The sequence below is a fragment of the Rattus norvegicus genome, chromosome 9 (assembly GCF_021556685.1).
Source record: "Rattus norvegicus strain SHRSP/BbbUtx chromosome 9, alternate assembly SHRSP_T2T, whole genome shotgun sequence".
In the NCBI taxonomy this organism is placed as follows: Eukaryota; Metazoa; Chordata; class Mammalia; order Rodentia; family Muridae; genus Rattus; species Rattus norvegicus.
In genome coordinates, this window is record NC_141542.1 from 129025907 (window position 1) to 129094537 (window position 68631).

Genomic DNA, 68631 nt, shown 5'->3' on the forward strand with positions numbered 1-68631 from the left:
TATTTAATGTCTCAGTTCAATGTCTCAGTTCAAAGATGTTTAGTGGTAGGAAACTTTCAGACATAGCCAGTTCGGGCACTCTGACAGCCATGAGAACTGACAGCTTGATAGAGTTAGTGGTAGCTGGCTGACTGCCAGTCCCACCATTAGCCAGACCTCACATTGGAGCTGTGCAGGAACCAACAACCCCAGAATTCCTGGTAACTTCCAAGCTGTCCTTGTGCTCGTAGCCTCATTAAGTATTTAATATTTATTAGGATGCCCTTGGGCCATCAAGAGGAGTAAGTATACTCTGTTCATTCTGAATCCTAAGGCAAGCACTTACATAATACACTTAATTAACATTAAAAATTACTAACACTTACTGAACTCTGTGTGCCAGGACTCATGTTCCTTGCTTTATTGGGATTATCTCATTGTAGAAATATTCCCATATAAAACAACTTTAACCAAAAATATTTAGGTACTTAAACTTTAGTTGGCTGAAAATTGTACATATGTGGAAAACACATTTACTAAGAAGGCTTTGGTTAAATGATGGCTTCCATAGTCTCCTTTTGGACTGTGTGTTTGCATTAATCCTGGAAAGTGCATTCAGTATGTATTTATGTACTGTTCTCTGTCCTTCAGTAGTAGTAGTAGTCCCTTAACCATGGCAAATGCATGGCAAGACTCCAGTGGAATAAGATCGAGCCTTATGCATGCTGTTTTTCTGTACATGAATGTTGTTGATAAACTTTATCCTATAAATTAAACACAATAACAGGTTAGCAGCCATGTTTAACTGTATGCTACAGTAAAAGTAACACAAACCAGCTGTTTTGCCCTTAAAATATTTTGTGTACTGTTCTTCCTGTGATTACGAGAGATGGCAATGCCACTCCATAGTAAGATAAAGGTGGTGAGAAAACACAGGCACTGTGGTAGCAATGGGCTTCTATGGAAGGGTTATCTGAACACAGTAGATTTGAGACAGAGATGGTGATGGAGCAACACATGAGTGCGAGATATATACAGACTGTATACAGACAAAGAAATGGTTTACATCTTAGGTGTGAAACCGAGAAAGACAGAACAAAACTCTGCTGAGGGCTTTTCTGTTCCTAAGCTAGTCATGGCACAGAACTCATACAGCTTTTCAGGGGACACCTGCACTGATCATGTTGCCTTCCACCTCCACCTTGGTCCCTCCTCTCTGAGCTTCTGCAGCCCTTACTTCCTGTGCATTGGGTGCCAACTAACTCTTCTACTCATCTCTCATGTTGATAACCCCCTCTTCTCTGGACCACAAGCAGGTGGAACTCAGGCTCTTCTGTCGGCTCCTCGGATGCTGGCATGTCACTCCTCCATTGTCTTCTGAGAGCATCACTTTTCTCATACGAACAACAGGGATTATTTTACTCACATCATTTTGGCCAATATGTACATTACTCTAAAGAACATGCAAAGCAATTGCCACACTAATATTTGTTATCTGTAGTGCAATTTGTATAAGATCCCATGTACTAAAATATGGTATTCATATCACATTTATTTTTAACGTTTTTGACAAAATTATTAATTTGTATTGTGTGTATAGTGTATGATGAATGTGTGTGCACATACATATTATGGCATATGTTTGAAGATCAAGAAAATTTTGTGGAATTGGATCTTTTTACCTTTGTATGAGCTCAGGGACTTGGACTCAGGTCTTTAGGTTTATGTGCTAAGTGCTTTTGTGTGTGTGTGTGTGTGTTTGTCTGTGTGTGTGTCTGAGCCATGTTGCCAGCCCTCACATAGCTTTCTAGAAGTATAGTTTTAGGAATAAACATGGAACAATCTGCCCAGCCTAAGGCTTGACCAGGGACCCATCTGCTGCTTCTACATTGTCATCATTAGCCCCTAAGCCAACCTTCTCCAAAGACCTAGACACTCAGATTTCTTTCACAATGATTGAGCCACTGAAATACTAGATAATCTGTGCTGTAGAGTGAATGTTTACGTCCTCCTGAAATATGTGTGTGGTAACGGGGACCACATGGTGATGTGATTATGAACTTTTGGCAGATTACCAAGTCACAGGTATGTTTCCCTCATGGAGTACTCATGAGTGCGGTTCTGTCCTCAGAAAAGAGACCGGAGAGCTCCGCTGTTCCTTCTGCCGTGGGAACACAGCAAGAAGATTGTAGTCTGGGAATGGACATCTGTGGACCTCAGCAAACACCTAACCTGGCACCCTGACTTAGTATTTCCAGTGTTTGTGTGCTGGAAATTTATGTGACTGTTTTTTATAATGACAGACAATCTATGTTGGGTTCCTGAGGTGGAAACATGCATGTGCCATGCACCATCTGCACAGCGTTCTGCAATGATGTGTAGACGCCAGCTTTATGAGAGCAAAGAACAATGCCCACATGGTCTTGTAGAAGTGGGGCAATACCCTTTGTCTCCAATTTCTTATTTCTAGTTCTATTCCTTCTAGTAGCTTTCCTGATAAAGTGGAAGACGCTATTTCTCTGTAATTATATTTTTCTTACTGCTATCTTCTGTCAGCTATTTTTCATTTAAATTAAAGAGCATTCTATCTTCAACCATATATTCTGAACTTAAAAGAAAAATAAATTTAAAAAACTAGCATGAGACAAATACCTTTTCATTACAAAGAACACCTTCCCCAATAAGGAACTAATAGAACACTCAAATTATGTGTTCCCTAGAATTATGTTATGAGTCAGAAGCATTAAAGAGAAGCATTTTGTTTTCCAAAGCTTATTCTGTATTTTACAAGCACTAGTTAGTGGCACTTAGTTTTTTTTTTTTTTTTGGTTCTTTTTTTTTTTTTTTTCGGAGCTGGGGACCGAACCCAGGGCCTTGCGCTTCCTAGGCAAGTGCTCTACCACTGAGCTAAATCCCCAACCCCTAGTGGCACTTATAAAATACAACCGACCCAGCCTGTTACAAGAAGTTCATGATGTCAAAGAGAAGCCAAATCACTTTTTTTAAATGTTCAAATCCACAGTCTTTATTTAGCATTCATGTTCTTTCCATTTCTGTAGACTTCGGCACTGTTCACAATTAATTTCAATCATTAATTTATAAGTGCTACTGAGAGATAGAGTTTTAAACTAGCTCAAAACTCAGCAACAGGATCTGACTCAGGAAGACAGATGGTTAAAAGTGCAGGAGGGCTGGTGCAGACTCACTGACCCTCCGGATGTCACTGGAATTGAGTAAATGTGTAATGGGTTCTGTTCTGCCCCTGTGATGTTTGTTGAAGCCCCCATTGTGTCCTGCAGATAGTATTCCAGGAAACCGGGGCCGAAGCCTAGCCAGATGTGTATCAGATGCAGATGCTTCGTCAACTCCGACAAACATTTACCCTAAAGGACAGGAATCAAGATCTGTTCTCAGGAGAATGAGGGCTTGATCTTTCCCCTGATTTAAACCCTAGAGTCTTAAGAACAATCCTGTGACTTTGAGAGTTTCCCCTTGTGACATTTTTGGTATTTCCTTTTGACGTCCCCTCATCTCCTGGGGCTTGTGACTTCTTCCTTTAAATAGCCCTTCTCCCAGCCACTCAGGGTCAACGCCTCTGTCTCCTGCGTGGGATAAATGTAGACTGGGAGCTCCATATTAAAACTCGCCTCTGCTTATTGCATCAAGATTGGTCTCTCGTGTGTCTGGGTTCTGTGACTTCTGGAGACTTGAGTGGGGGTCTCCTTTCCAGGATGTTTCATTTGGGGGTTCATCCGGTGTCTTCTCGACCACCCTAGATCCCAAAGACCCCTTGGAGGTGAGTTGGATGTTTATCTGAGTGTTTCTGAGTGAGCAGCGCCTCATCTGTCAGTCTGTCTGTTCCTTACTTTCGTTTTCAGTCGTCTCCTGGCAGGAGGGATGCGGATCTGCTTTTAGGGCAGCTGTCCAGGAGGGCCATGAGGACCCTGCAACTGCAGGGGACAGACGTGTCCGGCACTGCAGGCTGCAAACCTGGGGGATGCCTCGAGGGTGGAGGGGGCCCAAAAGGAATTGGTTGCCTGGTTTCAGGTTCACAGTGAGGAGTTTAGACTCCTGGAGGTAGAGTCACGGAGGACTTTGCCTAGTGATCTTGCTTTTAGTTTCTTGTGAAAGAGTTGCACAAGGCAAGTAGTTTTAGACATCCTTGTCTCTCTTGTCATTTTGTTGGTCTTCTATTTTGTTATTTGTCCTACTTTGTAGACAGAATGGGACAGACTGTCATGAGCCCCTTTTCCCTAACTCTCGATCACTGGACTGTTGAAGTGAAGTAAAAAGAAATTGCAGACTTTCTGTTCCGCTGAGTGGCCGACGTTGGATGGCCGCCAATAGGGACTTTTAATTTAGATGTTATTTGTGCCCTTAAAGACATTATTTTTTCCGAGAGAACCGGGGTCCCATCCAGACCAGCAGCTGTACATCACTGTCTGGCAGGACGTGGCTCAGGAACCTCCTCCTTGGGTCCAACCCTGGATTCCACCGAAGTCAGGCCCCAGAGCCCTGACTCTGCAAAAATCTAAAACAGAGTAAAAGCTGGTGAAGTCGCAGCCTGAAGCACATTCCTTGAAACTGCCCTCCCGTCCTCAGATCTATCCCAAGATTGACGAACCCCCAGAGTGGCAAGCTCCCGTCAGGAGCCAGTTCCTGCCCCTGTGCTCTAAATGCCCCCGGTTGGGGGGCAGGGAAGTCCCTAAAATAGTTCAAAAGAATCAACAACAAACTGTGAAGAACTTTGTTTTGCCACTCAAAATTTAGAATTCAGGCTGTGGCTGTGGATAAGGTCAGGATTAATGTTTTCTTTTCCATGGCCCTTAAACCCATTGAGACAGCTTGGTGAAGGGCTGCTACTGAGGTCCTGAAAGTCCCAGGTGAACCGGTTACAATTCTTACCTCAGCCACTTGGTTTCTAGCACCCAGGTCCTAACCATCTCTTCATCCTTTTGTTATTAGTTCTTACTAGAAGCCTAGTTTCATTTAGAGGTTGGTTCTCTTGAGAGGGAAAGCCAACAAGCTGACACTAAAGAGAGATACTCATTAAGAAAAAAATCTATTCCAGAGAGACAGTCGTTAACAGATCAGCTGACTCTCTGCTCACCTTTCTGTTTCACAGGCACAAAGCTTGGGCTTATTTTTACAATGGCCTCTTTGTCCCAAAAAGGCCTCCTGGTTTAGCTGTGTGACTAAATGCTATTTGTCCTCTTCAGTGGACTCTATTTTCTGGACTCTCTTCTTGTTTTCTCACCATCCCACTTGAGAGGATTGTTAGTAGCTGTTACCGGTCCTCTTTACTACTGAGGAAATACAGAATCCTACTAGAGGCCAGAAAACATGTTCCACACATGGATGGAAGGCCCTCACTTCTGCCTGTTGACTTCAATATGCCTGAAGGTAGGGAGTGCCAGGTCTACCGCCAGACACCAATGGTGGGTCTCTGAGGGGCTGGAAAAGGCCACACCAATTTGGCTAAGGTAAGAAAAATTTACAGAAAGTTGAGGTGCTAAGGTAAGTTGCTGAGAGAGTTAGTGTAAGTTGCAGAAAAAGTAAGGTTATATAACAGAGAGCCTGAGGAAGAGAAAGAAAAAAGAAGATAAAAAGAGCAGGAAGCTAGGGAAGAAAAGAGACAAAAAGAAGAGGAAGCTAGAGAGCTAAAAGAGATAAAAGACAAGAGAGAAACATATACTAGCCACAGTAGTTAGGGAACCTAGGAAGAAGTATCTGGCAACAGAAGAGAATTCCTGGCTAAAGGTCAGAGTGCCTATTGTAAGAAAAATGACACTGGGTCAGGGACTGCCCCAGGATAGGGGGGAAGCCTGCCCAGTTGTTTTGTGAATAGGGGGAGCCCAACACTCTGTGTTCCTACTCCCAAATGGGCTAGTGTCCAGCAAAAACCTTGAGTACAGGGGGCTACTGGCAAAAAACAACACTTATGGACTGCCTGAAGAACAGTGGACCTTGGCGTGGGCCGGGTAACCCACCAGTTCATGGTCATCCCTGACTGCCCCTATTCCTTTCTCATGAGAAATTTGCTCTCCAAAATGGCTTGCGTGGGCTGAAATGGCTGGGTAAGGCCATGTGTATACATATCTATAGACTGTGTATGTGGTGCTTAAGACCTGTCTCAGTGCACCAGTACCTGATGCTGGGAGATGTGTGGCTTAGTGCTGTTCTGCCTGGAACATACCATTCCTGCCAGCCAGGCACTAACAATTATCACCCAATCCAGGACATAATACTCTGGTAGAGTGGCTGATGTTTTTCCTTTTGAATGGAATTATCCCAGAGTATGGGACCACTGGTCAGCTGACATGGACTAGATTCTCCACCTGTTGGGGGCAATGTGGTCACCTTGCCGCCCAATCCTGACCTGGAGTCACTGCAGCATGAGTGTCAAGCCCTGAGAGAAGCCCATGGGTGGAGGAACAACCTCTGCGACTGGCAAATTGACCCCTGCTGAAAGCCGAGGCTACCTTGTCTACAGACAGGAACAGTTCTCTTCGTCAAGGTCAGAGATGAGTGGGTGCTGCCATGGTGGACAAACAAATGTCATCTGGGATGGACAAACCTATACCCCCCAGCACATCAGCGCCACAGATGCCTTTGCTATCTCTTGGATGCCCTGATGAAGCCAGCAACTGTGAGTATTATTCATTGCCCAGGACACCAGGAGGGAAGAGATTCAGTGGCATGGGGCAATAACAAAGTAGATTGAGTGGCTCGAAAAATGGCTATGCAGGAGCCTATCCTGGTTACAGGCCTGCAAGAGACTGGGAACTGGGATCGGACTAAAGGATGGCCTCACTTAGAATGTACAACAGAAGAAAAGTCCCAAATTGCTTAAAAGAAAAAGCACAATGGCACACTTGAGGGGAAAGGTATACTCCCCAGAGAACAAACAAAAGACTCTCTTTGCCAAATACACAAATGGACTCAATTATGAGATAAGAAGCTTGTCCAAGTAGTTAAGGCATATGTAATAGACTTTAAGATTTTAGGCAGAGAGGCAGTAAAAAAGTATAAGGTATGCCAGTAAGTAAATGCTTAACAAGCAAACAGGGCAAAGAGAACTAGAGAGTTTAGTGAAAATTTAAAGTGAACGTCACTGAGATAAAACCAGAAAAATATGGTTACAAGTACTTCCTAGTGCTTGCAGATACCTTTTTAGGAATAGATAGAAGCTTTCCTCACCAAGCAAGAGACGGCCTCGGTAGTCATCAAGGAGATACTGGAAGAAATCTTCCCCCGATCTGGAGTGCCCAAGGTAATCTGGTCAGACAATGACCCTACTTTCTTTTTTATTTATTTATTTATTTATTTATTTATTTATTTATTTATTTATTTTTATTAACTTAAGTATTTCTTATATACATTTCGAGTGTTATTCCCTTTCCCGGTATCCGGGCAAACATCCCCCTCCCCCTCCCCTTCCTTATGGGTGTTCCCCTCCCAACCCTCCCCCCATTGCTGCCCTCCCCCCACCAGTCTAGTTCACTGGGGGTTCAGTCTTAGCAGGACCCAGGGCTTCCCCTTCCACTGGTGCTCTTACTAGGATATTCATTGCTACCTATGAGGTCAGAGTCCAGGGTCAGTCCAAACATTTCATTTTTAATTTTTGTAAAGATGTTTTTTTAAGCTGGTTACTTTTTTTTTTTTTTTTTTGGTTCTTTTTTTCGGAGCTGGGGGGACCGAACCCAGGGCCTTGCGCTTCCTAGGCAAGCGCTCTACCACTGAGCTAAATCCCCAACCCCAATGACCCTACTTTCATTGCCAAGGTAAGCCAGGGTGTGGCCAAGTATTTAGAGGTCGATTGGAAATTACATTGTATCTAAAGACCTCAAAGTTCAAGACAGGTAGAGAAAACAAATAAAACTCTAAAGAGACCCTGACCAAATTGACCATGGAGACTGGCGCAGACTGGGTGGCACTCCTTCCCTCTTGCACTCTTCAGAGCAAGAAATATCCCTTCCAGATTCAGCCTAACCCCCTGTGAGATCTTATATGGGGCCTCGGCTCCTCTGACTGCATTAGATGATGTTACTGAACCAACATATCATAGTAATAATGATTTGTATGCCAGGCTAAAAATCCTACAGGTGATACAGAAAAAAATCTGGTCACAGCTGGCAGCAGCCTATGTCCCAGAGACCCCTGAGACATCTCATCAGTTCCAGGTCGGAAACGCAGCTACATATGATGACACCGAGCCCAGACACTTGAGCATTGCTGGAAAGGACCCTACTTGGTGCTGCTGACAACCCTGACAGCCGTCAATTCTCAGTCCTCACCAGCCGCGTACTAGCTGTTGGGGCTGAGAGCTGGGACCTAGAGGGACACTCAGATCTTCAAAAAGCTCCCTAGACTTGCACATCGGATAAGTAGATACATCAGAGACGTGACTGAGAGGTTGCTATAATGCACACTTAAAGAGTGTGCTTTAGAAACAAAAAATTCATGTTTGCCCTGGGTTCCATCAAAATAGGTCCCCCAATCGTAGGTGTGGGGGTAGGACATATGTTAGTGCCCCTAACACTTCTTGGGACTGTGCCACAGGGATCACAATCTGTATAAGTTTAAAAGTTCTAAAAGACAGTCATGACCTTGGTGTGTAGGTCTAGATAGTGTCCAGATTGACAGGTACAAGGACATCTATCGGGACTCTGTTTGGAAACACCAGCAGCCTCCCATAAGCATTTGTGTAACCAAACAGTAATTAGTTCTAGGACAGCTGCCACTCATTACTCTCTGCTCTAGCTGGGCTGTTACTGATAATTTGCTTGGTTTTAGTTTTTGGCCCATGCGTGGCAAATAGGCTAATTGTTTTGTTAAACTTCAGGTGAGTGCTGTTCAGTTGATGGTTCTGAGACAACAGTACCAATCAGTTAGGACAACTGGTGAAGTCGAATATGAGACTTGATACCAAAATTCTAAGATTAGAATTACTTAGTAGAAGAAGAGGGGAATGAGAGAGTTTTAAACCAGCTCAAAACTCAGCAACAGGATCTGACTCAGGAAGACAGATGGTTGAAAATGCAGGAGGACTGGTGCAGACTCACTTACCCTCTGGATGTCACCGGACATGAGTAAATGAGTAACGGGTTCTGTTCTGCCCCTGTGATGTTTGTTCAAGCCCCCATTTGCTCTACAGATAATGTTCCAGCCATAGTGTCCTGCAGATAGTATTCCAGGAAACCAAGGCCGAAGCCTAACCAGATGTGTATCAGATGCAGATGCTTCATCAACTCTGACAAACATTTACTCTAAAGGACAGGAATCAAGATCTGTTTTCAGGAGAATGAGGGCTTGACCTTTCCCCTGATTTAAACCCTAGAGTCTTAAGAACAATCCTATGACTTTGAGTGTTTCCCCATGTGACATTTTTGGTATTTCATTTTGATGTCCTCTCATCTCCTGGGGCTTGTGATTTCTTCCTTTAAAGAGTCCTTCTCCCAGCCACTCAGGTTCAATTCCTCTGTCTCCTGCGTGGGATACATGTCGACCGGGAGCTCCGGAAGTAATAAACTTCCCCTCTGCTAATTGCATCAAGATTGGTCTCTCGTGTGTCGGGGTCCGAGACTTCCTGAGACTAGAGTGAGGGTCTTCCTTCGGGGATCTTTCAACATACATGAATGACATGAAATGCCACTCTTAAAAAGACTTTAGGAAATAACCTGTGGTGGTTTGTTACCACCCCATAGGTGCTGAAAGACCATAAGGCACAGAATAAAGATTTGGGGAAAAAAGAGCTCTTTTTCTCCTCTCCTCTCTCAGTGCCCCTTCCTCTCTCCTACTCACCCCCTTTTCCCATGGCAATTTCCCTGGCCTTGGTCCTTGGGGCCAGTAAACTTGCCCACCAGAAAGCATCTTCCAATAAACTGTCTTTGATATAAAAAAAGAAATATTTGAAGAAGCAATTGCTGATAAATTTTAGAAATTGATTGATACCAGCAACATAACTGAAAAATTCATAAAATATTAAAAAGATAAATAGGTCTGGAAATTAAAAATATAAAGCCTTATACATCATACCTCCAACCAGCTACATCTATACCCAAAACAATAAGCCTGTCAAAAACCTATACACATCATTGTGTCACACTTGAATTCCTGAGAAGAAAAGATTTTGAAGGCAACCAGAGAAATAATAGCAACATTAATGCAGAAAGTGAAGACAAAAATTATAGTCATTGTCATACCAGAACTTGTAGTAGCTTGAAGGTATCTTTAACATGGCCTATGGGAAGAAAGAAACTACTAATCCACAATTGGAATTAAAAAGTAAACTAAACAGAATAAAGACTTGTGCAGGCAAACAAATGTTGAGTACACATCATCTGTGTACTCAATTCAATCAGTGGATCAATTTCATGATAAAATGTTTTTCAGGCAGGAAAGACTATGACATCAGAGAGAAACCGGGATCTATACTGTGCAGAAAACATACTAAGAATCAAATAAATAACTTCTATTTTAACATTCTCTAAAAGAATGTTGGCAGTGGTAAAAATAGTATAAATAGTCTATTTGTTTACAGAACAAACAGAGGTAAAATATGTGGTAATGCTGATAACAGCACCACAAAGTTAGGAAGGAAAATTGAGAATTTATTATGTTATGTTCTTCATAGTGCACATAATTTGAATGTAGACTCTGATTCATTAAAAGCATACACTGTAAACACCGGAATAACTACAAGTATTAAACATAATTGTGATGCTCTTTTATGTGAATACAACGTGCCCTCCAGATCAAGGAAGACCTGAGATTTTAGAACTATGAGGTCCTTTACTGCAGTGACAGCACTGGAGCCTCCTGGGAAGTCAGAGTAGAGCTGCCTTGGGACGAAGGTTTGGACTTGTTGGAGGACATGTATCACTGTAAAGCTGAGCTGTGATGTCTTATTTAAGCTCCACCCAGGGTGGAAGATGGACCTTCCTAGCTGCCTTTGGATCAAGGACTCTCAGCTCTTTCTCCAGCACCCTGTCTGCCTGCAGCTGCCATGTTTTCTGCTAATATGATGATGGACTGAACATTAACTGAAACTGAAGGCAGCCCCAGTTAAATGGTCACCTTTGTAAGAACTGGCTTGGTCATGGATCGCTTCACAGCAATGAAACCCTAAGACAATGGTTCTTGGAGGCTTGAAGTCTAATGCAGGGAAATTCATTAAATGTTACCAAAATGCTTTTCAAAGAGAATAACAAGGAATGAGTAATAATTCAACCGTAATGATGAAGTGAATAATAAAAATGTCCAATTTATAACTAGAAATGCCACAGATTTTAACATTCAACACATAAAAATACATTAATCATGAATTGTTTAAACACACCAATTAAAAGACAGTGAGTATTCAACTGGTTAAAAAGCAGTAATTAACTTTGTACTGTCTACAAGAATGTTTATGGTGGATACCTTAACTAATAGAATTCTGAAGTCGCCATACTAATGTTGGACCAAGTTGAATTCAGAAGATAAAATTATGAAGAATGTTGTTGCTTGGGAGGAAAAGGCTAATTACTAAGAATATATAGCAATGCAAAAAGTATGTGCATGGAATGTGAGAGTTCCTAAGGAGGTGGAGTAAAGCCTCGAAAAGAGTCGAGGTGGTAGTGGCTTATGCCTTTAATCCTAGCACTTGGGAGGCAGCGGGAAGAGGATCTCTGTGAATTCTAGGCAAGCCTGGTCTACAGAGAGAGTTCCAGGACAGCCAGGACTACAGAATGAAACCATGTCTCAACAAACAAACAAACAAACAAACAAACAAACAGACAGACAAGCTTAAAACAAAAAACAGAAGAAAACATGGAAACACACAAATGTAAATTCAGGAATCCAGTTTTGAGCTGTGTATGGTGGTTTTCATGTCTGTAATCCCAGCATTCATGAGTCAGAGGCAAGATGGTTAGATGTTTGACCCCAGGCTACCCTCATTCCCAACTGTACAGCACCAGGCTTATATGCAGCTGAGCCTTCCGGTTCCAGCTAAGACTAGAAAATGGACACTTTGGGGTCGAAACCTTGATTGCCAGGTTACATTTATCCAATTGGGTTTGTCTCAGACTTTGCATGGACAGCTACGCCCAGGCTGTTAGGAGGAATGGTTTAAACAACACATGGCTGGTTGCCATCTTGACTATGGGGTAAAGAAGGAGGAGTCATAGCTTCACCTCTGACTTAAGGCAGCCGCATGGCTGGCAGCCATCCCTGTTCTGGGTCGGAAAAAAAGAAAGGAACGCTTGGTGGCCCTGACAGCCAAACCTTGTCCTGTAATAGTAACCCACTTGGTATTGTGAAGGAGTTACATTGTTTTCTCTTGTTAGAACTTAGTTTTTGTCTTCCAAAAATTATGGTTATGCTCTGTCTGTACTCTTTAAAAGGTATTTATTTTAACATACAGGGACAGTTTAGAGCAGGTAACTAAAAACAGACAAAGGTGGTTTAGCTCAGACAGGCGTGATAGGTAGCAGCCCTCAAAGCTGTTGGAGAACCTGCTGAGAATGGCATTTGAGATGTTTTAACTCACCATGACAGAGGCTCCCTAATCCTAGCAGTGACCCCTTCAAGGCCTCCAAGAGGATGTGGGCATCGTGACCAAGGACTCCACCTGGATTGGGGTGCACTGATGACTGGGCATTACTGCCCCAATGCCTCATCCACTGCCAGGACCCTGCCCAAACCGTGGACAAATGGGGCACAGGACAGGCCTTCTGCTGCTTAAGATAGAGTCAGGTCGGTCTCCTGAATTTCTCCAGGAAGAGCAGGGTGGCCAGACCTGGCAGTCAAGGCTGACCTTGTGGTGGGACCTTGGTCCCCAGTGAAGCCATCGACACCACAGCATCCCAGTCGGGCGGGCATCCGGGTAACCGGTCAATCTCTTCCATTAATTGATATGTAGGCCTGTGAATTATCCTCCCGTTCAATCAGGTAAAACCCACTCTTCTCAGGTTTGAAGGGTTTGATGACAGACGAGTGAAAGAAGCAACTTTCCTCTCTTCCTTTACCTAAAGAAACTCACTTTTCCGTAACAGATCCCGGTTATCGACCACCCGCATCTCACGGTGAACAGCCGGATAGGAGGAAAGGGTAAAGTTTAAATTTCATGCACTGTCTGAGGATATGAAAGCTGTGGGGAAGTTTTTTGGCTCTAAGGTGTTTTAAGGTTGGTAAACGCAGGTTACGAGTGTTAGAGGATGGAATAAAAAAGTGTGGAAAAGACTGAAAAACCCTACCCGTTCCTTCCCCGCACTGTGGTCCGGGTGCAGTGAGGCTCTCTGTGTTCGCTCCAGTGCAGCCCCTCAGACTCCAGTGCAGCCCCTCAGGCTCCAGTGCAGGCCCTCAGATCCAATGCAGTCCCTCAGATCCAGTGCAGCCCGTCAGATCCAGTGCAGCCCCTCAGATTCCAGTGCAGCCCCTCAGATCCAGTGCAGCGGCTCAGGCTCCACTACAGCTCCTGTTCCACATCAGGGCCAGAACTTTCCTCATTGAGGTTAAGTAGGAGGATCGCAGATGGAGGAAGGCACTGTCCGGCGGATCCGGCCCTGCTTTGCTCTGTTTCTAAGGACATTTCACAGACTTTCATACACTGCCTTCCAGGGCACTGCATGCAGTTTGTCAAAAACCTAAAACCCTGACAGCCCGACCTCTCCTACTAACAAAGGGTTGACTGCAAATCACCGAATGTAAATTATTGTTCCTCATGGACATCAGCATGGGACGCACACAAAAAATGACCATGTAACTGTACCGTGGCTACACCACCCCTGAGTCTATTATACACCCAAAGGCTAAGTCGGGGCACCACAGAGACGTTTGCACATCTGTGTTTATTTCCACAATAGTCAGAAAGTGGAATCAGCCCAGATGCTCGACAGATGCACAGATAAAAAAACTATGCTTCATATGTAATGGAAGTTTTTTCAGCCATAAAAAGAGCGAAATTGTGAAAGATCCATGCAGGAAAATGGTGCCAAATTGAGATCATGTTAAATAAAGTAAGTCAGACTCAGAAATACAAATATTGCATTTTTCTTTTCTATGCATAATCTACATTTCACCTGAAAGACATGGAAGAGGAAGGGCCGTTGTGGGGAGGAAGGCTGGACAGGTGGTAGGTGGGCAATTACTGTTAGTGTATGTAATGGCTATTCCTGGATGTCAACTTGACTATATCTGAATTAACGACAATCTAGACTTGCAGGGCTCACCTGTGATCCAGACCTTGCGGCTTGAAAACACACCTTTAATCAGGTTATACCTTCTCCTGGAGAGAGACACAGGATATTGGGAGAAGAAAGATTCCCTTTTCACCTGCTTGAACATTATAACAGCACATCCGCTCCTTCTACTGAATACCCTGGAAACAACGAGCCTCCTGGGACTGAGACAAGTACAAGATTCTTGGATTTCCAACTCACAGCTGACCAACATTTAGAGCTGGGCAACAGACTGTAAGTCATCATGTCAAATTCCTTAGGGTCAGGGTCGGGGTGGGGGTTGGGGGTGACGGTTGGGGGTTAAAGGGTGAGGGTTAGGGTTTGGGGGGTCATGGTTTGGGGGTCAGGGTTTAGGGTTAGGGGGTCAGGGGTAGAGGGTTAGGGTCAGGGTCAGGGTCAGGCTCAGGGTTAGGGTTAGGCGGGGTTAGGTTCAGGGTCAGGGTTAGGCACGGGGTCGTGGTCAGGGCCATGGTTAGGGTTAGGGGGATTTAGGGATAGGGTCAAGGTTATGGTTATGGTCAGGGTCGGGGTCGGGGTCAGGGACAGAGTCAGGGTTTAGGGATAGGGGTTAGGGATTAGGGTTAGGGTTAAGGCTTAGGGTTAAGGGTTAGGGTTAGGGTTAGGGTTTAGGGTTCAGGGTTTAGGGATAGGGGTTAGGGTTAGGGTTTAGGATTAGGGCTTAAGGTTAGGGGTTAGGGTTATTGCTTAGGTTTACGGTTTAGGGTTTAGCGTTAGGGGTTAGGGGTTAGTGGTTACTGTTCGGGGGTTAGGGTTAGGGGTTAGACGTTAGGGGTTAGGGTTAGGTTAGGGGTTAAGGTTAGGGATAGGGGTTAGGGGTTAGGGTTAGTGCTAGGGTTAGGGTTAGGGTTAAGCTTAAGGGTTAGGTTTAGGGTAGGGTCAGGATCAGGGTCAGGTTCAGGGTCAGGGTCAGTTTCTGTTTCTGATAACTTCATAGAAGCCTCCCGTTCCTTTCCATTTTGTCCTTGTAACTAATATTCTTAAGAGGTTTACTTAGCATAAGACACAGCTTCTACAAGGCCTCCTCACTCCAACATTTATACTTTCTACCTTTTACTTTTCCTGTCTTTCATTCTCTGGGACCTTCTACTTAGTAACCTGTCACTGATGTTTCAAGGCACTGGTGTACTTAAGAAATAATTCTGGGAATATCTTTGCTGTGTAAATGTCTAAGTGGCTAGACTTGCACTATACTTGCAGTCCATATTTAAACTGTTTAAAACTTAACCTGGGACTTAAGGGTGACAGCATAGGTGGAAAATAAAATCTATTCTCAGCCAGCTCTTCTTTGAGCACTAGCCAGAGTTGAATGTATGCTGTCATTAAAGAGATTTTCTCAAGTAGTCTTTTGTGTGTGCAGTGCTTTCTCCCTGGGAAGGCATATTCATTCTAGGAGAGCTGCATCTTTGGCCTGTTATAAAAATGTTTCTGAGAAAAGCTGTTTACTCAGGCACCTTGTCCCCAGTCTGTTGTTCCCCAAGGCAGTTACCATGCTTTCTTCCTGATTAAACATCTTAAATTCTTTAGTTAAAGACTGTATCACAACAGAGTTTTAAAATTACTCATTTGTGTGTGAACTGTTCATTTCAGTAACAGAAAAAAGATTTGCACGTGAAGCATGGCTTCTGCCTTCAGACTAGAATGGGAGGAACAGTTTACTGTGTAGCCTGCACAGTGAAACAGGATAGGCAATAACTAGACCACAGACTAAATGTAAGGGAGTCATCTGCAGAGCCACCACTATGAAGAAAGACCTGATTCAAGCAGGGTGAGTAATTTTGTAATTTCCCAGCATGTATTAATTCATGTATGTGAAGGAAAACAGACTAGACTGGGGAGGGGTGTATAATTTGGGTAGATTAGGTAAGTCAGTGACTATTGACTTACCAATGAGGAGACTGTCCTATGCAGAGATATGCAATCTTTGTTGACATAGTTAAGTCAGCTCAGAAATGTGAGACACACACCATTGACTATAGCTGTATTTGTCAGATTACATATATTAGAAGCTAAAATTGCATACAGGGACAAGGTCGAACACTATCTTATTAATACCATCCCCTCTACCAGGGAGTGGTGTACTCTTTTTCAAAGTCAGTATACCTATGTGTTTTTTAATTTTGTTTATCTTTCTAAAAAGTCAATTGCTGCTATTACTTTTAAAAAAAGATTTAATATATATACTGTAGCTGTCTCCAGACACCAGAAGAGGGCATCAGATCTTATTACAGATGGTTGTGAGCCACCAAGTGGTTGCTTGGATTTGAACTCAGGACCTCTTGGAGAGCAGTCAGTGCTCTTAACCACTGAGCCATCTCTTCAGACCCCTGGTATTACTTTTTAAACTTCATTTTCTTTATGTACCACTGCTCTAATCTCTTGTTTCTACTCTCCAGTGTTTCCCGGTCATTAAGAATTCCATTCCTTTTGCTCAAGTGCTTTCATATTTGTTTCTGATTAGAGCAACATCTCCTGTAGCTCAGCCGTTCTGGGAAGGGCAAGGCGGGGGAAGGAAGGGCCTGTAAAAAGCTCCTCCTTGGCAGTGGAAAGCTGTGGTGCTTATCACTCTCCAGTGTGCACACACAGGTATTGGCTTTGGAGTACAGTAGGAAGACAGATTAGAAAACTAAAAGTTTGGTTTCTAGAAATTCTGAACCTTAATTCCATATTCAGGGGTTTTTTTATGAGAAATTTTATAAATAGTTTTGGAAGTGGAAGAAAGGAGGTGATGGGATCATCCTTCAGCTGTGTTTGATTAGTTGAATCATTAATTCATTCTCATAGCAATACTTGAAAAAGATAAATGACTATTAATGCGAATGCCAAGGACACTGCCCAGTGAGGGGATGGAAACCTCCTTAGAGTTGTCATATAACTCATAGGTTAGGAGGGATGTGATAACTGAAAAGACAACAAGCAGAACAAAACTTCGTAAGTACATGAAATCCTTAAGATGCAATCCTATGCATCATGTGTCTCTCTAAGGCACACCCATATGGTTGTGCTAACCAATGGGCCATACTCCTTGAGTTCTAAAGCTGTTTGCTATTCCTCTCACATGGGCTTTGACAGAAGATAGCCTCAGAACTCCTGAACTTGGAATGATGGGTAGTTGTGAGCCCCATGTAAGTAACTAAAAGACCAGCAAGTGCTCTTCACTGCTGAGCCATCTCTCCTGCCCTGTGTTGCCTATTCACGATCAACATCCACATTGCTAATATCTTCATCTGTCCATTTGTAACTGTTTAGACATGCATTCCCTTTTAGTAAGATCTTATTAATATTATAGTTTAACCTGGGGTACTTCAGGTTTCTGCAAGAAGATACAGAACTAAAGTGAATGTATAATTCTTTATATAACTGAGACCTTTTCCCTACCTTCCCTTCTCTGAGAGGGTAGGGACCTACCTGAGTATCTCCCTACCCTGGCTCATCAAGGCTCCACCAGAATAGGCACATCCTCTCCCACAAAGCAGCCTGTTGTAGAACTGAGAGCCTCTGCTTCAGTTGTTGGGGTGCCACATGGAGACTGAGCTTCACCTGTGCTATACATGTGCCGGGGGCCTTGTTCCAGCCTGTGTGGGTTCTGTGGTTGGTGGCTCAGTCTCTGTGAGTTTCCCGAGGTCCAAGTTAGGTGACTCTGTTGGTCCTCCTGTGGGGTTCCCATCTGCATCCAGGCCCTTCAATCCTAGCCCCCAACTCTTTCCTAAGACTCCTCTACCTCCACCCAATGTTTAGCTGTGGATATCTGCATCTGTTTCAGTCAGCTGCTGAGTAGAGCAATTATCTTAAGGTTCTGCCCCAAGCATAGCAGAATATCATTAATAAGGTCAGGGATCGGTGTTTGCCCATGGGATGGGTTTCAACTTAGGCTGGTTATTGGTGGGTCATTTTTTCAGTCTCTGCTCCTCTTTTGTCCCTGCATTTCTTGTAGACAGGGCATGTTTTGGGGTTAAAAGTTTTGTAGGTGGGTTGGTGTCCTTATCCCTCAGGAGTCCTGCCTGGCTATAGGAGGTGGCCCTTTAGATTCCTTTTCCCCACTATTAAGACATTTCAGCCACCTGCATTGGCTCCTGGGATTCTCCCCAATCTCAGGTCTGTGGGGCTTCCTAAAGATTCCCCCAACTCTCCCACTCCCTGCAGCTGCAGATTTCTATTCATTCTCCTGGCCCTCTGTGCCTCTTTCCGTCTATAAACCCACCTGATCCTGCCCCCCATTCCCCTCCCCCTCCTTTCTTCCACCCACTTCCCTCTCTTCCTCTGCCTCCTATGATGACTTCATTCTCCCTTCTAAGTGAGATTCAAGCATCCTCATTTTGACCCTCCTTCTTGTTTAACTTCTTTGGGTCAGAGGGTATATCCTGGGTATCCTGTACTTTATGGCTAATATCCACTTATCAGTGAGTACATCTGTTGGATCTAGGTTAAGTCATTCAGGATGATATTTTCTAGTTTAATCCATTCTTTAAGTGGTTCTTGGCCATTTGAGATTCCTTTGTTGAGAATTCTGTTTAGCTCTGTACACAATTTTTTAATTGTATTATTTGGTTTGTTGATGTTTTTAGTTCTTACTATCTTTTGGATATATTTTTTATATTTTTGACCCTCTGTCAAATGTACAGTTAGTGAAGATGGTTTGGTTTTTTGTCAAAAATCAAGTGTCCATAGGTGTATGGTTTAATTTCTTGGTCTTCAATTTGATTCCATTGAACAATCTCTTTGTTTCTGTACCAATGTCATGCAGTTTTTATCACTATTGCTCTGTAGTACAACTTGAAGTCAGGGATGCTGATTCCCTCTTTTTTGTTTAGGTTTGTCTTGGTTATCTTGGGTTTTTTATTTTTCCGTATGAAGTTGAGAATTGCTATTTAAAGGTCTGTAAAATATTCTGTAGGGATGTTGATGGGATTGCATTGAATCTGTACATTGCTTTTGGTGAGATGGCCATTTTCACAATGTTAATTCTACCAATCCAAGAGCATGGGTGATCTTTCCATTTTCTGCTATCTTTTTTCATTTTTTTTGTCTTTAGGGACGTCAAGGTCTTATCAGAGAGATTTTTTACTTGCTTGGTTAGAGTTACATCAAGATATTTTATATTATTTGTGGCTATAGTGAAGGATGTTGTTTCCCTAATTTCTTTCTCTGCTCCTTTATCATTTGTATAAAGAAAGGCTGCTAATTTCTTTGAGTTAATTTTGTAGCCAGCAACTTTACTATAGGTATTTATCTGCTATAGACTTCTGGGAGTTATTTATGTATACCATCATATTAACCATGACTTATTCCTTTCCAATTTGTATCCACTTGATCTCCTTTGTTGTCTTATTCCTCTGGCTGGACCTTCAAGTATTATAATGAATGGATAGGGAGAGAATGGGCAGCCTTGTTTTGTCCTTGATTTTAGTCGGATTGCTTCAAGTTTCTTTCCCCTTAATTTCATACTGACTATTGGCTTTCTGTATATTATTGCTTTTATTATGTTTAGGTATGTGCCTTGCAACCCTGATCTCTCTAAGAATTTTAACACGAAAGGGTATTATTAGATTTGATCAAAGTCATTTTCAGCATCTAATGAAATGATCATGTGATTTTTTTCTCCTTTCAGTTTGTTTATGTGATGAATTATGTTGATGGTTTTTCATATACTGAACCATCCCTGCATCCCTGGGATGAAGCCTACTTGAACATGGAGAACGATTTTTTTCGACCTGTTTCTGGGTTTGGCTTGCCACAATTTTATTGAGTATTATTGTGTCAATGTTTATAAGCAAAATTGATCTGAAATTCTTTCTCTGTGAGTCTTTGTGCAGTTTAGGCATTAGAATCACTGTGGCTTCACAGAATGAATTTTGCAATATTTCTTTTTCTATTTATGGACTAGCTCGAGGAGTATTGGTATTATCTCATCTTTCAAAGTCTGTTAGAATTCTCCACTAAAATCATCTGGCTCTGGGCTGGTTTTGGTTGGGAGGCTTTTAATGACTGCTTCCATTTCCTTAAGGGTTATGGGTCTGTTTATATAGTTTACCTGATCTTGATTTAACTTTGGTACATGGTATCACTCTAGAAAATCATCCACTTTATTTACATTTTCCAGTTTTGTACAATACACACTTTTGAAGTATGACCTAATGAATTTTTTAATTTCTTCAGTTTCTGCTGTGATGCCTCCTTTTTTAGTTCTGATTTCATTAATTTGAATACTGTCTCTGTGTCTTTTAGTTAGTTTAGGTCAGGGGTTTTCTACCTTATTGATTTTTCTCAAAGAATCAACTCTTCATTTTGCTGATTCTTTGTATTTTCTTTGTTTCTAGTTTATGGTTTGCAGCCTGAGTTTGATTATTTCCTGCTGTGTATTCCTCTTGGGTTTGTTTGCTTTTTTTCGTTCAGGTGTGCTGTTACGTTTCTAGTTTGAGATCCCTTCAATTTCTTTATAAAGAGACTTAGTGGTATGAGATTTTCCTCTTAGTGTTGCTTTCATCATGTCCAATAAGTTTTAGTATGTTCTGCCTTCATTTTCATTGTATTCTAGAAAGTCTTTAATTTCTTTATTTTTTTCCCTGACTAATTAATCATTGAGTAAAGAGTTATTCATTTTCTATGACTATGTGGGCTTTCTGTTGTTTCTGTTGTTGAAGTCCAGCCTTAAACCATGGTGATCTGATAGAATGCATGGGGTTATTTCAATGTTCTTGGATCTGTTGAGGCTTGATTGTATGGTCATTAGAGAGTATTCTGTGATATGCTGAGAAGAAGGCATATTCTTTTGTTTTGGGAGGAAAGATTCTGTCTATATTTGTTAAATCGATGTGGTTCATAACAAGATTCTTTCTGTTTAGTTTCTGTTTTGATGAACTGTTCATTGGTGAAAATGGGGTGTTGACATCCTCCACTATTATTGTGTGTGGTTCACTATGTGGTCCGAGCTTTAATAATAATTCTTTACGAATATGGGTGTTCCTGCATTTGTGTCATGGATGTTCAGAATTAAGATATCATCTTAGTGGATTTTTCCTTTCGTGAGTATGAAGTGTCCTTCCCCATTTCTTTTGAAAACTTTTGGTTGAAGGTCTATTAGATATTAGAATAGCTATTCCAGCTTGATTCCTGGGTCTGTTTGCTTGGAAGAACCTTTCTCCAGCTCTTTACACTGAAGTAGTGTCTAACTTATTGCTCAAGTGTGTTTCTTGCATGCAACAGAATGATGAATCCAGTCTGTTAGCCTGTGTCTTTTTATTGAGGAATTGAGTACATTGATATTGAGATATTAATAACCAATGTTTGTTAGTTCCTATTATTTTGATATTGGAGGTGGTATGTAAGTTTGTGTGTGATCTCTTCGTTTGGTTTTGCTGTGAGATGATTATTTTCTTGTGTTTTGATGGATATAGTTACCCTCCTTGTGTTGGTGTTGTCCTTCTTGTATCCTCTGTAGGGCTGGATTAGTAGAAAGATATTGTTTAAATTTGGTTTTGTCAGAGAATATCTTTGTTTCTCCATCTATGGAGATTGAAAGTTTTGATGGTTATAGTATGCTTGCATCTGTGGTATCTTAGGGTCTGCGAGACATCTCTCCAGGATTTCCTGGCTTTTAGAGTCTTTATTGAGAAGTCAGGTATAATTATGATAGGTCTGCCTTCGTATGTTACTTGGTCTTTGTCCCTCGCGGCTTTTAATATTCATTCTTTGCTCTGTACATTAAGTGTTTTAATTATTATGTGGTGGAAGGATTTTCTTTTCTAGTCTAATCTATTTGGTGTCCTGTAAACTTCTCTTTAAGTCAGGCATCTCTTTAGGTTAGGGAAGTTTTCTTCTATGATCTTGTTGAAGATGTTTTCTGGCCCATTTTACTGGGAACCCTCGCCCTCTTCTATTCCTATTATTCTTAGGCTTAGTCTTTTCATAGTGTCCCAAATTTCCTAGATGTTTTGAGTTAGGAATTTTTTACATTTGGCATTTATTGTAACTGATGCATCAATTTCTTCTATGGTATCTTCTATGCATGAGATTCTCTCTTCCATGTCTTGTATTCTTTTGATGATGGTTTCATCTGTAGTTCCTGTATTCTTTCCTAGGTTTCCCATCTCCAGGATTGCCTCTATTTACATTTTGTTTATTGCTTACATTTTCACTTTTAGGTCCTAGACCATTTTATTCATATCCTTTGCCTGTTTGGTTGTATTTTTTTGTATATAACAGTATTTATCTGTTTCCTCTTTAAGTGCTTCTACCTGTTTGATTATGTTTTCCTGCATTACTTTAAAGGAATTATTTATTTTCTTTAAAGGCCTCTATCATCTTCATGAGATGGGGTTTAAAGTCATAGCCTTGCTCTTCACGTGTGTTAGGGTGCTCAGGGTTTGCTGTAATAGAGAGCTGGGTTCTGATGGTGCCATATTACATTGGTTTCTCTTAATTATGTACTTGTGCTTGCTTTTAGCAATCTGGTTTTCACTGGTGTTGACTGGCCTGGTTATCTGGGTTGGAGCAGGCCTCCTGGGAGGCAGGCAGAGCCATACAGTGGGGTGCAGTGCAGTGCACCTATCCTCACTTCAGGTCTAGGTACAGACCAGAAGGAGGATGGAGCTCCCATAGGGCAGGGCAGAGCCCATGACTAGTGGGCTTGCTAGGGTTCCAGCAGGTGGAGATTGGGGGATGTCCTATGTGTGTGTCTCAGGTTAGAGAAGACCTCTTAGGAGGCAGGTGGCATTGTGAGATGGGTCACAGTGCACCAATCCACGACTGCTGACTCATTGCACAGACCATGCTGGCATCCAAATCAATGAGATACACCTGCTTCTGCCTCCTGAGTGTTGGAATTAAAGTCATGAGTCATGAGTCAATACACCCAGATTACCCATCATTTATGTAATTAGTATTTGTTCATACAATTTCCCTAATGTGTACCTAGTACTGTTGATCTGTTTGCTTCTCTCTCTCTCTCTCTCTCTGTCTCTCTCTCTCTCTCTCTGTGTGTGTGTGTGTGTGTGTGTGTGTGTGTGTGTGTGTGTGTGTGCGCGTGTGTGTATTAACTGGCATTTCTTTTGCAAGGCTATATCCTACTCAAAGAACAAGGAAATGACAGAGATGAACATCATTTAGTTTTCTTCTAAAATGACCTGGCAATTACATAAGACTTCTGCTTAGGAAATAAGTGGTGGATACATCAGAAGTAAATTGACTATATTGTTATTGAAGTATACATTTATTGTGTTGGCAGTATTATGCTTTCTCTTGTACACTTGGATGGGATATTTTAGAATGCAATGACCTATGAGGATGTGCGTGTGAACTTCACTCAGGAAGAGTGGGCTTTGCTGGATCCTTTTCAGAAGAGTCTCTACAAAGATGTGATGTTGGAGACCTACAGGAACCTCACTGCTATAGGTATGACAGTGAATTTTCTTTCACTCTTTAAAATAAGGGCACTACTATTTCTTTGGTATTGATGTTTTTCTGTAATATCAATTGAGAATGAAGAATAAAGTGAATAAGTTAGACATTGTTCTAAGATTCACTGAAGATACTAACTTAAATTTTGCCTAATTTCCAATAATATATCATACATTTTCTGGTACTGTATTTTAGGTTACAATTGGGAAGACCATACTACTGAAGAACATTGTCAATGTTCCAGAGGACATGGAAGGTAATTTTCATGTGCAAGTTGATATGAATATGCCTCTGAAGAAATTTTAATGCGTTCTGGAAGTTTAAAAGAAAAGCAACAGTGTAAAAAAGTTCTGCTTTAAGTATATCAGTGATTATTAAATTCACACAAAACCATGTACCTCAATGTCAGGTATCTGATTTTCGTTTGCAAGGCATTCTTTTAAGAAAGAAACAGTGTCTTAACAGATATCACCTTGGGTATCATAGTCCCTTTAGAGCTATGCTGAAGAACTGCCAATCTGTTTAGTCTCATACCACTCATATGGCAAAAGGTTAGTCACACTGAGTAGGTGATAAATATATGTCTAAATCTTATACTATCTGAACAGTCCATGGTAAACCTAGGGTTCCTCATATACTTGTAGTAACATTGCTAAGCTTAGTGAGAGGGGCAGTTTATGAGTATCAAGAATGTTGATGTCGAGAAAACTTAATCCCTATACCACGTGTGTATGAGGAACATAGTCTGAATGCAATGTGTTTTCCCAATTTGTATTTTATTTGTTATTCCTCTTTTTAAAACAGATATATCTTATGTCACAATGGATTCAAGCCTTATGAGTATAGGGATATTGAAAGAAACAAAGTACCTCTCTTTCTCTCCTAGAAAAATTAGAAGATATATAGTAGCCCCTACATTTAGTAGACTTTCTGAGTATGATACAAGTTTACAACTGGTTAGTTTTCCAACCTAATTGGGAATTCACCCATAAATTCACACTGCGAAAAATCCCTGTGGGTACTAGGAATCTGGAAATTATTCTATTTGCACTGGTCCACTTTCGAAATGTAGTATGGTTCATACTAAAGGAAAATTTATGAATTCAATTAGTGTGGCAAAGCTTTGAGTTATTCCTTTTGCAAATATGTGATGAACTTAATAGAAAAAGGATGCTATAAATGTAAGCTATGTAATAAATGCTTTACCATCACAGGTATCTTCAAAGACACAAAACAACCCAAAAGGGGGGAACCATGAATGCAAAAAAGTGATAAAACATTAACATCTGATTCCTCTTTACCATTAAACCAAATTGTAAATTAATTCATACAGATAAACAGATTCATCAGTGTAATGAATGTGGTAAAGCTTTCACATGTGCCAATTATCTTTTCAGGCATAAAAGAAGTCATTCTGGGGGCTCGGGATTTAGCTCAGTGGTAGAGCGCTTACCTAGGAAGCACAAGGCCCTGGGTTCGGTCCCCAGCTCCGAAGAAAAGAACCAAAAAAAAAAAAAAAAAAAAGAAGTCATTCTGGAGAGAAAACCTTTGAATATACTCCATGTCGTAAAGCCTTTGCATATCAGAGTCACCCTTAAAGGAATGAAAAAATTCATACTGGAGAGAAACCCTATAAATGTAATCAATGTGGTCAAACCTTTGCACATTACAGTCATCTCTGAATACATAACAGAACACAAACTGGAGAGAAACCCTATGAATGCAACCAACACGGTAAAGCCTATGCACGATACAGTCATCTTCAAATACATAAAAGAACACATACCGAGGAGAAACCCTTTGAATGTAGCCAGTGTGGTAAAGCCTTTTAGTCACAATCATCTCCCAATACATAAAAGAACGCATACTGGAGAGAAACCTTATGAATGTGGTCAATGTGATAAAGCCTTTTCATATTACAATAGTCTCCAAGTACATAAGAGAACACATACTGGAGAGAAACATTATGAATATAATCAATGTGTTAAAGCCTTTGTATGTTACAGTCATCTCCAAATACATAAAAGATCACATACTGGAGAGAAACCTTACAAATGTAATCAATGTGATAAAGCCTTCTCATATCACAATAGTCTCCAAATGCATAAAAGGACACATAAAGGAGAGAAACCATAGGGTTGCAATCAATGTGGTAAAGCCTTTGCACGTCATACTCATCTCCAAATACATAAAAGAACACATACTGGAGAGAAACTCTATGAATGTAACCAATGTGACAAGCCTTCGTACGACATATTAGTTTCCAAGTAAATAAAAGGGCACACACTGGAGAGAATCCCTATGAATGTCACCAATGTGTTACAGCCTTTGCATATCAAAGTCATCTTCAAAGGCATGAAAAAATTCATACTGAAGAGAAACCTCATGAATGTATTTAATATGGTGAAGCCATTGCCCATTTATATAGTCTTCATGATCATAAAAGTGTCCATACTGGAGAGATTCTATGCATATAAGCAATGTGGTAGAACCTCTGTGTTATGAGTCTACTTAGGACCACTACAACTCCAATACCTAGTTAATGCAGATGACAAGAACTTATGTAATCAATCTGATCAATCAGGATTGTGGAATATACTCAGGAGCTCACCTGCAACCCATTTTATGAATCTTTTAATTTCGAAAACCACAAACATATGTGACAAGTTACAGATACTTTTTTCCACCACTCAGCATTTAGGGATAGGGGCTTTCTTTAAATAATTGCACAATATCAATGGATATAGAATATAGGTTTTACCATCTAACCAATCATATCCATTTGTTCTTTTGCCATTAGGAATAGTCATCTTTTGTGAAAGAAAAGATGAATGACAGAAGCTGTTCAGCTATTGGTAATTCTCCAGCTCCCCTAGAACCTAGGAACTTTAACATAGTTTCATTCCATGATTAAATAGAGTCCAACAACAAAAATGCAGTACTTAAACACATTTCTTTTGCTTGTTCCCAAAATTTGTATATCATAGTTCTCTACAAATACATGAAAGAACACATCCTGGAGAGAGACCCTATGAATATAAGCAGTGTGATAAAGCCTTTTCTGGCAGTGGCCATGCAGGGACCAGAGTATGCGTGTGTTTCACTGATAGGATTCTCCTGTGGCAAGGCCCATAGAAATCTCTTCCCACTTAACAAAGACCTGGGGTGAATTCAGTAGCCTCTTTGCTTATAATCTAGATCATGTGTGCTACAAGCTCTCCTTGCTTTTACTATGCTATTAATACTCAAAAATGTTTGTTTTCACCTTTCAATCATGGGTGAGGCTGGGTTCATGTAGGCTGAAAGCTCTATGAATGATTCTGTGTTTTTCTCAATACTCTTTCAAGGAGTAAAGGCCTCCTCTCTTCTCTTTGTCTCTGTTGATCCTCCAGATGCGACCATTAATCCTGAGTATTTGGGGACACATAATCATGTCCCTAGAAAAATAGCTACAGTCACACTGAGTAAGCCTGTGGCAGTTGTAGAGAGCAGTGGGTCCTGCTTGCATAAGTGTTCTGAGGACGCTATGGCCAATAAACAGAGACTTAAAATTTGGAAGCTATGGCTGATCAATAGAAACTTAAAAATGGTTCTTACAAAGATGGTATCCAATTGATAGGTGCTTATTAGGAAACATTGCTTGGTACAATGAGCACATCTCTATGTGCAATTAAGAAAGTATTATGACAAAGGGATACTATTTGATGAATGGACTTATACTCACAACTGTTTAATCTGTCTCACCTTGCTTAACTCAATAACCAGCTGCCAGCTGGGTATGTGCTCATGTCCACAGGATATTTCTGGCTGGATATTTATTTTTGGCTTGCTTTAATTGTGCTTTGTAGTGCAACATGAGGTTAGGGAGTAATTGACCTAACAGGAGATGGGAAGAGGGAAGAAAAACTACTGGGGCTTTTACAGTGATGGGGTTTTTATGATGCTGATGTTATGATTTCATTTAAGCAGAACAACCAATGATATCACTGCTCATGGGAACAGGCTTGTGAGTGTATAAAGAAAAGTGGGTCGAGCTATTCAGTGCCACTTGGTTGAAAGTCAACAGGCAGTCAAGAGTCATCACTTTTGCCAAGACCATACATCTATCCTCAGGTTCCAGAACCCCACCAGAGATGGACTCCAGCACTTCTCACAGCACAATTATCTACAAATACATAAACTAATACATCCAGAGAGACAATAAATAAATGTCAACAATGTAGTAAAGCCTTTGCATGTAGCAGTAGTCTTACAAAATAGGAGAAAAATCAAACTGCAGAGAAATTCCATAAACACAGTCAATGTGGTAACGTTTCCTAGGATCTTCATACAGGCGTAAAACCTTTAGTGTATGATCAGTCTGTTAAAGCCTTTGTATATCTCAGTAGTCTTTGAAGTCCTGAAAGAACTCATACAGAGGGGAATCTATGACTATAAAATATTTGGTAAGATCTTTTAAATCACTGCACACACTATTAAAAGATTAAGAGAAATCTCTTTAATGACAGCATACATTCAGCTCTGGCTAATACTCAAATAAGAGCTGGCTGAGAGTAGATTTTATTTTCCACCTATGCTGTCACCCTTAAGTCTCTTTTAAGTTCAGGCCCCAGGTTACGTTTTGAACAATTTAAATATGGACTAGGGACCACAAGTGTAGCCACTTAGATAAACATTTACACAGCAAATACTTTATTTCTTAAGTACACCAGTGCCTTGAAAAGATTTCCTTGGTCAAAAGCAATACCGTGTGGAATACCATGCCACTAAATAAGCCATTCTAGAAGTCCATGGATAGTGGTTTTGGCAGAAGCATTATGTGCAGGAAAGGCAAATTCATAACCAGAATAAGTATCTACTCCAGTAGGAAGAAAACATTGTCCTTTCCATGAAGGAAGTGGTCCAATGTATTCAACCAGCCACCAGGTTCATGGCTGGTCACCTCGAGGAATGGTGTCATATCTGGGGCTCAGTGTTGGTCTCTGCTTTGGCAGATCTGGCATTCAGCAGCAGCTGCAGCCAGGTCAGCCTTGGTGAGTGGAAGTCCGTGTTGTTGAGTCCAAGCATAACCTCCATCTTGGCCACCATGTCCACTTGGTTCCTGTCCCCATTGACCAATGATAGGATTGGCGGGTAAAAGAGTCTGACTGTCCACAGAACATGTCATCTTATCTACTTGATTATTGAATTCCTCCTCAGCCGAAATCACCCTTTGGCGAGCATTTACATGGGACACAAATATCTTTGCCCATTTGGAGAGATCCATCCACATACTTTCCCAGATGTCTTTCTCACCAACTTTCCAAATTTGATCTTTCCAAGTCCCTGACCATCCAGCCAAATCATTGGCTACAGCCCATGTGTAAGTGAACAATCATGTACATTTGGCCATTTCTTTTTTGGCACAAACTGTAATACCAGGTGTACTGCCCAAAGTTCTGCCCACTGTGAAGATCTTCCTTCACCTGTATCTTTCAGGCTTGTCCCGGAAAGGGGTTGTAATGCTGCAGTTGTCCACTTCCAGATGGTGCCTGCATAACATGCAGAGGCGGCAGCAAACCAGGTCCTAGTCTTCTTCAGTCAGCCAATCATAGAGAACACCCCCATAAGGCTATAGGTGCATGCTTAGCAGCAGATGGTATTGTAACAAGAGTAGAAACCATAGGCTTTTGGGCAACTTCTTCGTGTAATTTGCTTGTGCCTTAAAGACCTGCTCAGGCCCAATCACATATACACCACTTCTATGTGATAACAGACCGCTGCCGTCCATGTCCTACTTTCTCACTTGGAGAGTCTGATAACACCCAGCTCATGATGGGCAGTTCAGGTAACATGGTAACTTGGTGTCCCATTTCCAAATGTTCAGTTCCTACTAGTGCCTAATAGCAGGCCCACCGCTGTTTTTCAAAGGGAAAACAGTTGTCCGCAGATGATGGTATAGCTTTGCTCCAAAATACCAAATGTATCGTCTGTGATCCATCTACAGAGGCCAGCCAGAGGTTCCAAAGGGCAACTCTATCTACCACAAAAACCTCGAGTACCATAGGGTTTGCTGGATCATATGGTCCAAGTAGTAGGGCAGCCTGCACAGCAGCCTGGACCTGTTGAAAAGCCTTCTGTTCCAGGCCCCACAAAAGGCCAGTGGCTTTCCTAGTCACTTGGTAAATGTGCCTGAGTAACACACCCAAGTGAGGAATGTGCTATGTCCAGAATCTAAATAGACCCACTAAATGTGCTTCTCCTCCTATTGATGCCAGACAATGTAATCCTCTGCTACACATGTGGCTGGAATCAAAGGTCCCTCCATTTGTATTCTTTGATTGGTGGTTTACTGCCTGAGAACCCTGAGGTCTGGTTTGTCAATATTGTTGTTCTTCCTATGGGGTTACAAACCCCTTCACCTCCTTCAGTCTTTTCTCTCACTCCTGCATTGGGGTCCCCATGCTCAGTCCAATGGTTAGCTGCCGTCATCCTCATATATCAGTTGGGCTTTAGCAGAGCCTCTCAGAGACACCCATATCAGGCTCTTGTCAGCAAGCACTTCTTGGCAACAACAATAGTGACTGGGTTTGATGTCTTCCTAGGGATGGATCCCCAGGTGGGGCAATCTCTGGATGACCTTTCCTTCAGTCCCTGCTCCACTCTTTTTCCCTGTATTTCCTCCTGTGAGTATTTTGTTCCCCTTTTTAAGAAGGACTGAAGCATCCACATTTCAGTCTTCCTTCTTGACCTTCATATGGTCTGTGACTGTGAATGCCAATTTCTAAGTATATCTATCGCAAGTATACATTCTGGAACTGGGCATATGACCACAGGATGTGTTCAGGCACCTACTGGACCTACTGTGAGTCAGGCATCAGTCAAAACTCCATTCAACCCCTGTCCTCCATAAGCCCCTACTTTAACTGGAGGGCCATAGCATTTCTTGGGATCTCCTGGTATCAGAACCAGTATCTGATAGACCCTGGAAAGCCTGATTATTTCCTTTCCCCAGTGTACAGTTACCCTTGTAAAGGGCTGTAGGTCTCTCTGGGGAAGAACTGGAAAGAGGCTAATAGCAAAATTTTTAGGTGTTTTATCAAGATCCTTCCTCTGGGGAACCTGGCCACCCCTTCATTCAAGGGATTCTGGGTCTGCAAACCTACTCAAGTCTGGAAGTTGATTTACTGGCCAAGATTGCCTTTTGCCAGGATCCAATGTAGCCTCTCTTTGATTTGTTTGAGAATTTGTCTGCTTATAGAGATAAAACAGATATGAGAACAGTAAACAGAAGCAGTAAGCTTCTTATCTATTTCCTTCCTGGAAACACCATGTCTGATTAGGCACTACCAAAGGTCCGAACGAGTCATGCCATTGTAAATTTCACCTCTCCTGTGCTGATCATTATAGGCTATGTCATTATAAACGTTGTTTTGTCTACTCTGACTAGTATAATAACTACGTTCGCCTTGTCTCTTGCCATTTAATGCTGCCACCTGGCCCGTGGCAGCATTGAATTCAATTCATCTAATTGAGCAACATCTCCAACCCTAAGGTCTGGCACACAGAAAAGGGCAAGAACAACACTTTTCAAATGTGTGGTGCCCCTCTCACCAGTTTGCGTCTTATAGGAGTCGTGAAGGGCATATCTTCTGGGCCTTCCCATTGTGGAGGATTAGGTTTTACACAACCTATCTACTCTAGCATTGCAATTTCCCTGAGCCTTGTGACTTCATCTGGGTTCAGGTAAACTGCAGCTACCTCTCACCTGGTAGGTCTGAGACAAGCCTGGGAGAAAAGCAGGAAACAGAGGACAAACACTGTGGAGCACAGTTGTTAGCTGGGACATCTTCCTCAGTGGAAAGGTGGAAAAACAAAACAAAAACCACGCATGCACACACCGCTATATTACTAAAGATTCTATTAATGAACAGAACTGATAGAATGAATCTCTGTATGCATGTTGAAAGCGGATTTACTAGAATGTCTCACTAACAGTGGCTGTCTACCAAAGGAAAGTTGAAGAATCCAGTGTGGTTCAGTCTATGTGGCTGGATGTCTGTCTATCTTCAGTATATACCAGAGTTTCAAAGAAGTAGGCTTTTTTTTTTTTTTTTGGTTCTTTTTTTTTTTCGGAGCTGGGGATGGAACCCAGGGCCTTGCGCTTCCTAGGCAAGCGCTCTACCACTGAGCTAAATCCCCAACCCAGAAGTAGGCTTTTTAATGCCAGAAAAAGAAAAGGAAAGAAGAGGGGTTGGGGATTTAGCTCAGTGGTAGAGCGCTTGCCTAGGAAGCATAAGGCCCTGGGTTCGGTCCCCAGGTCCAAAAAAAAAAAGAAAGAAAAAAAGAAAGAAAAGGAAAGAAGAAAGAAAGAAAGAAGAAAAGGCAAGAAAGAACTTGCTAGCCAGAGGTAAGGTAAGTAGACAAAGAGAATGAGCTAACATCTTTCTTTATATATGTAGGCTGTCACTAGAAGCTGTGGGCTAGAGTAAAGGTGGATCTTAACAACTCAAAAAAATCTAGATTAAAGAAGGGTTTTCACATTTCAAAAGCTATAATTAAGAGAAATCCCCACACTGTACCCAATCTCTTTCAGTTTTAGTAAATTCTACATGTAGTCAGTTTGAATACAAAGAATAGCCAATATGTAAGACAAGACAGAAGAACTGAGAAAGACATCCCCCCGCCCCATCCATTGCAAGCAAGTAGAGAACAGGAGTCGTTTCCAAAGGAATGATTTCCTTCAAGAAAATAAGCCGTGGGATTTTACTGAAGGAGTCTGGCTATGTTCACGTATAGGTTTCCCTGTCCCTGTACATGCCACGTTAGCCATCGTTGGACTAACGATGTGAAAATTCTAATAAATCTGCTTTCAACCTGCAGAGATTCATCCTATCAGGTCTGTTCATCTAGAGAACCTTTACTAAAACAGTTCTGTGTGTGAATGTGTGCTTATCTTCCCACTGAAGAGGATGTGCTGGCTAACACTAGTGTTCCTCAAGGTTTGTCTCCCAGGGTTCCAGTACCTACCAGTGAAAACTAGCTGCAGTTTACCTAAGCCCAGCACGAAGGATTCAACCCATGCCAAATTAGAGTGTTTTCAGATTTATTGGGGGCAATTCTCTAGTGGGCTCACTGATCCCAAGGATAAGAGTTCACTAGTCCCAAAGAGGTCAGAAAAGTCGATATGGGGAGTAAGGATAATGAAGGGTGGGGAGAAAGAGAGAAAGAGTGAGCAAGGCAAGGAAGGAGAGAAAAATGAAGTAATGGGGGGGGTGGTGAGAGGGAAAGTGGAGGGAAGAGAAGGAAGGATGGAAAGGGGAGGGGGAGGGAGAGAGAAGCGGAGAAACAGAAAGACAAAGAGTACAAAATTTCTGGATTATATAGGAAGAGCTTCTGGGGAAGGGAAAACTCTGCCCCTGTGCTGGAAAGTTCAAGGTACAAGGTGGGGTATGCCAGACTCGCCCTGTTACAGGTGGGGACTGAGGAGTGCTTGGAGAACCTGGAGGCCCAGACAGCTTCCCTTTGTTAAATACATGAAGGTCCACTGATTGTCGGGTCTGAATCCCAACAGCCACAAAGCAATACTCTTGTTTTCTCAATTCTCCCTTTAAGTGTTAATATCTTGGGCACCCTTCCACTTGTGGGACAGATTAATAACACCACTGCAAGTTGAGTACCAGGGATTATGCAAGCTGTATAACTTGATTCCAGGAAGCGGAAGGGAAAGAGACTACTGAATGTTGTGAGCTGAGTGCAGGTTGAAGTGAGGACCTGGTGAGCACAGGGTCAACGTCTGGGGAAGGGAGGAGCAAGCGGCTGGGCAGTCGTAGTTGGCGAGGTGGGTCCTTCCTAGGGCTGGGCGGGGAGACAGATGAGAACGCTATTGGAGAGAACGCTATTGGAGGACAGGCACAAGTGCTACTGAAATGCAAATTCCTGTAGATCTGGAAAAGGTCTGGCCCTGGGCTTGATGCTTGGGTCTGGAACTGTGAATCCTCACTGTATCTTCAGCTCACTCTAACCCTTAAGGAAGTGCTCAAGTCACTCAAGACGACTGGCCAATCAGAGTCTTACCTGGACCTGCCAATCAGAAGGGAAGGCGGGCTTTTCCGGGTGTCTAGGTGTAGGATTCGCTCAGTAGTTAAGCAGTCTTCACTGGTTCTGGCTGCTGTGCTCTCTGTCCTGCCGTTGGATTCTCTGAGGCATGTTCAGGCAAGCTCCAAAGTTGCGACATGGTGAGCACAGGGGCAGGGGGGGCGGGCGGACGGGCAGGGGACTGAGCAGTGGGAGCTGGTGTGGTGGGTCTTTCCCGGGGCTGAGTTGGAATCCGCGGCTACCCGTGAGGTCTTAGCCACTCACTAGACCCAGCGGCAGTTTCTGAATAACTTCCTTGTAGGGGCTGCAACTCTGCAGAGCATTTGGCTTGTGTATGGAAAGATCCTTGGCGTGATCCCAAACTCAGAAGCCTAGTTTCTACAGTTCTGTTCTTAGCATTTAACATTAAGGTGTAAGATCCATTTGGAGTTATTTTGTGGAGGTTGTGGAAGGCATCTCATGTGCTGGGTAGCAATCCAATATCAAGCTGTAATGTAAGAGTAGAATTGATGATGTAAAGGATTTGCTAAAGGTTAGGAGATAGCAAGGCACACCAAGTAGAATTTAGCTGAGAGAGGACTGCCTGCAAAACACCCCACGTGTAAGTAGTAAGCTAACCAAGCCTGTTAGAGATTAGGATGCTAGGATACACAAGTTTGTTCACCAGGATTGTCCAGAAATATGGCACCAGACCCTGATTTGCAACCAGCCACTAGGCCCCTCTCCATATCAAAGAGCAGGCCTCTAACAAGCTGATCAGTGGGGCATTACAGGATCACAATCAACAGTAAGGCCTGGTGTGCCCTAAAGGTTTAGTTTTCTTCTTGAGAAAAGCATAGTTCGCCACACGGGCCAGATGACACCCGGTGACAACCATTAGAAAAGGTAAAACAACAACAAAACACTGTTTTATTGAGTGCTGCCCTGATCAAGCTACGCTTTCCCTCCTTTTCCTGAGGTCCCCGTGTTTGAGCTTCTTCAGAGACTCAGGGACATGTTTGGCAGAACCAGTAACCATCTAGGACCTAGTCCTTGGGAGGTTTCCCTGGGTCCCTGGATATGGAGATCAAACAGCTCCCCTAAACCCAGGAATATGCTTGGGGCCAGGGCATTTGGGAGGGGTTGCTTAAGATTCTGAGAAAACAACTCTTGCCAGTTGTGGTTTGCCCTGAAGTTTTCGTATTTTGATGCTAATTCCACTGCCCCTAGGACAGCTGCCTAGAGGTGACTTCACCACAACCACCTCCCCATTGAATCTGTCAATTACAGGTGAGGGGCAGGTACAGGATAGAAGGAGGCCTGTCATTGGAGGAGAAGGAAGGATGGGCGGGAGAGAAGTTTGAAAGAAGAGGAGAAGACCAGGACAGAGAGGAGGAAAGAGGAAAGCTGGAGAAGCCATGGCCGGTGATGTTAAGAGTCTGCTCTGTGTATTTACAGGTTGTTATCAATGTTCCTAAGGGATGGATGGTACCGGGCTGTGTATGTTTAAGTCGGCAATTATACCTTACCAATTGGATCTAAGATTATTGTGTTGTGTGTTCTATATGTGGGGGTTTGAGTGTAGGAAAGTGTGCGGCTGGGATGTGTTTCTCCCAAGATACCTATCGGGATAAAAGACCAACAATACCCTCTTTATATTTACAATTTTACAACAACACTTCCCACCATGTGGGGCTATGGGTGCCAAGGCCACTATAGGCTTGGTAAGGAATATTTTTGAAATATGCTGAGTTCCTTGTGCAGTACTGTTTGATTAGACTTTTCCTGAGTGTGTCCCATTATATGATGTTACTGCTAACTTCATAGTTTAATCTTTCTGCTGACTTCATAGATGTCTCCCGTTTCTTTCCATTTCCCTCATGTAAACCATATACAAGGTGACATTCTTCTTAATGTCTTAGCTTAAGACACCCTCACCCCCACCCCAGCTTTTATACTTTCTAGCTTCTCCTTTTCCTATGTTTTTCTTCATCTGAGACCTTCCACTTAGGACACTGTCATTAACCTACTGTTTTAGGGCACTGGTGTACTTAAGAAACATCCCGGAAATGTTTGCTGTGTAAATGGCCTATCTAAGAGGCCAGACTTGTAGCCTCCAGTTTATATTTAAAGTGTTCAAAACTTATCCTGGAAAAAAAAATGGGCTGCGGAGATGGCTCAGCAGTTGAGAGCACTGACTGCTCTTCCAGAGATCCTATTCTCAGAACAACATGGTGACTCACAACCGTCTGTAATGGGATGCTCTCTTCTGAAGTGTCTGAAGGGAACCACGGTGTACTAACATATAAATAAAATAAATAAATCTTAAGAAAAAAAAACTTGGGGGTTGGGGATTTAGCTCAGTGGTAGAGCGCTTGCCTAGCAAGCACAAGGCTCTGGGTTTGGTCCCCAGCTCCGAAAAAAAAAAAAAAAAAAAGAAAAAAAGAAAAAAAAAAATACAACCTGGAACCTGAACCTAAAACAAACTTAAGGGTGACAGCATACATGGACTGTAAAATCTACCTAGGCTAGATCCTCTTTTAGCATTTTAGACCCAGCTAACTGGATCTTTGCTGGTCTTTGCTACTTTGTGGTTTCTTTTTCTCCACTTTTAATCCCCCTCCTCAGCCTCCCTTCCCCCCCACCCTCGTTTCACCCCCTAACACCAGATAGGAGAGAAACAAGGATGGAGGAGAAAAAGATCCTTGAATCTAGTTCCTTGTACTCGACTCAGCAGCATGAGTCAAACAGTCTCTGCTGGGGGTAGTTTAGATGAAAAGCCAAGAGTTAGATTTGGGGGGACTGCTGGTTAATACAGCTGCCTCGAGTTTGTTTTTCATAATTTTTATGCCCCAGAGTGCCATAGAAAGCAAAGCTACAAGTTAACAAACAATTCTCCAAAATATGCACAGAATATAGGGATGAGGTTATGAGAATCATCCTTTGGCAATACTTGGTTAAAATCCTTTTACCTTTCCACTATCAGCAGTCACAGTGAATGGAGTGATTCAGGGAAATTCAGTTCCAGAGTCCAAAAGGAGTTTCTGAGATGCAGAGGTTTCTCAGGTGTGCAGGGTGGGGTGTAGGTGGGCAGGGCAGATTCTACATCATTACTAAAATCCACATGGCATCATGTGGAAGCAGACATTAAGTTATTCTTCAACCTTCGTTTGTGTGTGGGTTCGGGGGGCTGGGTTTGTGTGAGATCACACAGGGGCATTGGGAGCCGCAGAGCCATAACCCTCCTTTCTTACGACCTTCACACAGAGAGCTCTAGAGCGTGGGGTCAGTAGTGGCGGGAGAGTCAGAAATATAGCAGTTTAGGGGTCAGTTTGAGTTATTCTTGTGGGAGTTGGGACGTCTGTGTTTTTTCCATTTGAATACACATGCAATCATAGGTAATATTGATCAAGTTCATTTTTCCTGGCTGAGTTTCCTTAGGTCTTTTGATTAAAACTTGACTATAATTTGGGGCTTATGTTCTTGCCTTTTTTTCTCTACATCTCCTTTTTTCACAAATGTGCTAAAACTTTTGATCGTTGTAGCTCTTTGATAAGTACAGATGGAATCTCCATTGTGCCAAAATGTGTACTATTTCTTCGTAATCCTGTTGATGATTCTGAGGTTTTTTTCACATGGCAAATAGCTTTGAAATCAGGTGTCCTATTATATATTATTAGATGTTTTCTTTATATTTTGAATTTTGCTGCAAATTGAACATACCCAACATTCCTTTTTTAACATCACTATAATGTTGTTGTTTACAGTTATATAACTTAGTAAAAGATATTCTACATAATAATTCATTTAGCAAGCTATATAGTATGTGTGCGAAACTGAAACTGATATGAAATAATGTCCAAAGCCATAGAAAGAGGACTTTAGTGTAGACTTTAGTGACACAGAATTCATCCTTAGGGTCACGTAGACAAGATCTTTATAAGTATGACTTAATTGAGAAAGAAAAAAGAATGAAAATAAAGCATGGTCCAGAATTGGACAATAAATCTGGATGTGACACAGGATTGTGTCTTAGCACTAAAGTCTGATAGCAGTACGTTGGAATTTTCCATAGATACCTACTAAAACTAGTTAAGACTGTGTTTCTATAGTTGATATAAAATTGTGCATGTTTAACATATGTATTCTGATACATGTGTACGTAATACCTTCACCCAAGCAATCCCCATCCTATGGAGTGTTGTATTGGAATCGAGGCTCGTGCCCAGACAGACCACACCTGGCCAGTACGGTTCCACGTGAGAGACTTTCATTGGTGCTGGGGATGGGGGATGCACAAAGGAGGGGAGGAGACAAAGGAGGAAAAGAGAAAGAAGGGGTGAAGGTCAGGAAGGGTTGGCTTTTTATTTGGGTAGGGACATAACTTCTTGCAGACAAGGGTGGGAGATGGACTAGGAGGACACTGGAACTATATGACAACAGATGCACAGGTCCCTTTCACCTCTGGGTGACGTCACTGCTATCGCTGGGTTTGGAGACAACCTGCAACCATAAAGCCGATTCCTCATACCAACACTTACTTCTCATAAAAATGACAGAATTGCCATGGATCCCAGCAGTCTTCTCAGTATAGTTTCCATGCACTTGAAATTGGTTTTAAAAAGTACCAGAATGCTCATGTTTCTTGCAGTTGTATTAATACTTGCCTAAATATGAAAATAACATCAATGCTCATTTGTTGAGGACAAGCTAGGTGCCTCTAGGCGACCTAGGGTGCCTTGGGTTAAAGGAGTGGATAAAGGATTATGCACTTGTAAAGACTCTCACAGTCAGTGCTTTATTGGTCATAAAACAGCATGTAATTATAGCTCAAGCATTATCAACCCATTTCTTTGTCCCATATAATTTTAACCTTTAATGCACTCTTATTATCAGATGGATATGGGAGCTTGAACCATGTTGTCAACATTGTAGGTAGCACTTGAAAATGAAGGGTGACCAAGCCAGCTCACTCAGTCAACAGGGTCTCAAGGGAGGGAGTGAGGATTGAAAGGAAAAAGAAAATTAGACAATATATAGCATGATTCTAGCCAGTGCTGAGGCTGAAGTGGGTCTATTTTTCCCAGTCTGCTTTTCTACCATTTTTAGTACAAGCAAATGATAAGGTCAATTCTAGGTCAAGGAACAAACAAGGCACAAAGACCTGTGATCATTGTTTCTAGGGGCTCATTAGTTTAACAAGAGAAAAGGAATGTTACTAGCCCAAATGAAAATATTCTTACCTGAACCTATTTCCTAAGTCCTAGTCCATGGTCAAATTCCTGCCAAATTCCTATAGAAGGGCAGAAAGCAGAGAATCCAGCTGAAACAATCTCCTTCAAATGTTTTTTTTTTCCTAATGTTTATTTAGAACATTAGGTGGAGAAGAGAAATGAAATATCAAGCTTTCTGTAGCAAGAGTTGTTATAGATGAGAAGCAAATGTGCTATTGTAGTATGCTATAAAAATGCAGAAAGTGGCTTTATTTGGATGGCATGAGAGCCCTCTGCCAATGAGTCATACTGCATGAAGAAGTAAAAACGAGGTTAAGAAACAGATTGAAGGTGTTGGAGATTTAGCTCAGTGGTAGAGTGCTTGCCTAGCAAGCGCAAGGCCCTGGGTTTGGTCCCCAGCTCTGAAAAAATGAAAAGAAAAAAAAAAAAAAAGAAAAAAAGAACCACATTGACTGTTTTGGTTGAGTTTAAATAGTAACGATAAATTAGAGTTGAACAAACATGTAAAAGTCTTAGATAACTGACTTGGCTCTTTGTTTTTTTTCTCTGCCTTCAGTAACTTAGATGGTAACACTTTCATTTTTGCTTTGGAGAAAGCGTTTAAACATTTAATATTTTTATACATTGGTTTATTTAGGCTTAATGCATAATATAGTTCATGTAGCGATTTTGTGCAACATCTCATTTATTTCTGTTTGAATAGTTATTGAAACATTATTTTTTCTTAAGAACAATTATGAGTATTCCTTTGGAATGAAATGAAAAGCATTGTAATCCCGCACTCCAAACTAGTGAAAGCTAACACAAGAAAGTGATTGCTTTTGTTTCCTGTGTGATATATATTTCACATTGCTGAGAACAAAACTTCTGATTTCACAGATATAGACTGGCCCCAAGATGAGCTTGTCATGAACTCCTGTGTTGCAGAGTATTTGATCATATTGTGAACCCAGAGACTGTCCAATTTGCTGGAGGCAGGGTTGGGGGTGGGGGAGCTGTTTCTAACTGGTATGGCTCAGCCCTTAGTACACACCTTTGCTCTCAAACGATGAAGGTAAACATCGTTTTTGAAGGAAGCGCTCAGGTTCGTAAGTAATGTATAATTGAGTGGGTGAAAAAATGATGGATCAGGGAAAGATCTGACAGAATAGGATATGCCCAACTCTCAAGAGAAGAGGGAAAAGAGGCAATATAAGAGGAAGCAGCACAGAGGGTAAGAGGAGGAGTCAGTTTTACCTGGAGAATTTTACAGAGACAGGCAGGCTAAAGACAGAAAAAGAGAAAATGAGCGAGAGAATGAGAAGAGAGCAGTTTACTAGAGTTCATTTGAGGCCAAGCACAGCAATTCAGTCAGAAGTGAAAGAAGCAATTTGAATTGGTTAGAGTGAAGAGTAAGAGCTAGAAGAGCAGAGTTGACCAGCCAGAGTTCAAAAAGAAGAAGAAAGGGTGATTATTTAACAGTTAAGTCTCTGATGCCCCAAACACTCAAGTGCCCAACTCTACTGAACCCCCTCAGTGTTTGCTGAGTGCTGAGCCTTGCTGATGCATGTGGAAGGTTTAGTTCCTAACAAAGGAACATCTTGATCTTTCTGTTTGGCACCTGGGCAGTAACACCCAGTTCCTGATTTTTGTTCCTGTTTTTGTCCTGAGGGCATAACCTATTTTTCCACTGTGCTTCCTGGAATTCTCCCCCCAGTGAACTTGGGGTGTATATTCTGTGAACCTCAGTAAAGCTTTGGCATTTTCTTAGTACAAATGACACTAGTCTGTGTCTTTTGTTAAATCCCACAGGCCATTCTAGACCTAGATAAGATTGTACAGAAGCTATAAGCTTCCATGACTAGGCCTAGATTATCAGAAGGAGGAAGTAAGCCTTTCAGGTATTTTTACATTCCTATGTGATAGTCACTGTCTACAAAAATAGAGCAAGTAGTGTATGTATCACAATCTTGCTGTCCCTATCTTTACGATTTTGCTTTTCTTTGTTCACTATAGCTTCCCTTCTTTGCCTTTCATCTAAACAATATTGAATTAAGTTTTTATATGAGGGTAGATTCTCATATAATATATCCTGACCACTGTTTCCCCAACCTGCACTCCCAACTACCCGTCACTTCTATCCTTTCCCCAAGGTCCACCACCCCACCCATGTCCTCTTCAAAAAGGAGCAGACCTAACAGACAAAACAAGAGAGAAAAAGACAAGGTGAAAGCCTTCATGTTGGACAAGGCAACCTGATAGGAAAAATCTCAAGATCAAGCCAAAGAATCAGAGTTACACCTGCTTCCACAGTTCGGAGTCCCTCAAAGACACCAAGCTAACAGCCATAACATATCAGCAGAGGACCTGGCATAGACCCATGCTGTCTCTATGCTTGCCATTTAAGTTTCTGTAAGATTCCTAGAAATCCAGTCAGTGTTAGTCATGGGTTCCCTCTGATGTCAAGGTCTCAAGTTAAACCAAACATTGGTTGGCCACTCAAACACATTTGTTACCATCATGCCCCAGCACATCTTAGGAAGGACCAATTGTAGGTATATGTGGGTGTTGGGGGCGGAGAGTGTTTCCAGGCTTCTCTACAGGTTTTAGCCTGTAGAGTACCTTCTCTCCTCAAAGAGACTCTTACACAGGAGTGAAGGCTCTGAGCTTGTACTCAGTTGACCTCTCCATTCAGTGAACTGTGTGGAATTTGTCCTTAATGATCAGGCCCTGCTGTCAGTTATCTGAGAGCAAAGTTTGTCCTTGCATCAGCATGGATTCTGGAAGGGTCTCAAGGGACCTCCTTGGCCAACAGCTCAACCGAATGTAACTTATTACCAACATTCAAGCCCTGCCTGGTGTCAAAAGATGGTCAGTTCAGACTCCATATCCTCCATTACTAGGAGTTTTCATTAGGGTTACCCTGGTCATCCAGGAAGTTGTCATTGTACTGGATTTCTATACTAACTCCCAAATAACCCCTAATTCCAGCTGTTTCTTCCTGCATTGTACTTTCCCCTGCATCCCCCTCAACTGATCCTCCCTACTCCTGTTCCCATCAAACTCTGGTCTACTCACAGAAATTATTCTATTTTCCCTGTAGAAAGAGATCTGTGCTTCCTCCCTAGGGTCCACCTCTTTAACTAACCCCTCTGGGTTTGATTACTATTTACCTGATAGGTAATATCCACTTGTAAGTAAATGCATGCCATGTTTGTCATTCTGGGTGTGATTTCTTTAGTTGCATTTACTTGCCTGTAAATTCATGATGGCATCTTTTTAAACAGCTGAGTGATAAATGTACCACATTTTTGGTGTAACCCATAGGGCTCAAAGTGAGTCTTAACTACAAGGAGATCCCCCAAGTGAGGCATGAGAATGGAGTTTAATGCAAAGGCAAGAGTTTATTTTCGGGAGTGTCGGGGTCAACCTTCAATCAGCCCCTCGTAGCGAGGGACTGGAAGGTGACCCCAATGGCTGTGACAAGCAGTTTTTATACTTTCAGGGGTACAGGTTACATTAGCAGGTTTACAGTTCAAACTTATATGGCATGCCTTTGAGCTCTTATCTGGGACCAGAGGGTCAGGCTACTCTCAGTACATTCTGCAGGATTTTCAAGAATGTCCAGGCTTTTCCCAAGAACTCTGGGTGGAGAATGGAACTTGTCCTAGCCTTGGCCCAAGGCGTGAAGTTGGGTCGTGCCCTAATCTTCACCAGAGGCAGTTGATGTAAAGCTGGCAAAAGCCCTTAGGGTCCCCATAACCTACCTACTTTCCACCAGGCCAAACCTCCTGATAGCTCTTAGGCTTCAGTAAAACTAGGGTCCTTCAACCCATTCTTTAGTTGAGGTACTTTTCGGTTGTTTCTAGGTTCTGGCAAGTGTGAATAAATATGCTATGAACATAGTTGAGCAAATGGCCTTGTGGTAGGGTGGAGCACCTTTTAGATGGATGCCAAGAGCTTTATAGCTGTGATTTGAGATAGATGGATTCTCAGGGTTCTGAGGCACCAGGACTCTGAGGAAATGCTCATTTCCATAGTGGCAGTATTAGTTTGCACCCTACAAGCATGGAGAGTTGTTACCCATTCTCCACATCCTTACCAGCATGACTTGTCACTTGTATTGATCTTAGCCCTTCTGACATGTGCAAGATAGATTCTCAAAGTAGTTTGGATTTGCATTTCCTTGATGGCTGAGATGATAATGATTTCTTTAAGTATTTCTCAGCTTTTTGAGATTCCTCTTTTGAGAATTCTCTGTAAAGATTTATACCCCCCCTGTTTTTTTAAAGATTTATTTATTTAATGTGTGTGAGTACACTGGAGCTGTCTTCAGACAAGCCAAAAGAGGGCATCAGATCCCATTACAGATGGTTGTGAGCCACCATGTGGCTGAACTCAGGACCTCTGGAAGAGCAGTCAGTCCTATTAACTGTTGAGTCATCTCTCCAGCCCCTTTACCCCATTTTTTAATTGAATTTTTTACTTTGAAAGTTTAATTTCTTGAGGTCTTTATGTATTTTATATATTAGGCCTCTATAAGATATGGATTTCTTTAAAAGAAAATATTTTCCCATTCCTCAGGCTGCCACTATGCACAATTCACTAGGATTTTGCCACAGCTAATCCCATTTATTTATTTATTTATTTATTTATTTATTTATTTATTTATTTATTTGCTTATTTGCAAAGATGAGAAACAGAATACACAGGATGAATATTGGCCTGTAATTTCGTAAATTTGTCATTACACTCTTGTAGTTCATGTTTAAAACACTTTTTGTCTGTCTTTCTGTCTCCTTTATCTTCTGAAAATTTACTGTGTTATGAGTTTCTTGAAGTTGTGATAGTTTGGGAAACAGTTTTAGTGTCCTCTTCTAAAGGCTTGCCTCTCCTCATTTCTTGGCAAATCTGTGTTTTCCAGTTTTCGTAATCATTAATTTTGACTGTGTGTGTGTGTGTGTGTGTGTGTGTGTGTGTGTGTGTGTGTGTGTGTGTGTATGGTTTGTTTGTTGGTTTTTGCTACTTAAATGATATTGTTAACACATTTGATTTGGGTTTTTTAAACTTTCTGAAATATTATTGCCTTTTTGTCCTAGTTAGCTTCAGTTGTGAACATTTTAGAGCCTACAATCATCTGAGGGTCTCTCACTTGAGGGCATGCCCTCATCAAAATGCCTGGATGCTGTATCAGTGAGAGATTGTGTTGTGATGATTGATGTGGGAAGGCTCAACACTGAGGGTGGCAGGATCCCTGAGCAAGTGGGCCAGGGCTGGGTAAGAGAGCTGGGTAAGTATGAGACAGTGACCAAGCAGGAAACAATAATTGTTCATGGTTTTTTCCTTTTCTTGAAGCTTGAGTTTCTATCCTAAGCTCCAGAACTGATGGCTGTCATGTGACTGGACCAAACAAGTAAACCTGTTTATTTCCTGAGATGCTTTTGGTTAGAGAATTGAATCAAAGTAGGAAAGTAGCAAGTGGGAACAAAAAAAAAAAGGTTATTTTGTTGCTGGACAGAAACTAGGGAAACTAGAAATGTTCTCCTTTGGAGGAAAGTGGTCAATATCAGGGCTTGAGATGGCAAAAAGCATAGAAAGCTGTATTCAGAGCTTAAACAGCTGTTGTTGTAGTACCTGGAAGGCTGGAGTCAATGCAAGTAATGCAGTCAGAAGTTGAGGTCATAGGATTTCAGAGGAAAATAGACTCCATGAAAAATTTAGCTAGAGGTCATTTATGTGGTATTTTGACCCCAAGTCTTTCTTATTCCACCCATGCTCTGATAAATTGAGGAAGGCAGAATTAAAAAAACATTAGCTATATTTCTCAGGTGAAATATTGAATCTGTTAGATGATTATTACTAGTAACTCATTGTGGACTACAAGAAAAAAACAAGTTGAGCAGAAATAAATGCAAAGTCTGTAGTTTGTAGAGAAAAGCAGCCCTGGGAAGTTACACGTGGCAGCCAAATGCTGAGAGAGAGGCATGAATTTTCAAAGAGATTATCACCATTAAAGAGAAGGACTTTGCTCAGGATTGGAAGCCTAATAAGGTGAATTAAGGGAAACAGTCCCTCCTGCTAAGCCTTCAGTTAATGGAAGGGGGAGTTGGCAAAGTCATTCCTAGACCCAGGAAGGAACTTCATATAAAACCTGCTGCTACTGGTCCAAGTGTGGCACCCAAGTTCTGGAAATAAGAAAGATGGAAAATGTAAGGTTATGGCTTCTTCCCCCGTGGTTTCAGTTCAGCAGTGTTCCAGCCATCTGTGTTTTGCAGAGTGAGATCCCCAGTGAGGGAGGACACTGTGAGAGTGCATGGGATGAATCTGAGGATGAAGCCTGAGTTGCATTTGAGACCACAAGATAGAGAGATATCCAAGTTATGAGACACCTGTCATGGAGAGCTGCATATAGCAAGTGGAGGTAACAAAGCCGAGAGATGTTTGAGAAGTTGCAGGGATATAGCCATCTAAGCCTTTTGAATCTGAAGCTCCTTGTGTCTGAGACAGAGCTGCAGGATTTGGTGTTCGTCCTGCTGGGTTTCTTGCTTTGGTCCAATCTTCCCTCACTATGTACACATTCCTCTCTTCTGGAATGGGAAGGGCCATTCTGTGCCTTTGTATGTTGGAAAGATATAACTTGCTTTCTGATTTTACAAGATGTGGCAATCAAGAGTGTCAGAAGTGATTTGGGGCATTTGAAGAGTGTATGGACTGCAGGCTATTAGGGTCATTGGAAGCTCCTGATTAGCTGCCTGTGAGGGATGGTTTTCCTAGAATTGACTTGTTTGGACTTTTCCAGTTCTGGGAAACAGAAACTTATGCCTAGCTTCCCAGTCTGTCAGTTTACAACCTGTCATGGAGGAATCAGCCTTGCTCTGGCCAACTCAGTTCTCTCAATAGAAACTTTTGTAGGAGGATCCTTCTAGATGATTAGTTATTGGGGATGACATTTGGATGTCTATAGACTCAACCCATTTCCTGTGTTGGGTGGGTGTGTGTGTGTGTGTGTGTGTGTGTGTGTGTGTGTGTGTATTGTATAGTGGTTGTACCTGATTAGTCAGGCTCTTTCTTATGTTGTCTTGCCTTCAGCATTATAGACTCTAACCCTAAATCACATAAGATGCAGTTGAAGCAATTGCTATTCAGTGCTAAGGTATTTTGCAAGCCTGGTGTTTTTTTTTTTTTTTTTTTTTTTTTATTAACTTGAGTATTTCTTATATACATTTCGAGTGTTATTCCCTTTCCCGGTTCCTGGGCAAACATCCCCCTCCCCCCTCCCCTTCCTTATGGGTGTTCCCCTCCCAACCCTCCCCCCATTGCCGCCCTCCCCCCATAGACTAGTTCACTGGGGGTTCAGTCTTAGCAGGACCCAGGGCTTCCCCTTCCACTGGTGCTCTTACTAGGATATTCATTGCTACCTATGGGGTCAGAGTCCAGGGTCAGTCCATGTATAGTCTTTAGGTAGTGGCTTAGTCCCTGGAAGCTCTGGTTGCTTGGCATTGTTGTACTTTTGGGGTCTCGAGCCCCTTCAAGCTCTTCCAGTTCTTTCTCTGATTCCTTCAATAGGGGACCTATTCTCAGTTCAGTGGTTTGCTGCTGGCATTCGCCTCTGTATTTGCTGTATTCTGGCTGTGTCTCTCAGGAGCGATCTACATCCGGCTCCTGTCGGTCTGCACTTCTTTGCTTCATCCATCTTGTCTAATTGGGTGGCTGTATATGTATGGGCCACATGTGGGGCAGGCTCTGAATGGGTGTTCCTTCAGTCTCTGTTTTAATCTTTGCCTCTCCCTTCCCTGCCAAGGGTATTCTTTTTCCTCATTTAAAGAAGGAGTGAAGCATTCACATTTTGATCATCCGTCTTGAGATTCGTTTGTTCTAGGGATCTAGGGTAATTCAAGCATTTGGGCTAATAGCCACTTATCAGTGAGTGCATACCATGTATGTCTTTCTGTGATTGGGTTAGCTTACTCAGGATGATATTTTCCAGTTCCAACCATTTGCCTACGAATTTCATAAACTCGTTGTTTTTGATAGCTGAGTAATATTCCATTGTGTAGATGTACCACATTTTCTGTATCCATTCCTCTGTTGAAGGGCATCTGGGTTCTTTCCAGCTTCTGGCTATTATAAATAAGGCTGCGATGAACATAGTGGAGCACGTGTCTCTTTTATATGTTGAGGCATAGCTGGATCCTCAGGCAGTTCAATGTCCAATTTTCTGAGGAACCTCCAGACTGATTTCCAGAATGGTTTTACCAGTCTGCAATCCCACCAACAATGGAGGAGTGTTCCTCTTTCTCCACATCCTCGCCAGCATCTGCTGTCACCTGAGTTTTTGATCTTAGCCAATCGCACTGGTGTGAGGTGAAATCTCAGGGTTGTTTTGATTTGCATTTCTCTTATGACTAAAGATGTTGAACATTTCTTTAGGTGTTTCTCAGCCATTCGACATTCCTCAGCTGTGAATTCTTTGTTTAGCTCAGAACCCCATTTTTTAATAGGGTTATTTGTTTCCCTGCGGTTTAACTTCTTGAGTTCTTTGCATATTTTGGATATAAGGCCTCTATCTGTTGTAGGATTGGTAAAGATCTTTTCCCAATCTGTTGGTTGCCGTTTTGTCCTAACCACAGTGTCCTTTGCCTTACAGAAGCTTTGCAGTTTTATGAGATCCCATTTGTCGATTCTTGATCTTAGAGCATAAGCCATTGGTGTTTTGTTCAGGAAATTTTTTCCAGTGCCCATGTGTTCCAGATGCTTCCCTAGTTTTTCTTCTATTAGTTTGAGTGTGTCTGGTTTGATGTGGAGGTCCTTGATCCACTTGGACTTAAGCTTTGTACAGGGTGATAAGCATGGATCGATCTGCATTCTTCTACATGTTGCCCTCCAGTTGAACCAGCACCATTTGCTGAAAATGCTATCTTTTTTCCATTGGATGGTTTTGGCTCCTTTGTCAAAAATCAAGTGACCATAGGTGTGTGGGTTCATTTCTGGGTCTTCAATTCTATTCCATTGGTCTATCTGTCTGTCTCTGTACCAATACCATGCAGTTTTTATCACTATTGCTCTGTAATACTGCTTGAGTTCAGGGATAGTGATTCCCCCTGAAGTCCTTTTATTGTTGAGGATAGCTTAACTATCCTGGGTTTTTTGTTATTCCAGATGAATTTGCAAATTGTTCTGTCTAACTCTTTGAAGAATTGGATTGGTATTTTGATGGGGATTGCATTGAATCTGTAGATTGCTTTTGGTAAAATGGCCATTTTTACTATATTAATCCTGCCAATCCATGAGCATGGGAGATCTTTCCATCTTCTGAGGTCTTCTTCAGTTTCTTTCCTCAGTGTCTTGAAGTTCTTATTTATTGTACAGATCTTTTACTTGCTTGGTTAAAGTCACACCGAGGTACTTTATATTATTTGGGTCTATTATGAAGGGTGTCGTTTCCCTAATTTCTTTCTCGGCTTGTTTCTCTTTTGTATAGAGGAAGGCAACTGATTTATTTGAGTTAATTTTATACCCAGCCACTTTGCTGAAGTTGTTTATCAGCTTTAGTAGTTCTCTGGTGGAACTTTTGGGATCACTTAAATATACTATCATGTCATCTGCAAATAGTGATATTTTGACCTCTTCTTTTCCGATCTGTACCCTTTGATCTCCTTTTGTTGTCTGATTGCTCTGGCTAGAACTTCAAGAACTATATTGAATAAGTAGGGAGAGAGTGGGCAGCCTTGTCTAGTCCCTGATTTTAGTGGGATTGCTTCAAGTTTCTCTCCATTTAGTTTAATGTTAGCAACTGGTTTGCTGTATATGGCTTTTACTATGTTTAGGTATGGGCCTTGAATTCCTATTCTTTCCAGGACTTTTATCATGAAGGGGTGTTGAATTTTGTCAAATGCTTTCTCAGCATCTAAGGAAATGATCATGTGGTTCTGTTCTTTCAGTTTGTTTATATAATGAATCACGTTGATGGTTTTCCGTATATTAAACCATCCCTGCATGCCTGGGATGAAGCCTACTTGATCATGGTGGATGATTGTTTTGATGTGCTCTTGAATTCGGTTTGCCAGAATTTTATTGAGTATTTTTGCGTCAATATTCATAAGGGAAATTGGTCTGAAGTTCTCTTTCTTTGTTGTGTCTTTGTGTGGTTTAGGTATAAGAGTAATTGTGGCTTCGTAGAAGGAATTCGTTAGGGCTCCATCTGTTTCAATTTTGTGGAATAGTTTGGATAATATTGGTATGAGGTCTTCTATGAAGGTTTGATAGAATTCTGCACTAAACCCGTCTGAACCTGGGCTCTTTTTGGTTGGGAGACCTGTAATGACTGCTTCTATTTCCTTAGGAGTTATGGGGTTGTTTAACTGGTTTATCTGTTCCTGATTTAACTTCGATACCTGGTATCTGTCTAGGAAATTGTCCATTTCCTGAAGATTTTCAAATTTTGTTGAATATAGGTTTTTATAGTAAGATCTGATGATTTTTTGAATTTCCTCCGAATCTGTACTTATGTCTCCCTTTTCATTTCTGATTTTGTTAATTTGGACGCACTCTCTGTGTCCTCTCGTTAGTCTGGCTAAGGGTTTATCTATCTTGTTGATTTTCTCAAAGAACCAACTTTTGGTTCTGTTGATTCTTTCTATGGTCCTTTTTGTTTCTACTTGGTTGATTTCAGCTCTGAGTTTGATTATTTCCTGCCTTCTACTCCTCCTGGGTGTATTTGCTTCTTTTTGTTCTAGAGCTTTTAGGTGTGCTGTCAAGCTGCTGACATATGCTCTTTCCTGTTTCTTTCTGCAGGCACTCAGCGCTATGAGTTTTCCTCTTAGCACAGCTTTCATTGTGTCCCATAAGTTTGAGTATGTTGTATCTTCATTTTCATTAAATTCTAAAAAGTTTTTAATTTCTTTCTTTATTTCTTCCTTGACCAGGTTATCATTGAGTAGAGCATTGTTCAATTTCCACGTATATGTGGGCATTCTTCCCTTATTGTTATTGAAGACCAGTTTTAGGCCGTGGTGGTCCGATGGCATGCATGGGATTATTTCTATCTTTCTGTACCTGTTGAGGCCCGTTTTTTGACCAATTATATGGTCAATTTTGGAGAAAGTGCCATGAGGAGCTGAGAAGAAGGTATATCCTTTTGCTTTAGGATAGAATGTTCTATAAATATCCGTTAAGTCCATTTGGCTCATGACTTCTCTTAGTCTGTCGACATCACTGTTTAATTTCTGTTTCCATGATCTGTCCATTGATGAGAGTGGGGTGTTGAAATCTCCCACTATTATTGTGTGAGGTGCAATGTGTGTTTTGAGCTTTAGTAAGGTTTCTTTTACGTATGTAGGTGCCGTTGTATTTGGGGCATAGATATTTAGGATTGAGAGTTCATCTTGGTGGATTTTTCCTTTGATGAATATGAAGTGTCCTTCCTTATCTTTTTTGATGACTTTTAGTTGAAAATTGATTTTATTTGATATTAGAATGGCTACTCCAGCTTGCTTCTTCTGACCATTTGCTTGGAAAGTTGTTTTCCAGCCTTTCACTCTGAGGTAGTGTCTGTCTTTGTCTCTGAGGTGTGTTTCCTGTAGGCAGCAGAATGCAGGGTCGTCGTTGCGTATCCAGTTTCTTAATCTATGTCTTTTTATTGGGGAGTTGAGGCCATTGATATTGAGAGATATTAAGGAATAGTGATTATTGCTTCCCGTTATATTCATATTTGGATGTGAGGTTATGTTTGTGTGCTTTTCTTCTCTTTGTTTTGTTGCCAAGACGATTAGTTTCTTGCTTCTTCTAGGGTATAGCTTGCCTCCTTATGTTGGGCTTTACCATTTATTATCCTTTGTAGTGCTGGATTTGTAGAAAGATATTGTGTAAATTTGGTTTTGTCATGGAATATCTTGGTTTCTCCATCAATGTTAATTGAGAGTTTTGCTGGATACAGTAACCTGGGCTGGCATTTGTGTTCTCTTAGGGTCTGTATAACATCACTCCAGGATCTTCTGGCCTTCATAGTTTCTGGCGAGAAGTCTGGTGTGATTCTGATAGGTCTCCCTTTATATGTTACTTGACCTTTTTCCCTTACTGCTTTTAATATTCTTTCTTTATTTTGTGCGTTTGGTGTTTTGACATTTATGTGACGGGAGGTGTTTCTTTTCTGGTCCAATCTATTTGGAGTTCTGTAGGCTTCTTGTATGTCTATGGGTATCTCTTTTTTTAGGTTAGGGAAGTTTTCTTCTATGATTTTGTTGAAGATATTTACTGGTCCTTTGAGCTGGGAGTCTTCACTCTCTTCTATACCTATTATCCTTAGGTTTGATCTTCTCATTGAGTCCTGGATTTCCTGTATGTTTTGGACCAGTAGCTTTTTCCGCTTTACATTATCTCTGACAGTTGAGTCAATGATTTCTATGGAATCTTCTGCTCCTGCGATTCTCTCTTCCATCTCTTGTATTCTGTTGGTGAAGCTTGTATCTATAGCTCCTTGTCTCTTCTTTTGGTTTTCTATATCCAGGGTTGTTTCCATGTGTTCTTTCTTGATTGCTTCTATTTCCATTTTTAATTCCTTCAACTGTTTGATTGTGTTTTCCTGGAATTCTTTCAGGGATTTTTGCGATTCCTCTCTGTAGGCTTCTACTTGTTTATTAATGTTTTCCTGTGTTTCCCTAAGTGTGTTCATGTCTTTCTTGAAGTCCTCCAGCATCATGATCAAATCTGATTTTGAAACTAGATCTTGCTTTTCTGGTGTGTTTGGATATTCCATGTTTGTTTTGGTGGGAGAATTGGGCTCCGATGATGGCATGTAGTCTTGGTTTCTGTTGCTTGGGTTCCTGCGCTTGCCTCTCGCCATCAGATTATCTCTAGTGTTACTTTGTTCTGCTATTTCTGACAGTGGCTAGACTGTCCTATAAGCCTGTGTGTCAGGAGTGCTGTAGACCTGTTTTCCTCTCTTTCAGTCAGTTATGGGGACAGAGTGTTCTGCTTTCGGGCGTGTAGTTTTTCCTCTCTACAGGTCTTCAGCTGTTCCTGTGGGCCTATGTCTTGAGTTCACCAGGCAGCTTTCTTGCAGCAGAAAATTTGGTCTTACCTGTGGTCCCGAGGCTCAGGATCGCTCGTGGGGTGCTGCCCAGGGGCTCTCTGCAGCGGCAGCAACCAGGAAGACCTGTGCCGCCCCTTCCGGGAGCTTCAGTGCACCAGGGTTCCAGATGGTCTTTGGCTTTTTCCTCTGGCGTCCGAGATGTGTGTGCAGGGAGCAGTCTCTTCTGGTTTCCCAGGCTTGTCTGCCTCTCTGAAGGTTTAGCTCTCCCTCCCACGGGATTTGGGTGCAGAGAACTGTTTATCCGGTCTGTTTCCTTCAGGGTCCGGCGGTGTCTCTGGCAGGGGTCCTGCTGCTCCTGGGCCCTCCCCCACGGGAGCCCAGAGGCCTTATACAGTTTCCTCTTGGGCCAGGGATGTGGGCAGGGGTGAGCAGTGTTGGTGGTCTCTTCCGCTCTGCAGCCTCAGGAGTGCCCACCTGACCAGGCGGTTGGGTCTCTCTCTCACCGGGTCTGGGAGCAGAGAGCTGCTGCGGGCCGGGATCCGCGGGTGTGGGACTTCCGGTAAACACAGAACGTGCCCGGTCCTAGAGAAATTCTGCTTCCGTGTGTCCCAAGCTCACCAGGCAGCTTTCTTGCAGCAGAAAATTTGGTCTTACCTGTGGTCCCGAGGCTCAGGTTCGCTCGTGGGGTGCTGCCCAGGGGCTCTCTGCAGCGGCAGCAACCAGGCAAGCCTGGTGTTTTTTATAATTTTAATTTTGTTTTTGTTTTTGAGGACAAAGTTTCTCTATGTAGCCCTGGCTGTCCTGAAAGGAGCTGTTTAGAACATACGGCCTCAAACGTAAATGGTCCACCTGCCTCTGGCTCCAGAGTCCCAGGATTAAATGTGGGCCATCATGCCCAGGTTTTTCTTTGTTTCTTTGTTTGTTTGTTCGTTTTTATATTATTGGCTGATGGGTTGGACTGTGGGTTTTGGCACATGTCAAGCATATGCTGCTGTGTTGATCTTCATCTACGTTATGAACTTTGAAATTTGACAGAGAGCATATTCTGCTTCTCAGGATGGCATGTATTCATGACATTCATACTGCCTGGCTATATTGCCTGAGCTTTCTGAGTCATTGGATTGCAGGTATATGACATTTTTCCTACCTGTTGCATTTGTGTTGATTTTTTTAATGAATATGTATATTTTGCCTGTATGAATGAATATGCACATCATGTATTCCTAATCCCCATAGTAGCCAGAAAATGGCTTCAGAATTCCTGAACTTGGAGTAATCAATAGTTGCGAAGCTCCCTTCTAACTACTGGCAATTGAGGCCAATTATTTTTAAGACCAGCAAGAGCTCTTCACTGATGAGCCAGCTCCTGTCCTATGTTGCTTATTTAGGATCAACATTTACATTGCCAATATTTTGAGCTATCTGTTTGTATCTGTTTAAACATTCATTCCCTTTTAGTAAGATCTCATTATTGTTACAGTTTAAACTGGGCCACCTCAAGATTCTGGAAGAAGAATACAGAACTGCAGTGAATTTAATTTGTAGGAACTCTAGTAAAAACCTCTGAGTCCTTTCTATCTTTCTTGTTTGTTTGATTAATTTTTCATAGGGGAGACAGGGTCTTAATATGTACCTCTGGCTGTCCTGGATAGACCTCAGATATACCTACCTCTGCCTCCTCAGTGCTTGGATTAAAGACATGAACCTATATGCTCACTTGATATTTTTTGCAGTTAGTAATTGTTCATACAATTTCTCTGTGTGCTTAGTACTGCTCCTATCTCTCTCTCTCTCTCTCTCTCTCTCTCTCTCTCTCTCTCTCTCCATTAATTAGCATTTCTTTTGCAAGGCTATGTCCTACTCAATGAGCAAAGAAATGACAGAGGTGAACCTTATTACTCAGTTTTCTTCTAAGATGATTTGGTAATTAACATTAGAACATCTGGGTCAAGAAATAAGTGGGGGAAGTATCAGAAGCATACATTTACAGTGATATCGGTATCATGGTTTCTGTTGTACTCATGTATGGGATATTTCAGGATGCATTAACCTATGATGATGTACATGTGAACTTCACTCGAGAAGAATGGGCTTTGCTGGATCCTTCACAGAAGAGTCTCTACAAAGATGTGATGCAGGAGACCTACAGGAACCTCACTGCTATAGGTAAGACAGTGAATTTTCTTTCAGTTTTTAAAATAAGGAAACAATTGTTACTTTTTTACTGTTGCTTTTCTGTAACTTCAATTGAGAATAAAGAAGAATGAGGTGAAAAGGTCAGGTTCACTGAAGATAGTAACTCAAATGTTGCCTAATTTCCAATAATATATCATACATTTTCTGGTATTGTATTTTAGGTTACAATTGGGAAGACCATACTATTGAAGAACATTGTCAAAGTTTCAGAAGACATGGAAGGTAATTTTCATGTGCAAGTTGGTATGAATATGCCTCTGAAGAAATGTTAGTATGTCCTGTAACTTTTAAAGAAAAGCAACAGTGGTTAAAAAAAAAAAAAAAAAAGCACTTCCTTAAGTGTATTGATTACTAAATTCTCACAAATCCATGTACCTCAATGTCAGGTGTCTGACTTGTTTTTTGCAAGGCCTTCCTCTATGAAAGAAGACAAAGAAACAATGCCTTAGCCTTACCATTTGAATCATAGCCACATTACAGCTACTCTGTAAACCTGTCAATCTGTTTAGTCTCACAACACACACACACAGATAGAGTAGGTGATAAGTTTATGTTTCTAACAGGCAAATATATCATAGTAAAGCTGATTACTCATGTAGTAACATTGTTAAGTTTGAGAGGGACAGTTTATGAGAGTCAAGAATGTTGTTCAAGAGAAACCTTAATTCTTATACCATATGACTATGATGAACAAAAAGTCAAACTGTGTGAATGCAATGTGGAAACATTTCATTTGTTATTTTAACAGCTATATCCTGTGTCACAATGGATACAAGCCATGTGAGCACAAGGATATTGAAAGAAGCAATGTCCCCCCCACCCCCAGAACAATTAAGATATATGTAGTAGTCCACTTTGAGCAGACTTTCTCAGTGTGATACAAGTTTATAATTAGTTGGTTTCCCAACTTCATTGGGAATATATCCATAAAGTCACCTAGCACAAAATCCCTATGAATACTAGGATTGTGGAAATTCCTTTCTGTTTGTCCTGGTTCACTTTGCTGATGAGGTATGCAAATGTAGTGTATTTGACAATAAAGGAAAGCATATGAATGTACTCAATGTGGTAAAGCTCTGAGCTCTTCCATTTCTCTTCAAATATATGAGAAATCTCATAGAGATAGAGGATGGTACAAATTTGAGCCATGTAATAACAGTTTTACCAACCCATAGTGAATGGGAAACCATGAGTGTAAACAAAGTGATACAACCTTAAGATGTGATTCTTCTTTACAATTAGATCAAATTATAGAATTAATTTCCATTTATTAGATTCATTAGTTTAGTGAATGTGGTAAAGCTTTCCCAAGTGCTAACTATCTATCTTTGCAGGCATGAAAGATGTCATACTGGAGAGAAACCCTCTGAAAATACTCAGTGTGGTAAAGCCTTTGCACAACATAGTCATCTCCAAAGACATAAGAGCACACATACTGGAGAGAAACTCTGTGAATGTAAGCCACGTGATAAAGCCTTTACATACGATTCTCAGCTTCAAACTCTTGAAAGAATTCATACTGGAGAAAAAACCTACAAATGTACTCAATGTGGTAAAGCCTTTGAACGTCGTTGTAATTTTAGAAGGCATAAACTAATACATTCTGGAAGAAAATCCTACAAATACAATCAGTGTGGTAAAGCCTTTGCACGACTCAGTCATCTGAAAACGCATGGAATAACACATACTGGAGAGAAACCTTACAAATGTGATCAATGTGGTAAAGCCTTTGCATCTCATAGTTATCTCCATGTACATAAAAGAGAACATACTGGAGAGAAGCCCTATGAATGTAATCAATGTGGAAAAGCCTTTGTACTTCACAGTGCTCTTAAAACACATGAAAGAATTCATACTGGAGAGAAACCCTACAAATGCAATCAATGTGGTAAAGCCTTTGCAAGACCCAGTCATCTCAAAAGGCATGGAATAACACATACTGGAGAGAAACCTTATGAATGTGAACAATGTGGTAAAGCCTTCATAAGTTGTAGTTATCTCCAAGTACATAAAAGAATACATACTGGAGAGAAGCCCTATGAATGTGATCAATGTGGTAAAGCCTTTATACGTTGTAGTCATCTCCAAGTACATAAAAGAGAACATACTGGAGAGAAGCCCTATGAATGTAATCAATGTGGTAAAGCCTTTGTACTTCACAGTGATCTTAAGAGACATAAAAGAATTCATACTGGAGAGAAACCCTACAAATGCAATCAATGTGGTAAAGCCTTTGCACGACCCAGTCATCTCAAAAGGCATGGAATAACACATACTGGAGAGAAACCTTATGAATGTGAACAATGTGGTAAAGCCTTTACATCTCATAGTTATCTCCAAGTACATCAAAGAATACATACTGGAGAGAAGCCCTATGTATGTGATCGGTGTGATAAAGCCTTTGCATATCATAGTTATCTCCAAGTACATAAAAGAATACATAGTGGAGAGAAGCCCTATGTATGTGATCGGTGTGATAAAGCCTTTGCATATCATAGTTATCTCCAAGTACATAAAAGAATACATACTGGAGAGAATCTCTATGAATGTGATCAATGTGGTAAAGCCTTTGCATCTCATAGTTCTCTCCAAGTACATAAAAGAGAACATACTGGAGAGAAGCCCTATGAATGTAATCAATGTGGTAAAGCCTTTGTACTTCACAGTGCTCTTAAGAGACATAAAAGAATTCATACTGGAGAGAAACCCTACAAATGCAATCAATGTGGTAAAGCCTTTGCACGACCCAGTCATCTCAAAAGGCATGGAATAACACATACTGGAGAGAAACCTTATGAATGTGAACAATGCGGTAAAGCCTTTACATCTCATAGTTATCTCCAAGTACATCAAAGAATACATACTGGAGAGAAGCCCTATGTATGTGATCAATGTGGTAAAGACTTTGCATATCATAGTTATCTCCAAGTACATAAAAGAATACATAGTGAAGAGAAGCCCTATGTATGTGATCGGTGTGATAAAGCCTTTGCATATCATAGTTATCTCCAAGTACATGAAAGAATACATAATGGAGAGAATCTCTATGAATGTGATCAATGTGGTAAAGCCTTTGCATCTCATAGTTCTCTCCGAGTACATAAAAGAATACATACTGGAGAGAAGCCCTATGAATGTAATCAATGTGGTAAAGCCTTTGTAGGTCAGAGTAAACTTAAAAGGCATGAAAGAATTCATACTGGAGAGAAACCTTACAAATGTAATGAATGTGGTAAAGCCTTTGTATGTAACGCTTATCTCCGAAAACATAAAGCAACACATACTACAGTGAAACCTTGTGAATGTAAGTAATTTAGTAAATTCTTTGCCTCTCATGATCAACTTTGACAACATGAAAGAATTCATACCGGAAAGAAACCTTACGAATGTAGTCAATATGGTAAAGCAGTTTCACAATCAAGCCACCTCCAACTACATAAAAGAAAACATACATACTAAAGAGTAACCCTATGAATGTAACCAATGTAGTAAAGCCTTTACTGTGATCTTCAAAGGTATGGTGGTTTAAATATACTTGGCCCATGGCAAGTGGCAGTGTTAGGAGGTATGGCCTTTTTGGAGTAGATGTGGCCTTTGAGGAAGTATGTCACTGTGGAGGGGGGATGGGCTTTCAGACCCCATGCTTAAACTCTGCCCAGGGCAGAAGTGTCTTCTGGCTGCCTTCTGATCAAGATGTAGAACTCTCTCCTCCAGCACCATGTCTGCTTGGACACTAACATTTCTTCCACCTTGATAATAGACTGAACCTCTGAATCTGTATACCTCCCCTCCCCCCAATTAAATGTCCTTTGTTGCCTTGGTCATGGTATCTTTTCACAGCATTAATACCCAAATTAACACAAACAGAATAAAAGATAGCACACTAGAGAGAAACTATGAATGTACTGAATATGGTGAAGCCTTTGCACATTTCTATAGTTCTCACTATAATAAAAGTATTCACTTGCGTTCACTGAAACCCTGTGAATGCAGAAAATAACATTCTTGAGAAAAGCCTTATGAATGGGCTCAATGTGGTAAAGTGTTTGTGTTTTGAAATCTGCATAAATACTTAACAATTCAAAAACATGGTCAAAGTAAATGCCAGGAGTCTATTGGAAACAAGCTGTGTTAGAAGGGTAGGGATTATGAATAGTGTGGTTGGGTGTGCACTTAGTTCCAGAAAGTTAGGGTTTAGGGTTAAAGTGTTGTGGGGGGCGGTGTGGGTTAGGGAGTGGGTGGGTAGGGTTAGGTTGGGGGTGTTTAGGGTTAGGGGGTTAGGAAAAAGTGTGATTTTGGGGAAGGAAATGGGAGGAGGTTGGTTGTGGGACAGGGAGGGATTAAAATGATATATAGTATTCATAAAATCCTCAAATACAAAAATAATCAAGTTGAACAGCTTCAACGTAAATAGATTGGGTGGTAAGGAGAGTTGTTACTATATACATTAATGAAATTCAGAAAAATCATTAGGTCTTATTTTAGAAATCACTTATTTCAATAAAGTGGAAAACTCTAAAATAAAGTATGTAGATTTCTGGACTTATATAACCTACCAAAAGTAAATCATGAAGATCTAAAACAAAAAATGGAGCAGCTTTGTAGAAAGCAGTACAAGTGAAGTAGTGATCAAATATTTACCAAATAAAAAAAATTACCAGACCTTCAATGAAATACACAAATGCTTCTCAAACTATGCTATTAAATAGCAAAGGAAGGTTACATTACCAAACTCTTTATGAAGTTAGTATTAGCCTAGTACTAAAACCAGAAAAACACAGACCAATCTCCAACATAAATACATGCAAAATTTCTTTAAAAATGCCTGCAAACTCTTCAATAATAAATCACAAAATTACTATGATCAAACTGGTTTATTCCAGAGATGTAGTGCTGGCTCAATATGTCAATAAATTTTATAAATTTCACAAATCTCCTGTTTTTGATAGAATAGAAATCATATCAATCAATAGACATGTAAGGCTTTTGACAAAGCCAACATCAATCATGTCAAATATCCTCCCCCCCAAAAATTTCTTGAATTAAACCTGACCAAGGAAGTGAAAGACCTGTGTAATGAAAATTCTGTAGATACTCAATAAAATTAAAGAGGACACTAGAAGATGGAAAGACCTTGCATGCTCATGGGATGGCCCTACTTCCAAAATCAATCTACAGATTCAATGCAATCCCAAGAGAAATTAAGGGGGAATAGTATCAAAGTCCATTACTTAATGCATGAAAACCCTATAATCCCATTATTCTGTATAATAAGTGTTAAGTGATAAGACATTTTTGAAAGCTTTAGATCCATACTGGTTTTAGGAACACGCACAGTCACACACATGCACATGACAAAACTGCTAAACACCAGTCAGGCATATGATGTTCTACCAGTAAACCCAGCTCTGGTGAGCTGGTGCCCTGGGATTCATTGTCAAGACAGCTTAGCCTAAATTATTTATCTCAAGTGAGAGACCCAGCTTCAAAAACAAGGTAGATATTACCTGAGGTCAACAATTGTTCAAGAGATGCATGAACATATATGAACACACTATATACAAATGGAACATAATTAAGACTAAAAGCTGTGGCACATGCCAGAACATAGATGCCCCAAGGAATTTACACAAAAAGAAATAACCCAGTTGCCAAGAGACAAATACTATATGATGTTATTTGTACAAGGAACCTAGAGACAACAAATTGGAAGCACTGGAAAGCAGCATGGTGGTTGCCAAGGGCTTTGAGAGGGAGAAGTGAAGAGCTGGTATTTATTGAATATAGAATTCCAGTTTGAAATGGTAAAAGAATTGTGATGCATGGGAATCATAATCCCACAATCCAGTGAATGTACTTCATGCCACTCAACTATCAACTTAGATAAAAATGATAGCTTTCATATTATGTATATTTTACAAGAATAATAAAAGTCCTCCATCGCCATAAAGTGATAAGGAGTTTGGGCCCTGTATAGCTGCAACTCAGTAACAGCAATGTTAATCTACTTTGGTGAGTTTCCTAACGGTCTCAGTGCATTTAGATACCTGTATCTTGAAAATAAAGTAACCTTAAAATGTCTACTAAGGTCTTTTCTGAGGTATCTTGAAATCTCAAAGGAAACTCCTTTGAGTGACTTGGAGTAATGGAGGCAGCTGTTGGCTGTGAGGTGCTGAGAAGAAGGCAGAATCAGAGAAGCCTGAGTGCTCTGCACAACACTAACTCCCAGGCAGTACTTAGTGTACTTTCCTTTATAAAACTTTACAGAATTAAATTTTAAGCCTATCTGGTTGATTAACCACATGTACTTTCACAAGAAGTCAGCATTAGATGCTTCCTTTGTCCTCAAATGTCTTCTTTTTTTAAGATATGTCCCTGAGGCTAGGGTACATATTACATGAACACACACACACACACACACACACACACACACACACACACACACACACATGCCTGCAGTGGTGGCAGCCTGCAACATGCAAGGATTTTTTTTCTTCACTAAATGTTTGTGTTTTCTTTGGCTGTCGAGAGATGTTTAAATTCATGCTGGCATAAGAATATATGCTCAATGCTTCTTTAGATATTTAGACTGTTTTGTGTAACAAATATCAGTTTATTACCCCTAGGATGGCGAGCCAACTTGAGACAGAATAAGCAGTAAACAACACAATACTTAGCATTCAATATTGAGCGACACAGATAACAGCTCTAGGTCCCAGACCAATGGAGTGCTAGACAACATCTTAGAACCTTCAACTGTAAAACCGACTAAATAGCACATACCATTCGGGATTACTGTAAAACTAGGGGTGAAGTGTGTGAGACTGTGCAGGCCCTGTCACCTAATGGACACCAAATAAACATTAGTTACTATTTGTGTCACTGGTGTTAGTGTTATTAGAGAGCCTATGCAGGATAGGGGACAACAATAAGTGTGCACCGGTAAACACGATCCCCCCGCCACACACACACACAGAATTAGGAATGATGAGAGATTGAGACTAAGACTACTCTAGCAGTTAACATTTTGGGTTGTTTCAATGACACGCTTTTCACTTGATCTTGCTAACTCTGAGCATTGCTAATATCCAACCCACCTTTTTATCTGTTTTTAAAAACAAAATTACATTAAATGGACTATTAAGGCAAGCTGACAACTGCTTTTCCTGTTCTTTTTTTAAAAAATTTTTTAAAGATTTATTTATTTTATTATATGTAAGTACACTGTAGCTGTCTTCAGATACACCAGAAGAGGGCATCAATCTCTTTACAGATGGTTGTGAGCCACCATGTGGTTGCTGGGATTTGAACTCAGGATCTCTGGAAGAGTAGTCAGGTGCTCTTAGCCGCTGAGCCATCTCTCCAGCCCGATTTTTCTTTTTTTTAATATTTATTTTTAGTATGTGTGGGAGGGTGAGGGCACCCTCAGAGACTAGAAGCGTCTGGTCCCCTGGAGCTGGAGTTAGAAGCAGCTGTGAACCTTCCAATCTGGATGCTGGGAACCAGGCCTTGGTCCTCTTCAATGGTAGTCTGTGCTCTTAGCCACTGAGCCATCTCTCCAGCCCCAAAAATGCTTCTCTTGAAGAAAGGAACACATGTTTTAAAATTGTATCACATTACCTGGTAAGGACTATCACAAACAACAAATGCTGTTTAAAAAAAATACAGGTTGTGATTTAGCAAGTAAGAGCTAGAAGACAGGCACAGTGCAACCGGTGTCTCTCTAACTGACCTCAGCCTCTGTCAGATTTGCATCAGATGTAGTAATGGAGCCTCGGGTGAGTGGTTCTCCAACATTGGACACAATATTTATTACCCACCAAGTTTGCAGAGTAAATACATGTTATCCCAAACTATTGTATAGCTTTCAAACTTCCAACTTGCCATAAATCATTTTTACTATTTGTTCTAAAAAACAAAAAAGCTCAACAACAACAAGAAAAGCTCCAGCATGCTTTTTCCTGACATTTTCTGTATTTCATTTCCCCTAGAAAGACCGGGGCCCAAAGCTTCTGAACCATGTTGGGCTGTACTTAAGGACAGTAATGCATTAACACATTTTTCTCCCATGTAATTTATTTTAATCATTTTATTCCAGCAAACCTTCAGAGGGCAGAGGGGAAATTCCATTCACCCCTATCATATTCTGCCCTGCCCTGCTGCACATCAGCTCAGTGGCTTACCAATGGCTAAGTTTTAATGCAGGTTTGTTTTTGTTTTGTTTTGTTTTGTTTTTTTCTTTAAGATCAGGGGTACAGTGTTTCTAAACAGAAAGAACTACACTAAGTCCATTAGTAGACACCAAATAGCTTTGAGAATAGGTCTTTCTGGAAACACCTTCAATAATGTCAGTTTAGGGTGCTAACAGAAGCAGGCCACCTCAGAAATCATTTTAAACCAAAACACGGAAATCCACTTAAGAAAGGGTTAATAAGTAGGTATAAGGAACATACGTTGGAACTGTTGAAAGTCAGTGCACACCGACTTTAAACATCAATTAAGAAAGTGGTAATTGTTCAAATTTTGAAGGTTATGATAGGATCAATGAAGAAATGTATTTCTTAGTCAATCATAAGGGAGAAGTTTATGATTTGACTCATTTCCCAGTCAATGGAAGCTTGTGGTTTGAACTTGTTTTCTAGTTGGTATGGTCACAGCCTTCAATGGTTCAGAACCAAAAGCCATGTACTTTAGAATGCTTGTAAGGGGCTCAACATTGACAGTAGAAATTATAAAAATATGTATAGCCAATAGTCACATGAAAAGCTAATACAAAACTGGAAACCAAAGTAGAATAATTAAATATTACTGAATGAATACAGTATTACATGTGTTTTTGATACAGTATAGAAATCAATAAATATATTTATTAATATATTTGAGTTAAATATTGCAAAATAAAATAACTTTAAAATATGTATTGACTCGTGTGGGTGCATGTACCTACTTGCACACATGTGAGTGCCACAGTGCACATGCAGAGACTAGAGGACAACGTTCAGAAGTTAGTTCTCTCCTTCCTCCATATCTATTCTGGGTCTAAAACTCAGATCATCAACCCACTGAGATATCTCACTGGCCCTAAATAAACCCTTTAAATCTATATTTACATCCCTTAAAGTTTCTATACTCAAGTTGACAAGAAAACAAAACAAAAGATACTACTATCTTAGTTCACTTTCTGACCAAAGCCTGGTCAATTTTTTTAAAAAGAAAATAGATTTGTTGGGCTCTTGACTGTGGAGACTGGGGGTTTAAAGAACACAGCAACAGTGTCTGATTAGGGCCTTCTTGCTACATCATAACATGATGAGGGCATCACTAGTGAGACAGGGCAGATGTGATAGTGAGGTTTCTCTACTTGTCCTTATACAGCCACTGTGCCATCATGGGGATTCTATTCGTGGTCGTATCTAAACTCCAGTTAATGAAGACAGTGAGGAAAAGTTCTGCTTCTAAGCACACAGCAAAAAATGTTTTATTGCTTTGAAAAGAAGAAATCTTGCTTCATCAAACCAGAAATAGGCTGGCCCATGACAAACTGAGAAGTGGATCCCACCTTTCTCCCTGTGTCTTCCTTTGAAAAGTACTATTGTGCCTGTGAGTAATGGGCACTTGCTGTGCACAGAAGTGAAGGGGATCAGTCAGGTTTATGGTAGATGGTGTTTAATGTACTTCCTCTAGGTGGCCTCCCAACAGATATCTTCAGAGAGAAGTTAAAAAGCAGAGAGCTGGGTTGGGGATTTAGCTTAGTGGTAGAGCACTTGCCTAGCAAACGAAAGGCCCTGAGTTCGGTTCCCAGCTCTGAAAAAAAAAAAAAAAGCAGAGAGCAATGAAGGTTATTATTCTGGATTCTGCCTCCTTTTTCTCTCTGGACAATTCTTGTCATAGAACAGGCTACTGAAGAGACAAGGCTCTTGGTGATCACTGTTTGACTCCGTGCCATCTCCCTCACACTGACCCTGTCTAACCACACATGGCCCAGACTCGTCTGTATTAATGACTCTCCCCTTAGATTCTGATTATCACCTCAACAATTTCCATAAGGTGTCGTTACAGTCAGTTTTCAGTATACTTGGGATTTGTTCAAGGTCATCTCATCAATACTACATCTAGGAAGGGCCAGTTCTCTTATGTAAAATTGTGTAGTAATAGCATAAGACCCAGACACCCCCTCCTTACACCATAAATCAATTTAGATATTTTACAATATTCAATACAATGTTGCTTCTAAGAAAACATCTTGAATTATTAGGAAATTGTGACAGGCAGATAGACTCTGCGTGTTTGGTACAGAAATAACATCTTTTAAATAGTCTCTTCTTCCTTCTCCTCTCTCCTTTCATTTTGTCTCATTTATATCCTTCTATATCTACTTTTCCTTTCAATTTCTTTATTCCCCATGAGGACAGTGATGTATTAAGATAGAATCTCATATGTAGCTCAGGGTTGTCTTGAATTGAAAATCCTCTTACATCTACTTCTTGAAGGCTGAGTTATAGGTGTGTATGTCGTGCATAAGTTTTTCAAGCAGAAATCCATGTATGTGGAACTCTGAGCTACAAATTAACTGTCTAATCTTTGGGAAATTGGTAAGGTGATGACAATATTGAGGAGTATACTCAGAGAGTACAGCCGTGCCTCCACTTCTGTTAGCTCCTGGAAGCACATTACTGTAGGGATATAGAATAAGCCTAGGCATTAATTCTAAACAGTCTATTTCACTTGAGACAATAAGAAGCACCAAAATGACCAAGAGGGACTAGAGCTTAAAGCACCATGAAGGCCCTCTCAAGCCAGACAAGGACACCAGGAGATGCTCTAACAGATTCAATGATTCTTGCCCAGAGAGGAAAAGCTGTAAGAGAGGGTTCCAAGGTGCTTCCTTCTGTCTTCTCACAGTGTTTATTTTATTTAAACACTAGTATTTATTTAAACGCAGACTCGTATTGGACAGGGTAGAGATGAGTATCTTTATGATTCACATGGCAGTCTTTCCAGACCAACCTCCATGTCCACCTCCTTGCCATTCAACAGAACATCAGAACATGGGATCTGCTGCTGACACATTGAAGCAGTTCCAGAGAGATCCCTGTTATGTGACTATTAGTTTTCAAAATGTTTAATTCCAAGGTATTCAGAATTTGAAAGGTTCATAGGAAGAATACACAAGTGCCTTTGGCTCTGTTAGTGATGGGCAGGGAAAGAAAAGTCCTACGGGTTTCCCTTAAAGCTTTCCCTCCTGTGTTCTTTTACATCATGTGAAGCATGAACTGTGCTTGGTCTCTGACGTCTCACGCCGCTTCTCTCTGGTAATGTTGTATGATGAACAGGTAACAAATTCTGGTTCTTGATGTGCATGCAGAGATCATTTCCTAGTAATTCAATGTGTTCTCATCAATCAACATTTTATCGAGTATTGTAAAACATCTAAGCTGATTTACAGTGTAAGAAAGATGTGTCTGGGTTCTATGCTGTTTCTAAACAATTTTATATGGATTGAGAATAGATTAAGTCAACTGTGTTGTTGTTACTGCTCCGTATTGCTTCTTGACCATCTACCTCACAGGAAGCACATTATACTGTCATTTCATGAAATTTGCACTAGCAAACATTACATTAAAAACTGTCATTTCTCAGGTCTGGAGAGATGGCTCAATGGTTAAGAGCACTGACTGCTCTTCCTGAGTTTCTGAGTTCAAATTCCAGCAACCACATGGTGGTTCACAACCATGTGTAGTGAGATCTGATGCCCTCTTCTGGTGTGTCTGAAGATAGCTATTGTGTACTTATTGTGTACATGAAATAAAGTCTTTTTTTTAAAAAAGTGTCATATCTCTGGTGTATGCTCAGCAAGTAGTTTTGAATCAGGAAAGTTGTGGTTTTCCCTGAAGTTATCTGTATTTTGATGCTAATTCCACTGCCTCAAGGACAGCTGCCTAGTCACCTACTCAGAACTCAGGTGACTTCACCAGAACCACCTCCCCATTGAATTTGTAAAGTACAGGTGAGGGGCAGGTACAGGATAGAAGGAGGCCTGTCATTGGAGGAGAAGGAAGGATGGGCGGGAGAGATGTTTGAAAGAGGAGGAGGAGACCAGGACAGAGAGGAAGAGACAGGACAGAGGGGAGAAGCCATGGCAGGTGATGTTAAGATTCTGCTCTGTGTATTTACAGGTTGTTATCAAAGTTCCTAAGGGATGGATGGTACCGGGCTGTGTATGTTTAAGTGGGAAATTATATCTTACCAATTGGGTCAAAGATTATTGTATTGTGTGTTTTTTTATGTGAGGGTTTGAGTATCGGAAAGAGTGTGGCAGTAAGAGACACTGGGTCGCCAAGGAGTGGGGATGTGTTTCTACCAAGATATCTAGCAGACATCGTGGGCACCGCTGTGTGGACCTAGCAGGATAAAAGACAACTATGCTTTTTTATTTTTATATTTTTACAACAACATCAGTGAATTAGGAGAGCAGCTTTCAGATGCACACATTCACAGTTAACAGAGTCTGCTTTTGAAAACTGCTGTGAAGTATGATGCATATTCTTCCATCTAGTCATCTTGATCTACTATAAATTTGTTCATTATTGGAAAATTAAATTTAAGTACATTAACTAAATTATGGATATAGTGATACTGGGAAATTGTATTAAGAATAAAAATACAAAACCCTTCCCAAAAAAGGGAGAAGAATTTTTGTCTCCCCTCCTTAAGGAGGTAGGTGAAATTTATTTGAGATGGCAAAGGGCTCTATGGCCTATTTGAAGAAGAGGGTGTATTAACTAGATGCTTTAATTAGCACCTAAACTACAGATCAGAATATTCCCGTTTGTGTAGGAGGACAGTCATGTAAAATGCATGTAGTTGAGCAATTTTGCACATCCTGTCCTCCAGCTAGAGTTCTGATCACATTGGGAATAGGCTACTGAGTGTGCTTCAAAGATTCACTCACCTAGAAAGAATTTTTCTTTCTTTTTTTTTTTTTTAAAGATTTATTTATTTATTTTGTATATGAGTACACTGTAGCTGTCTTCAGACACACCAGAAGAGGGCATTGGATTCCATTACGGGTGGTTGTGAGCCACCATGTGGTTGCTGGGATTTGAACTCAGGACCTTTGGAAGAGCAGTCGGTGCTCTTAACCACTGAGCCACCTCTCCAGCCCAGAATTTTTCTTTCAAAACTAAAAATCATGAAAACTTTTTAAATTTAATTTTTACTTTAAATCTTTTATTTTTAAATGTATTTATATAGAATATACAACTAATTATTTATGAAAACTATTATAAATTTTTCTAATAAAATAAGCATCACACATGAACATTTATGTAAAGGAAATTCACTGTACACAGTATAGCACCTTGCTCAGACTTTTATCAACTCATTATATGAGATTGGTTCAGTAGAAGTCACCAGGGGGCACCCTCAGCACTGTCTTCCAGATGTGTCCTACTTATGGTGTCCTGGACACCAGGTGATGTTAGAAAATTGAAGTCTCTAGGAACGCTGCACCCTATTAGACTAGTTCAACAAGAAAAAACATGAACTTCAACAAAGGAAATGACAGTGCGGATGAGTTGTTCAGTGCTGTGGAAGAAAAATAGAAATAGAGATCCTGATGGAAACAAGAGACTGTGATTCTCATGACCACTACCTACCAACAGTCCCTTCTCCACATCCACAACCTGTAACTCCCCTATGCCTATGTCCAGAGTGGAGCCATGACACGTCACTGATACACCGGCTGCTGGTGTATGTCTTATGTGTGAAAATCTCCTTCAGTCACGAGGAAGAGTTTTCTTTAAACTATCATCCTCAGAAGCAACAGAAATAACCAAGTCCCACAACTCCTGTCAATAACATGCCTGTTCTCCACTACCAGCCACCATGGCACTTCCTTCTTCCTGCCTGGGCCTTTGTGATATCAGAAGAATGAAATGCATAAGTCTTTTCTCAGAAGATGCGATTAAAGGTTGTGGTTGAAAGAATAAGAGAAAAAGAATAGGCTAGAGAAGCATCTACCACAAGTCCAGCACAGCAGTATGGGGGCTTTAATTTCTCTAGAATCTTGAGTAAATGTCAACTCTGCATTCTAAAAGGTAGGGACAAAGGAATAGACGTGTGGACATTTGAGCAAACTATTTACTTAAGAAAGTATTTCTAGTCTTGAAGTCATGCTTCCTAGAAATATTCATTCTGCACGTTCTCCACACCGTGCCTCCCTCCACCTCCCCTACCTAGACAGTAGCTAATGATCACATACACATTTTAAAGGTGTGCAGTTTCTTTCTACCTGTGACAGTCTGATTGAAAATGGCCCTCATAGGCTCTTAAGGAATGGCACTATTAGGAGGTGTGGCCTTCTTGGAGGAAGTTTGTCACTGTGGCGTGGGCTTTGAGATTTCAGATGCTCTAGTCAGGCCTAGTTGATCCCTTTCTCGATTTCTGCAAATCCAGATGTAGAAGTCTCAGGTACCTCTCCAGCACCATGCCTGCCTGCATGCCACTGTGCTTCCCA

General features: G+C 41.1%; 2 protein-coding genes across 2 annotated transcripts; both read left to right on the forward strand.

Annotated features, from left to right (window-relative positions):
- Positions 1–3324: 3324 nt before the first annotated feature.
- On the forward strand, positions 3325–27825 carry LOC134480276 (zinc finger protein 844-like). The gene is made up of 6 exons (XM_087569078.1): positions 3325–3775; positions 13020–13074; positions 14181–14438; positions 23446–23612; positions 23814–23874; positions 25016–27825. The coding sequence occupies exons 4-6, from the start codon at positions 23492–23494 to the stop codon at positions 25752–25754; spliced, it is 921 nt and encodes a 306-aa protein (XP_087425204.1). The 5' UTR covers positions 3325–3775; positions 13020–13074; positions 14181–14438; positions 23446–23491; the 3' UTR covers positions 25755–27825.
- A 5922-nt stretch (positions 27826–33747) lies between these two features.
- On the forward strand, positions 33748–60194 carry LOC134478907 (zinc finger protein 431-like). The gene is made up of 5 exons (XM_087569065.1): positions 33748–33835; positions 34965–35132; positions 53957–54083; positions 54275–54335; positions 55448–60194. The coding sequence occupies exons 1-5, from the start codon at positions 33833–33835 to the stop codon at positions 57423–57425; spliced, it is 2337 nt and encodes a 778-aa protein (XP_087425191.1). The 5' UTR covers positions 33748–33832; the 3' UTR covers positions 57426–60194.
- The last annotated feature ends 8437 nt before the right edge of the window (positions 60195–68631 follow it).

Coding starts and splice junctions, on each gene's coding strand:
- LOC134480276 (XM_087569078.1), top strand. CDS start 23,492: ATGACCTATGAGGATGTGCGTGTGAACTTCACTCAGGAAGAGTGGGCT. Junction 23,613..23,813: donor CAGGAACCTCACTGCTATAG/GTATGACAGTGA, acceptor ACTGTATTTTAG/GTTACAATTGGGAAGACCAT. Junction 23,875..25,015: donor TGTTCCAGAGGACATGGAAG/GTAATTTTCATG, acceptor TTATCTTTTCAG/GCATAAAAGAAGTCATTCTG.
- LOC134478907 (XM_087569065.1), top strand. Junction 54,084..54,274: donor CAGGAACCTCACTGCTATAG/GTAAGACAGTGA, acceptor ATTGTATTTTAG/GTTACAATTGGGAAGACCAT. Junction 54,336..55,447: donor AGTTTCAGAAGACATGGAAG/GTAATTTTCATG, acceptor CTATCTTTGCAG/GCATGAAAGATGTCATACTG.